The sequence below is a fragment of the Dermacentor albipictus genome, chromosome 4, assembly GCF_038994185.2.
Source record: "Dermacentor albipictus isolate Rhodes 1998 colony chromosome 4, USDA_Dalb.pri_finalv2, whole genome shotgun sequence".
Taxonomy (NCBI): domain Eukaryota; kingdom Metazoa; phylum Arthropoda; class Arachnida; order Ixodida; family Ixodidae; genus Dermacentor; species Dermacentor albipictus.
The window spans coordinates 18704805-18776893 of NC_091824.1; the positions used below are offsets into that span (position 1 = coordinate 18704805).

At 45.4% G+C, this 72089-nt stretch overlaps 1 protein-coding gene and 1 long non-coding RNA gene across 3 annotated transcripts in view; both read right to left on the reverse strand.

The window, feature by feature from the left end:
* Nucleotides 1-1111: 1111 nt before the first annotated feature.
* On the reverse strand, nt 1112-55354 carry LOC135916681 (uncharacterized). 2 transcript variants are annotated; one of them, XM_065450131.1, is made up of 4 exons: nt 55201-55354; nt 41498-41687; nt 7431-7486; nt 1112-1707 (listed from the first exon to the last, which is right to left on the reverse strand). In XM_065450131.1, the coding sequence occupies exons 1-4, from the start codon at nt 55258-55260 to the stop codon at nt 1447-1449; spliced, it is 567 nt and encodes a 188-aa protein (XP_065306203.1). In that variant the 5' UTR covers nt 55261-55354; the 3' UTR covers nt 1112-1446. The 2 variants fall into 2 exon arrangements, with proteins under 2 accessions (XP_065306203.1, XP_065306206.1); XM_065450134.2 differs by lacking the exon at nt 7431-7486 and having other exon boundaries at nt 1214-1707.
* Nucleotides 55355-68368: 13014 nt separating this feature from the next.
* The window catches only part of LOC135916698 (uncharacterized), a 10751-nt gene continuing 7030 nt past the window's right edge, over nt 68369-72089 (reverse strand). Inside the window, exons 2-3 of the long non-coding RNA XR_010569036.2 lie at nt 69971-70174; nt 68369-69877 (exon numbers count right to left, since the gene is read on the reverse strand). This is a non-coding gene — a long non-coding RNA (uncharacterized lncRNA). The remainder of the gene's footprint in view (nt 69878-69970; nt 70175-72089) is intronic.

A 72089-nucleotide genomic window follows, 5' to 3' on the forward strand; every position in this document is an offset into this window, starting at 1 on the left:
ACGTCAGGAAAGCTGCCTTTTATGCGAAGCATACTAGCCGCACAACCACGCTCTTCCTTGCTGCGCCGCGCGCGGCCGCGTAGCTACCATATGACGTCATAACAGCTGCAAAGCGGACGATTAAGCTTCGCCTTGAAGAGTGGAACGCGACAGCGTTCTCGTTCTCCGAGCTGACCCCTGCAGCGCGCCCGCCGGTTGCCCATTGTATTGCGTCTTGAACGGCGCGTGGGAAGGGGCCTCGAACTACATTCCCTCGGGAACTCCCTTGTTCACAGCTGACCAGGTCGGCGGTGGCGGGTTCAGGCGCAAAGCCTACTTCGTCGAACTCATCTTGGCTACAGCGACGGAGAGTCGAGGGCGCGCGTATTGTCCACACACAGTCGACTTAGTGACGCCGTGGCTAGAGGTTTGCGGTGGCGTTCAGGGAAAAGTTGACGCTGCTGTCGCAACTGGCTGGCAAAACTTGCACCTCAGCGGGCCGTTCTTAACAACGCCTTTGCATGTTGTGCACGGTGAACAGAAAAAAAAATGCGCAACGGCGCTTCGCTTAGCTGGTGTGTTCTAACACATGAAAGGATATAAAAACACGTCGTTCACATTGAGAGACTAAAGTTTTTCGCGCCTCCAGGCATTCAATCTGGGAGAATTTAGTCGCTCAATATGCGCTCTTACAGGGTGTTCACCCCTGCTTCCACAAAACTATAGTTTGGAAAGAGGCGAAGTAGGTAACTATGGTACAGGTTCTTCCCGCCGTGTTCGAATATATCCAGAGAACTACAAGTAATATGGCGTCAAGTAAAACTCCGGAAATGCGAGCATGCTCATTAGGCGCGGTGATGCAGGTCTATCAGTCATCAGAGCGTCGTCTCCAAGATGTGTGTTCATAACTACATATTGTTGATTGCTTAACGTCAGCCGTCATCGTAAAATGGGTCCTGTCAGAATTTTGCATTCCGACCCTCATCGGAATGCGGCCGTAATCGAACCTGCAACCTCGTGCTCAGGAAGTCAACGCCATAGCCACTAAGCTAGAGCGGCGGGTGAAACTGACGTCTTTAACAAAGAAAGTTGTACATGTTATTTGCCAAGCTTTCTCTAAATTCATTGCGAGTGCTTAGATTCCTCTAGTGACATTATTATTTTCCTATTCCACTAATGGGCATACTTTCTATATAGTTAATTTTTGCACATGAAGAGAAACGGGAGCCGTTAGAACTTACAAGAAGGCCAGACAGAGAACCGTTCATTTCCCCGGGTACCCAGCCTGGCATGTACGGAGATCTCCTTGGCCTTCGCGTTGCCAGTAACCGTCGCTCATTCACAAATAACGAAGCTATTTTTTGCCCATTGTTCAGTGTTCCACGGATTTTGTTCTCTCAACGCTTTCCATTTCGCATGTCGCAGACCGAGTAAGAGCTGCAGCATATGTAAGATTACGTGTGTGTTTTAAGTCCGTGCTTTAAAATCTCTGCGGGTGCGCCTATTTGCGCGCAGTGTGTCGTGAACCCTCCTGCGATGTGTTCGTGTGAAGGTTGACGACACGTGACGAACCGTCACCCCTGTCTTCTTCCGGGCTGTGTGTCCAAGACGACGACGGTTGCGTTGCCGCTCCTCCGTCCACCTCGCCCCGTTTCCACCGCAGGTACGACTCGTAGTCAGGAACTTTAACGTCTGTGTCACGTGCAAGGCTGCACAGGACACGGTAACCTGCGCCATGGGCAGAGAAGAACATCTCATACATACTGTGGGCCTGCCCTGCAATCATCACCACAGACAAAAAGCAAGAAAAATGAAAACTACAACGCAGCAGTGGGAGACGGAACTGCTCAGCTCGAACGCCGAGACTCGGTACCGGGCTGTCCGGATGGTCGAGGCCACCGCCAAGGAGCAGGAGCTCCTCGCCGATTTCTGAGGGGGGAGGGAAGGGACTCCCAAACTTCCCCACCCCTGACCCCATCCTGGACAATCAATAAAGTTATTCTCTCTCTCTCTCTCTCTCTGTCACTATTACTTCTTCCTTAACATTTAAGTAATATGTTCTGACTCAAACAATAACAGCAGCTTAGGGAGCGATACGCATCCCCCAAGCTCCTAAATACAAGTGCATTTACTTATGAAGAACGCTCGCGGGGAACAACGGTGAACCTTCATTAAAACGAAAAAAACCTCAGCAATGGAACGTAGTTCTCAAAAATGTGTTGATTTTGTATATGTGGAGATTAAGTATCAGTGTGCACTTTGATTTATTTTATTTTATGTGAATAAGTCTTCACATCGCAAGCTGAGAATCTTATCCCCATAGAGGCAGGCATTAACTTCACTACAAATTCCAAAAGAAAAGTTCTAATAAAAGCGGCACGTTAGAGATATCGTTCTCAAAATCTGCTAAAAAATGCATTGGCGTTTAAGTTAAGAGCCGCGCGACCTGTTACGGGTCGCTTTTGTAAAACTTCAAAGTGGTATGAACGCATTTCATAGCACATGCTTAGAATGTTGAAAGCATTTAGGACTGGTCTTAAGCTTCAATTTCGCAATTGTAACGTGCGCCTTAAAGTAATGATATCTTGTCCTTACGCTATGTGTAGGTCACTCACGCGACGTATAACGTACTTGGTGTCTGCAGCAAATTTTTATTGCACTTTAAGATTCGAGAATAATAAAAAATGGCTATTTTGTATCTGGCACGCTGCTGCATTATGGTACGTGAAATATTTTGTGCGCGCTGCAGAGGGTGTATCGGCACTAAGATACAGAATTGAACTATTAAATTAAACACGTTACATTTTGTCATGCATTAGAATGCTTACATGCCTAACCTGTGTTGCAGCTAGTGGAGGTCTTAAATGTATACTTGTGGAATCAGGTTCCCTCCCTATTCGCAGTGTGCCCGTTTGGTTCGTAGAGGGTGTTTGGGCGCTGTAAGGTAAAGGACGGAACTGCCCCCCTCGCCCCCTACGCGCCCTGCTGGTGGCGCCCGAGGCTGCCCTGCGCCGCTAGAGCCCGCCGCACTCCTAAATGGTTGAGGCTCCTGCGCTTGCGCTCCCTACGGAGACGGACATGTTCCACCTGTGGTCAGAGGGGTCGCATGTCCCTCTGACTCGCTGCCCGAGTCTATTCACGCCACTTCTGGAAAACGCGTGCCGAACGCAGGCGCGCCGTAACCGAACAAGCGCTAAACTTCTCCAAGAAAGTGCGTGCATGTTGCAAAATTGGAACAAATTGTAGGTCTTACGACGAGCAGCAGATTGAGTTTGACAAGTTATGCCTACTGTGGCATAGTGAGCTCTCTCAAACGGCACCATTCGTGCTCGGACGTGCGAACGCACTGCCGAGCTATGCCTCTGTGAACGCCACGTGCGAGGCTAAATTTAGTTCCGATTGCGCCAGGCACGTATCCAGGATTTTTTTTCGGGGGGGGGGCCCACCGCCTCCATCATCATCATCATCATCATCATCATCATCACGTTCTATGTCCACTGCAGGACGCAGGCCTCTCCCTGCGATCTCCAATTACCCCTGTCCTGGACCAACCGATTCCAACTAGCGCCCGCGAATTTCCTAATTTCATCCTTCCACCTAGTGTTTTGTCGTCCTCGATTGCGTTTTCCTTCTCCTGGTACCCATTCTGTAACCCTACTGATCCGACGGTTATCTAACCGGCGCATTACTTGACCTGCCCAGCTACATTTTTTCCTCTTTATGTCAATTAGAATATCGTCTGTACCCGTTCGCTCTCTGATCCAAACCGCTCTCTTTCTCTCTCTTAACGTTATGCCTAGCAATCTTCGTTCGATCGCTCTTTGCGCGGTCCTTAACTTGCTCTCAAGTCTCTTTCCCATATGTCAGCGCTGGCAAAATGCACTGATTGCACACCTTACTTTTCAATAATAATGCTAAGCTTCCAGTCAGGAGCTGGTAATGTGTGCCGTATGCGATCCAACCTATTTTTATTCTTCTTTGCATTTTCTTATCATAATCAGGGTTCCCTGTGATTAATTGACCTAGGTAAACGTACTCCTTCACAGTCTTGTTACGTTTCGCCTACGACGCGCGGTAAAGCCAGCGCGGATGCAACGTACGCCGGAGCTTCGTTCCAAGCGGCGGACATTTTGGCCCGTTCGGAGCGGCCGCGAGCGCGCCCCGGCATGTTCAGTGCCACGTGTCTTTGTGTGTGCGTGTGTGTGTGTGTGCCCACGCTTGTCAAAGCGCGGCAGCCGGGGAGAGGAGCTCCCCCAGTGTGAAGCGAGGAGGTCTGTCCGGCGCCGGCCCGGCTGATGCGTCACCTCCTTGTCCCAACGTGTCTATCAGTCCGTCCGTCGCCGCTGTCACGTGGTGTCGTCCCATGACCTTCCCTCTTGCTCTCAATTCCGAGAGTATAAGAGCAGCTGCCCCCGGACGCCAGGAGAGAGGCTCCGATTTCTTCTGTTGAGTAACGTGCTCTCCCGTCTCTCTACTTCGGTCGACCTGACCGCCCGCTCTTTGCGATGCTAGAATAAACAAGTTGTTCTGTTAGCAGTCGCCTCATGCTTTGCTGGGACCTTCGGATGCTTCCAGTGTGCCCCAGGCCGCCAGGCCAACGCTACCCTTGGGGCTTGCGACCCAGTTGCAATAACGGGCGTCAGCACTGAGGTTCCAACAGCTGGTGGCCGCGCTGAGATTCCAACAGCCGGTGCCATCGGTGCGGTTCAAACAGTCTCTAGTGGCCGACTGGCGATCCTGATCTCTTGTTCCTTTGCCCGGCTATTTATCATTATCTTCATCTTCTGTATATTAATATTCAACCCCACTCTTACACTCTCTCTGTTAAGGTCTCCAATCATTTGTTGTAACTCGTCTGCATTGTTGTTGAATAGAACAATGTCATCGGCAAACCGAAGGTTGCTGAGATATTTGCCGTCGATCTTTACTCCTAAGCCTTCCCAGTTTAATAGCTTGAATTCTTCTAAGCACGCAGAAAATCGCTTTGGAGAAATTGTGTCTCCCTGTCTGACCCCTTTCTCTATAGTTATCTCCCTGCTTTTCTTGTGTAGAATTAAGGTAGCTGTAGAACCTCTGTAGATATTCTTACGCGAAGGACGAGTCAGTAAGACGAGAAACTATTTACAGATTATATTTAAACAACGGTTGCAGCGCTGACCAGTTAGATTCACAGCGCGAGCCCAGTTCGTTCTTCCTCCTCCTTCCGGGAGTGATGGCGCCCACGCGGATCGTTCAAACAAACAAATACCACACGCATGTAGCAATATTTTCCAAGCTTTTTACGTAAGCGTTCTGTACTCCTTGATTACGTAGTGCCTCTATGACTGCTGGTATCTCTACTGATTCAAATGCACTTTCGTAATCTATATAAGCCACATAGAGAGGCTTATTGTACTCTGCAGATTTCGCGATAACCTGATTGATGACATGGATGTGATCCACTGTAAAATATCTCTTCCTGAAGCCAGCCTATTCCTTTGGTTGACAAAATCCAGTGTTGCCCTTATCCTGTTGGAGATTATTTTGGTAAATATTTTATATAATACTGGGAGCAAGCTAATGGTCCTATAATTTTTCAATTCTTTAACGTCTCCTTTTTTGTGGATTAGTATAATGTCTGCATTCTTCCAGTTTTCTGGGACCCTTGCAGTCGATAGACACTTCGTATAAAGGGCCACCAGTTTTCCAAGCATTATGTCTCTTCCATCTTCGATTAAATCGACTGTTATTCCACCTTCTTCTCCCGCTCTTCATTGTTTCATGTCTTGCAGGGCCCTTCTGACCTCATCGCTAGTTATCGGAGAGTTTCTGTATCCTGTTCATTACTGTTTCTAAGTGAGGTATCGTGACTCCTCCGGTTACTGTATACAGGTCAGCTTAGAATTTTTCCACTGCTTTTACTAAATCTTCGAGATTGCTGATGATATTATCCTTCTTATCTTTTAGTGCATACATCATGGTTTGTCCTATGCCAGGTTTCGTTTTTACTGATTTCAGGCTGCGTTCATTTTTTACGGCTTCTTCAGTGTTTCTCGTGTTATAGTTTCGAATATCAGTTACTTTCGCCTTGTTGATCAGTTTTGACAGTTGCGCGAACTGCGTAACGCTGTGCGACCGCCAGCCCATACAACCGCGTAGAGCGTAGGACTCAGCGATTCTGGACGTACTGCGCTCACCACGAAAGGTTAGAAAGACACCCAGATGAGCACAGCAGAGAAGTGGCTACGTGAGGCGGTTCGACTGATAACTGTAGAAGCGTCATTCAAAACAAGTAATTGTTCTCCACTTCCGGCGGCGTTTTCTCTACTTCCTTTTTAAATGAAAAGATGTTGATCCATAAATAGTCTCATGAACAACGGTTAACTATTTTATTATTCACTTTTGCTTGCAGTTTGGTTGTTGCCTTGGCTCTCTCCCTTAGAATTTCGTTTAATTTCTCAACCCCTTGCGATTTTTGTTTCCAGTTGCCAATTTTGCACGAAAAGTGCTATACAATTAGGGAAAAACAGACGAGGTAACGGGCGACAGTTACCTCGTTTATGGGTTATTGCAGGGTTTCGTGATGGACGCTCTTTCACATTGTTTTATTTCCCACCTTATCTAACCCATATCACGTGTATATGGTTCCGGGCATCTGCCAGCGGCGCGGCGAGCCGTAACTCAAGGAAATAATGAAGCAAAGGGAAAAGTCAAACGCAATTGGCGTTTTCTCCGGCCGCAACTCGTTCCATGAGAGTACAGACCAGCTGAGTAAGAGCCGCATCCCTCTCCTGGTCCCAGGATCAGCCTAAACAAAAAAGGTTGAACTAACAAAAGCAACAGCTATGCGCGTGACGGTTGAATAGATGGTGACAACTGAACGCATCACGATTTAATCGCGTGGGTGCGGAATCTGAAAAAACTGTCCTTCACATTACAATAGATGCCGATAACTACCGCCATCTAAAAGGAGTGATAAAGGCAGCATAATGCTGACCGACGAACAGCTGCCAAGTCTCAACATTGATCTGACGGCGCTTTAGGAATGTGTGAGGAGTGGTGGCGTGGGTTTGGAGGGGGGGGGGGGGTATGCCACTTGATATCGGGGGGGGGGGGGGGCCGGGCCCCCCCGGGCCCCCCCCTGGGTACGTGCCTGGATTGCGCCCTGCGCGCCGCAAATATCGCGCCATTTCTGCACGCGGCACATGCATAATAACAATAATAATACCTTTATTGCCAATGATCAAAACAGTACATTCATACAGGCCTGCCAAAGCCTTTGAAGGCTTGAGCGGCAGCGCCTGGCAGGCAGCAAATCCATACACGGTACATTGATATACCACTTTAAGCAGCGAACTCAAGTATAGAACACAAAAGAAAGGTTATTAGAATTTATACATTGTCTATGAAAGGAAATTACATTGAGCATAATGGAACACAGAAGTACAGCAATGCGTGTAAACAAAAATTACCATGAGATCGAGTAAATGGCTTCTTTCCTCTAAAATACGGTGCCTGGAGAATACGGCTGCAAAGACATAGACGATAATATTAGAACGCCTTCATTGTGTCACTAACATGAAAGCTCTCCTTCACCTCCCGCTGTTATCAACCCGTAGAAAACTATCTCGCATATGTCTTTTCCATAAAATCTACTACCACAACACATATTTACGTTCTATCTTTGTCCAACCCCCACCATACATTTCATCTCGCTTAGACCACCGCCAAAAGGTAAACATTCCGCACTGCAACACCGTCGGCTTTTCATATTCATTTCTTCCCCAAACGAGCAAAGATTGGAATAACTTACCCGCATTACTTACAAGCATTATTGACACCAATAACTTTAAAAGCACACTTCAAAGCTTCATGTTATAAATTATTGTTGCGTTTGCTTGTTCTGTATAATAACTGCTTTTATGTCATTGTTTTTACATTTTGGCTTGTATTTTTATATCGTATGTTCTTTCCTTTCTTTATTTTGTTATGCCATGCATTTTTGCCACGCTCACAAGTTTCTTTTTACCATTATTATTTTGTATACGATGTTTTTTTGCCATGTTGTTTGCCTTCCTTTCTTATTTTGTGATTTGCCTCTGTATTTACTTACTTTGCCCCTCCCCTCTGCAATGTACAACCGTACCTTGAGGGTATGATAAATAAAAAAATAAAAATAAAATAATAAATATGCGGTTTCACCAAGTGACACCTTGTGGCCGATTTGAAAGACGTTGCACGGCTAAACGATGACTTATTTCGTTGATATCTTGTAACACTGCTGAGTTTTGAGCACTAACATAAGCTATATTGCAATTTTGACTGCAAAGAGAAATAATTCAACTTGTTCACCAAAAGAATTGACGAGAAAATGCGTCATCTGAGCGTTACCGATAATTACTTATCGCAAGATGTTTCGTCATATCGCTAGCCGAGAGTTCAAAACTGTCGATAACGAAATACGGTAATACTATCAGTGCCTTTCTTTTTTTTAACTGGAGACAGCTTCGTCATGCGATCAATATCAACGATGGTTATCTTACAGATAGCTTTACATCACTAGGTCGCACTTTCAATGCAGTACATTTGAATTAAGATCACGTTGCACGGCGTGCGTGGTGGTGAAGCTGACAAATTATATTAAATGTCCCGACTTCCCGTGCTTTATAGAGGAATACTCCGGCACACAGTGCTCCTGTTCCTTGCAAAAAAAAATATAAAGTGAATACAATAAAACTGTAATCGACGGGCTCGCAGTATACACTGTGTCGTTTTACTGACCTTTTTCTAATGGTGGATGAAGCCTGCCGGGCCTGCCGCTGTGCGCTTATATTGCGCACGCGCGTTCAAATAAATCGTCTGTAGGTGCCGCCAGCACTGCGGTACTGCCATCTATATTGATATCTTGTGACTATGAGCAGCGCAACGACACAGTAACCGCAGCATGGCGTTAGGAGCACTCTTAAAGTAAATGTGAGTAGTGCACCTGTTGGGCATAGGTACACCGTTGTTTCCCAGCTCTGCAGTGAAACAACTCCTCGAGCGCGCAGGAGGCAAATGCCGCGCGGTGTTCCAATTGCTTTTTTGTCTGCTCGTCGCGAGCTACACACGGTAATTATTCGCAAGCGCTGAGCAAGATGACACTTTTTAATGCAGGCTACGCTCGAACGATTGGCGTAGCCGGAGGAGTGCGAACCCCCCGAAATGTTTCGTTTGTATGTACATATATATATATGGACGCACTTATACAAACACACGCACGAACGTACACATAAGGAGTAAGACCCCTCTCGATCCCTCGAAATGAAAGCCTGACTACGCCCGTGGCTCGAACAGCTCATGACATGAACGCGCATGACAGTGCAACCAAAAGTGGTGCGATGTTTTTCAGCGTGCGTATGAAGTTTTCTCGCGCAGGCCGGAAAGCAAGAAATGTTTTAAAGGGTGTTTAGAGAAAACTTCGCACACGTGTGGTGGACAATTATGTGATCACATTTTGGCTGCCGAAACCAGACGAATAATGATCGTGGCCAAGAGAACTATTTTTTTTATGTGGGGTTTTACGTGCCAAAACCACTTTCTGATTATGAGGCACGCCGTAGTGGAGGTCTCCGGAAATTTCGACCACCTGGGGTTCTTTAACGTGCACCTAAATCTAAGTACACAGGTGTTTCCGCATTTCGCCCCCATCGAAATGCGGCCGCCGTGGCCGGGATTCGATCCCGCGACCTCGTGCTCAGCAGCCTAACACCATAGCCACTGAGCAACCACAGCGGGTCCAAGAGAACTATGGCGCCTGCAGTTACGTCAGTGACCGTTAACCGTGACCGTCATTCATCACTAACCATTATTCACTGCTGCTGAACGTTTTCGATATATGCGGTACAGACACGTAGATTTAAACGCATTTCAATTGTTCACATGCGCAAAGGTTATTTTTACTATTATACCGCAAACTTAACAGCTGCTTCGTAGCAGCAAATCTGCGAGGGGAGAAATATTCAAGATACACGAGCTTCTAGATCAAATTTGTTTCATACAAGGGAACGGATGAGCAATGGCTGTGGCAGCAGGGGATGAGTGCTGGTTCTTGGAGCCTTTGGGGTAGAATTCAGAGCCACTGGAAAGGCAACAAGTTATTAAGAGAAACAAGAGGTTATTTTTATTGCACTAATCATATAGGATGGCAAACTTGCAGAGTAATTATTCACACATTGCAGACTGTCATACTGCCATATGACAACACATTTTTCTTTGTCTCTTCATACTACTCAGGTTAATTTACTATAACACAGCGCTTATTAAACGTATAAAAATAATTCCACATTCCTCACGTCGACTAAGGCTGATCGAACAAGCAACATATTGCGGATGGTAAATGCCGAAGCCGTCACAGCTGTTTCATCAGGGGGAGCGCACGATGTTTTTGCATACTATAAAACAATGTGCACGAGTACATTAATCGACCTTACATGAAAAATCAGAACACCGACAACAAAATAATAAAAAAAACCGGAGCAGAGAGAAGTCAGGGTGCAGCGGGCAAATCGTGCGTGCTAGTATTTACTCTGCTCTGAACACACTTTTCTGGAGCCGCATAGTCAGAACAACCGTACAAGCAACAAAACGAATTGAGCGAGTTGGCAAGTTAACATTCTTGGCGTATATGTGCAGCGCGACACGGACGTGTCCATTCTTTGTCCCGCATCTGTGTCGCGCTGCACGTATACTCCAAAAATTGCACAAGTGTACAACCTCTCATGCCAGACGTACGCATTTCAGCGTGTACAGGAGTGTTACTCGACATAAATTCTGCTTTAGTGTACACAAGCCGAACTCACCTCTGTAAACAAGGCGAACGCGGCTCGCATATCCTGGTCCCTTTCGGAACTGGCCGGTCTCGTCCGTCCGCACGGTAACGCGTAAAAAGCTTTGCCACCTTCCGTGCGGTTTGTGCGATTTGGTGCGCTGCACTCCGTCATACTGGAATACAAGTTTCAAAATGATGTCTTTCGTATCACTTCACCAAAGCCATTAACTTAATATCGTCTAATACCGTACCTGCAACCCGGAGCCGATCGGTGCAACGCACGCTCGACGGTCCGCTGATTGCAATTTCGATGGCACTGACAGAAACTGACAGAAACGAGTCGGCGCCGAGCCCGTAAAGTTGGCTTTTCAGCGGCGCAGTTGAACATTTGACATCATTTTTGTACCACGTGATAGCGCTCGGTGAATTGCGGTGCGAGCGGTGCCGACAAAGTTACGCGCAACTCTGCTCCCTGCGGGACCATATACAGGAACACTATCTGAGAATAAAGTATAATCCCCATGCAAGCAATCTTGCGTGCGACAGCGACAAGCGACGCGATCGAAATGGCTGTCATGTTCGCTCGTCGCCTGCAAGGTGCACCCCATGTGACGTCCCCTTCTCCACTTCTAGTGTCCACTTCTAGCGACGTCCCCCCGGTGTTGCCACTATAAGGGCAGCAATATAGGCGCCGAAACTAGCCTGACACGTGCTTTATTCAATTAAGTTGATGTATTTTACTGTAAAAAGCAGCGTAGAATATTTCTGAGGGTCTTCCAGCATGTCCTTATCCTTGCACGTATAGAAATTCAATTGTTTGCTCCTTCCGTGCGACAATAGGTACACTCTTAGGCAAAATTACACCCTTTGGCTTGCCCCTTCTGCCACACAACCATAATCGTTGCCTGCCTTGATACGTTTCCTTTCTTTAACGCTGCGAGCCCGGTACTTTCCAGCAACGAACGGCACGCGCGTTATCAGCATAAAACAGTTTACACCCTTTGGAGTGCCCCTTCCGATAACGCGTTCGTTACTGGAAAGTTCCGGGCTCGCAGCGTTAAAGAAAGGAAACGCATCAAGGCAAATAACGATTGTTGTTGTGTGGCACAAGGGGCAAGCCAAAGGGTGTAACTTTGCCTAAGAGTGTAGTATTTGAGCAACGTACATCCAGTTCCGGCTTCGCGCTATTGTCTAGTCGCTCATAGCACTTCCGGGCGACGAGTGACGAATTCTAGATTTGCAAAACCGAACGATCGAGCGACGAGACCGAACGATCTCTTCAAGCGACGGCCCGATCCGTCGCTCGAAGCTGTGGCGCACAAAATCGATCTGATGGGTTTAGCCTCAAAACCCCTCACTCGTATAGACCGTTGACCATTACATCGGTAATATACATGTTATCAATGCAGACACTTAAGTTAAAGCACAAGCATGGGCAGAGAATAAAGGCATTTTGGGAGAATTTCAGAATGTCTTCAGAATATGTAGGCGTTTGGATGATAACTTATTTGATTTTACTCAGTGTATTGGAATATCAAGAGTAGAAAGTAGACCGTTATATGTGTCCTTTTTAGACATTACAGGAGCGTATGACAATGTAGACGGCAACATTTTGTGGGATATTCTGGAAGGGGAAGGCTTGGCGACGATTGTCTACAGCTTTTGAGAGAGATTTACCTGGAAGATACCGTTGGCGTTGAATGGGAAGGGATGAGGAGCGAGGAGAAAGTTGATACCAACAAGGGACTGAGGCAGGGGTGCCCTTTATCCCCACTGCTGTTTATGATGTACATGGTGAGGATGGGAAGGAGGCTAGAGGAAAATAATATCGGGCATAATATCTCATACAAACAAGCGGGTATAGTAGTAGAGCAGCAGCTTCCTGGTTTATTTTATGCAGACAATATTGTGTTGCTAACTAACAAGTAAAGTGACTTGCAACGTCTGGCTAATATCTGTGGACAGGAAGACGAGAATTTACGTTTGAAATTTGGCGTTAGAAAATCAGGTATTATGGTATACAATGAAAAGAGTGAACAGACAGTGGCAATACAGGGCCAAAAAATACCTCGGGTAAAAGAATATAAATATCTTGGTATATGGATAAACTAAGGTAATAGATATATGGAAACACAGTAAAAAGAGTAACAGTAAAGGGTGTTGGATACGGACCCTTTTCTTGGCCTCACTTGAGTTCCCCTGCCACATCCAATCGCCGTCGCCTTCCAATTATGGTGCGCAGGGGCGCGTCTACCACGTTCCCGGACCTGTCAGACAAGTTGGCGACCATAGGTTGTCGCACTCACTCATGAGTGCACTCATTCACACTCACTCGCACTCATTTCAAAGGTGTGAGTGCGAATGCGAGTGAGTGTCAATGAGTGTGGAGGTGAGTGTGAGTGAGTGCCAGTGGGTGTGAGTGGAGGTGAGTGATAGTGTTAGTTAGTGCCAGTCAGCGTGAGTGGAGGTAAATGCGAGTGCGAGTGAGTGTCAGTGCGTGGAGGTGAATGTGAGTGCGAGTGAGTGCCAGTGCGTGTGAATGGAGGTGAGTGCGAGTGTGAGTGCCAGTGAGCGTCAGTAGAGGTAAATGTGAGTGCGAGTGAGTGCCAGTGCGTGTGAGTGGAGGTGAGTGCGAGTGTGAGTGCCAGTGAGCGTCAGTAGAGTCAAATGTGAGTGCGAGTGAGCGCCAGTGCATGGGAGTGGAGGTGAGTGCGAGTGTGAGTGAGTGCCCGTGAGCGTCAGTGGAGGCAAATGTGACTGCGAGTGAGTGCCAGTGCGTGTGAGTGGAGGTGAGTGTGAGTGCCCGTGAGCGTCAGTGGGGGTAAATGTGAGTGCGAGTGAGTGCCAGTGCGTGTGAGTGGAGGTGAGTGTGAGTGCCAGTGAGCGTCAGTGGAGGTAAATGTGAGTGCGAGGGAGTGCCAGTGCGTTTGAGTGGAGGTGAGTTCGAGTGTGAGTGAGTGCCCGTGAGCGTCAGTGGAAGTAAATGTGAGTGCGAGTAAGTGCCAGTGCGTGTGAGTGGAGGTGAGTGCCAGTGTGAGTGCCAGTGCGTGTGAGTGGAGGTAAGTGCGAGTGTGAGTGAGTGCCAGTGAGCGTCAGTGGAGATAAATGTGAGTGCGAGTGAGCGCTAGTGAGTGTTAGTGGAGGTGAGTGCGAGAGTGAGTGGGTGCTTGTGAGTGTGAGTGGAGGTGAGCGTGAACGTGAAGGAGTGCGTGGCCTGGAGAAATTAAGGTGAGTGAGTGTAAGTATTCTCCCACACTGCCAACCTATGGCTGGCATGCACTACGGTACTTGGTTGCTCGATCTTCGCTTGCCAGTCTACGTGCTGTTCCCTCCTCGATGATCAACGAGGGGCAGGCTGCGAGCGAACGCTGTTGAAGTCATGAAGTTGTTGGAGTCCCGAGCACTGTTGAAATCATGAAGCAACTCGAAGTCATGAAGTTATTTAAATATCAAGCGTTATTAATAGCACCACTAATTTCATTCTGTTCCCTAATTCTTTCAAGGAAATCTGAATATTTAAAGGAATTTGAGTTACAGGTGTATTCATTAGGTGTTCTAGAGTGCTTGTGGCCTGTTAACCTAGAACAACTCAAAGAATTTCGTACGGATGTGTGAATTGTTTTCTCACCATGAATAAATTCAAACAAAAGCTTTAGCCGTGCTAGCTTTGCCCTACTTTTTCAGTGTTAATAAACCGGCTATTTTTAATAGTTCAGTCAATGAATCCGTTAGCTTGTATTTATTATGTTCCCCTCGGACAGCGGAGCCCTTGGAGCGACCCCATGGGCCGAATGTGACGGCACTTGCACGGGCGCCTACCATTGGAGGAAAAGGATTACACCTGAGTGGGCTCGACGATTGGCCGAAAATGGCATGACCCCGAGAGACCGAAGGGGCTAAAAGCGAGAGACAGGGAGAAGAGACATTCATTTCTTTCATTCATTAATTTCTTTCGTTCTTCTTGCCACGGGCCGCAGCGTCCGATTTGCGGCCGGCCATCGATGACTTTATGACTGTTCATTACTTTGTGTTATTGCTGTAAATAATGTAAATAAACCATCAGTTTGATCTCAAAATCCTCCTCAAACTCGGCCAACTCCGGCACTCAACGCCAAGATCCAATAAGGGGAAGCGAAATGCAACTATAATGGAGCACAAAGCGCTATGGGGTTATAATAGGTACGAGGTGCTCCGGGGTATGTGGAAAGGTTTAATGGTTCCAGGACTTACTTTTGAAAAGGCGGTTGTTTGCTTGATATCAGGGGTGCAATCAGGACTCGATGGCGACCAAAGGTCAGTGGGACGCCTCGCATTGGGCGCTCAAAGTAAGACTACAAATGAAGCTGTGCACGGTGATATGGGCTGGGCAAGTTTTGAAGTGAGTGAAGGTCACAGTAAAATTGATTATGAAAAACGACTGAGGAATATGAAAGAAAGTAAATGGGTTGGAAGAGTGTTGAGCTATTTGTACAGAAAAAAATGGCTGTGGCTTAGCTAAGGTTAAGCCCAGGATGCGAAGCATACTAGCCTTTATTTTAACGCGACAGCGTTAAGGAGCTCGTGTCGCAGAAAAGCCGGTGTCGTCGGCGTCGGCTCAGGCGTGCGGCGCTTGCTCAGGCGCACATTTCGTTGTCGCGCCGAACGCTGCGTTGCTCGACGCTCACCGCGTCCGATGCGGGGCGCGTAGTCGCTGCGCCGTAGCAAAGCCACCTAGAAACAGTCTCCGGAGCACGCCGCAACCTTCGCTTCTCATTCCAACGAGCAGCTCTGTCTCCAGGAGGCATCTCACCTCGTGAGTGTCTAGCAGAGGCAAGCGCAGCTGCTTATAGACCAGAACACGCTTGTCTCGCACCCAGACTAACCGAACGCATACTCTCGCACCCGGGTTGCCCGGTCGACCGGCGCCGTTTTGTACTGGGCTGCCAAAGTGTGTTCGCCGGCGACCAGTAGACATGGCAAGCGCCAGCTCTAGGGCTCCAAAGTGCGGAAATGTGCCCGTTCACACGGATCCAAAGTAGAAGAAGTCATCTGGGCATCATTGCGTCGTGTCTGGATGCCAAAACAACCAGCGGAAAAGGAGCAGGTCGCTTAGCGCTGTTTGCGAAGAGCACAACACACGTAGGGAATCGTGCCGGTGCGGTGTTTTCAGCCTGCGCCGATTTCCATCCGCAACGAAGAATGCCAAGCTGCGCCACCGGTGGATAGCTGCAGTGAATAGGAAGAACTACCAACCCAGTGAAAATGTACGAGTGAGTATTCGATCTGTGTATATTTTGGTGCCACGTTCAACTTTGCGCCCTACGAACGTAATACGTGTAACACGCAGGTTTGCTCCGAGCACTTTCTGGGCAACAAGCCTACAGAGCAGAATCCCGCGCCGGTGCTTCGCCTTGGCTATAACAAAAAGGCAAGCCTTTTCGTGTTTTCATTCAGGCAGAGCTCCCGACGGTTAAGCGGAACAGTTGAGTTTGCGGTTAGCGATACTTGCAGCTGGTGCACGGAATGACCATTAAGTGTGAACGACAAGTTGTAGGCCTTGCTGGTGAGCGTTATTGCTAGTGAAAGTTAACCGAAGTCTGCTCGTCACGTAGCATGCGTCCACAAAAACGTAAACGACGACTACTCGTCACCGAAGGTGTTCTTGCAGCGCACCTACCTTTACGAGCTGGTGTTGCAGGTGTCATTCGTAACGAATTCATTTGAGCCTCCTGAGCTCTAAACTGCGTGCGGGCTGTTATGCGGGGCAAAGCGCAAAATATTTCCGTTCATATGGCGAGGAAAATAAGGTGCTTAATTATTCTTCTATTTTGTAACAAAATTTTGATCGTTCTCACTAGTTTTTTTTTTACTGTTTTCTTTTCTAAGGGAGCGCCAACAATCCGATGGCCTCGCACAAGCGAAACAGGTCTGGTACCAGGTAGCTGCAGTTGGTGGGGCTAATTTCTTGGAATGCAGGTGCGGTTGTTGTCTTGTACCAAAGGGGTCCTGATGATGCAGCTTTAAGTAGGGATGGTAATTTTACGTGCCCTTTCATGGTTTGTGCAACTGTACAACACCTGCATCTGTCATGCTCGGCCTGTTATACGGGCTCTGAATGCACATGTAGTTGAACATTATAACTACTGTAGTACCTCATTTTCCAATGAGTGCAGGTTTAGCATCATATGCTGCTTGTTCGAGTGCTGTAGGCTTTTGTTCTGAATGTTGTACTCTTAAGTGGTTGCAGGATACAATTGGCCTGGTGTATTTTCTATTTCATTTTGAGAGGACTTTATATCTTCGCAACAGTGATGGCATGGGAAAGAACTACAGCCCTTCTTACTATAACATCTTTTTGTTTTCAATGTGCAGGTGGTGAAGGGCAGGCGTCTGCTAACCAGGCAGTCAAACGACCTCGCCAGTTGGTTGCCAAACGCGGCCAACCCAGTAGAGACCATGACAAACAAGACCAAACTGAAAGTGCAGATGACAGTGTTATGCGTTATTTAATAATATATGGCACCAACACAGTGCTGTAAATTCCTTCACAGGTTACGTGCCAAAAAGCTCACACGTGTTCTAGTATATAGCGCGCGGTTTGTATAAACGTAATAGCGTACCAACCCGATGTATTCGCTTCTGCAGTCTGCACAGCACTCAGTGTGGCCATTGCGGACTTGCATGAGGTCTTGAAGTTTGATAGAATCCAGACAGCGAAAATGACAGGTTAGAAAAAACGCGAAACTGCCCAGCTAAAAAGCCCAAGTTTCGCTTTCGCGCCGGGTCGCATCTCCCGCCGTGGCAGCCCAGGCCTGCTACTTCGCGGCGCTTGGGATAGATGGCGCGACCGGCGCTCATCAATATGGCGGCGCCCTTTGAATTCACGGTGTTCTGGTGTATATACCGCCGCGACGCCGCGAGCGACGGCGCGAGTTGGAGCCCCGTTTCTCCTCTGTCATGACGTCACGGTGTCACGTGGTATTGAAGGCGACACCGCCGCACCTGAGGAGCTGGGTCGAGCTCTAGTAATATGCTTCGCATAAGAAACATTGATTTACAGTGGAGAAAAATAACTAGGAAGCTTACCAGCAAACATGCGGCCTGTAGGGGGAGAAACACATCAACAAAGAACGTCAAGCGGAAGGTCAGAGAGGCTGAAATAATCTCATGGATGGCGACTATGTAAAATAAACCTGCCATGAGCAACTGCGTAAGAGGAAAAAACAAAATCAGAAAGAAACAATTTATGATAACTCAAAGAGAAGCGCATTACTTTTTGAAGCGAGATCAGGATGCCTTAGAACACGCACTAAGAACGATGAAGCGTGTGCTTGCTGCGGTAAAGCTATGGAAACGATGGAGCATGTTTTGTAGAATGTGAAGATATCTGTCCGTGGCGGTGGACTTTAGAATCACTGGGCTTCTTGAAGCCCTTAAGCTCAGTGAGAGCAGGAGGAAGGTAAACATGTCCGCAATAGAGATTAGTAAGAGGCGATTGGAAAATTGGTGGAAGTAGGGTAACTACAAACAATGGAGGCGTACAAAAACAAAGTTTCCAATAGGTGTTGAGAAAGTTTGGTTATGGGAATTCATCGCGGGTTCTTTTTTTCCGTTTCTTTCTTTTTTCTTCTTTAAAGGGATCCTGAAACGATTTTGACTTTCTTCTACAAACGTACCAAGTCGTTATAGTAGGTCCTTCTGATCATTAATTGATGCATTAAAGTGCTCCGCGTATAGCATATAATTTATTATAAGGTTTTAAAAATGTACTTCGCTGCCGATCACAGCACATCACTCGGCTGAATTTTAAGCCGCCCCTATCCATGTGACGCCATTTGCCCCAATGACGTTAGTAGGGCGAGCTACCCGATGGGCTGCCCAGGATGCGCCATCAATAATTTTTTCAACTTTATGGTGAACAAATGTTCGTAATAGTTGGAGTGTTAGTTAACTTGTTTTTGTATAAAGAAAGTAACCGAAAGAGAATGCACAAGAACAATTTCTCAATACACTTAAGCACAATTCCGGTACACAGCAAACGTCGTCTGATTGTGTTACAACGTGCTTCATTTTGACCGGAGCTCCGCGGTTAGAGTCGGTCTCAGTCTTTTCGCGAGCGCCATAATTCGACTTTGTTGCGTTGTAGGCTGCATACGTAGCGACTAGCAATATGTCAAGCTGCGATATCGTGTCCCTCTGCAAGGCAGCAGACGAGGGGTCTGGCTGCAGGGCATCGGACCGTCGCTATCCGATCGGCGCCAGGATTTGCGCGTATGCAGCCGTCACTTTACACCGGAGGAGTACTACCACAATAGCGTTTCGCAGTCCGGTATTCGGGTAAACGCAAGCGCAAAGGGACAGGTCATGGCCGTTTGACCATGCCGTTTCACGGGATGAGCAGAAGCGCAAACGTGAATGGTCAATCGTCTGCACGGTGCAGCCACCTGGTGGCACAGACCTCAACCACACACAATGGCAGTAACGAAATGTATTCTTCTTTGCTGCTGGTGTAAATTTTTTCGCAGAAGTGTAATCGTTAACACGTTCTTTCTGTAAATGTTTAAAATGTTTTACGATATTAGTGTTTAATAATAGTAATATTAGTATTAGTATTAGCAATATTAGTCTTTTGTTTGGCTGATTAAGCTCTGCACCAACAGGTGGCTTGACCGTGCAGACCGATCAGGCCGCTCACGTACGTCTACGCTAAAGTTCCTTCATCAGTTTAAGTTTATGCCTGCACACATCCGTCGAAACGCCCAGCTCGCCTGTGGTTACCGTAATACCAGACACGTTCGGCGCTCTGACAGAATGCTCGCAGCGCACGATGCTTCGATAGCCCTGGCTTGGGGTCGACTGCCAAGCACAGAGTTCGGAGAGGCTTCGCGTGCGTGCTCGCTTCTAGAGAAGCGGAAGTCTACGACATGATGTCCCATCATGACGCAAAGCCAGTGAAGGCGGAGCTTAGCCCCGATCACTCGGTGAACGAGTTGAGGAGAAAATGCATGACTATTGAGGAGGGTAACTTGTAATCATCCGCAGCTCTCTTAATATGATACGCTTCACACAAATTGTGGTGCGAATTATTATCGTTAGGTGTACCCTACGCGTCTACAAAATTTGTCCGAACTGTTTCAGGGCCCCTTTACCATTGGCAGGGCATTAGGCAATAAAATAACAAGAGCGTGGTGGCGCAACCCTGTCACAAGGGGACGCTCATAACATCCATCCATCTAGCTATCCATCAATGTCTAAAAGTAGCGCCAACCACTTCCCGTCCCACGGCCCCGCTGGGCGCGGCCTAAAACCCCTTAAACTTCGTAAAGTAGCGACACTCTCCTCCTCCGCCTTCACTCCTCCTCGTTTCTCCTCTCTTTCACGCTCCCTCCTAAAGTCCCTCAATCATTCAAAAGTACCGCCAGGCTTTGATCCAGCTGACAACGCCTGCGATAGGCTGATCGATGACATGTGACCTTGCTCCCCCCCTTTGCCGCCATGAAAGTTCCTGCGCGCCGGGCGAAGAGCGCGCGTTTAGCCTGTTGTGCTTTGCACATCGCTGCGATAATTTCGTTCCGGGAGGTCTGAATTGCCTTGTTGGTGTGCGGTTGGGTGCCGAAACCGGACGAAGGATGACAAGAAGTTATTTTGCATCGCGTGCGGCAACCAGAGCCTAACCAGACCGAAAGTATGGTTGCACAGAATTGCACGGACGGACTTTGAACCGTCGGTAACAGCACGACTATGCGAGGCAAGTAACATACAACGATACAAAGGTGCGATAGAAAGTATACACGTGCGTGTGTTGAGCGGTGATAGTATTTCACTCGCGTGCATGAATGTTGAGGGCCGAAGTTTGTGGAGATTATTTATTTTAGTTCGCTGTGAGCCCGCTGAATAGATCGGTATGACCTAGGATGCGAACGACCGAAATGCCTTGTTGCTGTGCGGATGCGTGCCGAGATCAGACGGAGGACGACAAGAAGTTATTTTGCATCCCGCGCAGCAAACAAAACCTAACCAGAAGGTAATTCTGGTTGCATAGAAATGGACGGAAAGACTGAACCATCGGTAACTGCACGACTATGCGAGAAAAGTAACGGAGAGCGATACGAATGTGGGAGAGAAAGTATACACCTGTGTGTGCAGAGCTGCAGTATTATTTCATTCGCGCGCATGAATGTTGACGGCCGAAGTTTGTGGATATTACTGATTTTAGTGCATTACGAGCCCGTTGACTTAGCAAGTGCAGTATGACCTAGCATGCAAGTAAATAGTGGGGCAGAAACGCATTAACTCGCTGACAAATATCCACATTGCGTTACGTGCAATAAAAAATAAAATTCAGCAGCGAATTCTACTTTTACACTTTCCTCTGTTTGTGCGCGCGTTGTTTACTGCGCTTTACAGCATGTCCAAAATGTAATTTTCAATATGCTATTTGTATTTTGTGCATTGCATATGTGAATAAATATATTGCTAAGTGCCTGCATTACTCTGTTTTTAAAAACGAATACTGCATAGCCACAGCTACTGGCCGTCAAATAATAAAGCGTAATACAGTATATCAAAGTACATTACATACAGCTGCGAGCTCGTTCCTTCCAAGTTTCCCTTACACTCGAAGATGTTTCAGTAATCGGCAATGCCATTTTACTGATGAAAAACACACAACTGCAAATGAAGATAAGAAAAACGCCACAAGTGATACACGCGTATTGCCAGCAAAACACAGTGCAGTAATAACTGGGTCAATCCGCGTGCGTTTCGTATAAGGGCCGTCTAATTCTTACGGGGCTTTAGGGGTGCACGGAGGCGAAAAGGGATAAACACAACAATGCGCGTCATGATTCGAGTTTACGCGGCGACGTCGCACGGTTCACGAGAACAGTCAACCACATTCACACACGCGCACACACTACACTCGATGTTGGTGTGCCGCGAGATCAGATCGCGCTGGCAGCCCGAACACGATCGAGGAGACACGCAGACACGATCCATACCGCCTCTTCATCATGTCACGACAGTTGCGCTGGCTCGTAGCATTGAACCACAAGACACAACAGTCGTCGTCTAATCGCTACACGACAGACGCACTCAGCGACAAGAAGACTGTTGGCGCACTCGTTTCCACAAACACACAGTATGTTGTTTAGTTGCCATGAGGGTCGCGCGCTTTGAGAATCGCACGTTTGAGCGACGTTATGTTGAAAGTTTTCCGGTCCAAGCGACTGTCAGCCTTCATTTTTACACTTCTTCGTTCAATGCAACCGCTATGTGTACGCAGCACACTTACATGCAAAAGATTTCACAGAGCATACGGGATTAAGCGTAAGCAATCACCAAGGCTCGCGCGGTGATTGAGTGCAAACGAACGAAATGTAAACACGCGGAATCGAGGCGATCAAGCCCTCATTACGCTCTCTTGAGCTATTTTCTTGGAGCACTCATTTGAAATTAAAGGACTAAATTTAGCAGTTCGGGTCCTTCTTTCGTTTTTCGCCACAATCGGGCACGAGTAGGTTTTATTTCCGCGCGTATGCAGATATTGTTTCACCTCACGAATGCCGCGGCGCCGCGGTTTAGCGTGGGCGCCGTCTGCTACAGGAACTTCCTAGGTGGCGCGCGCGGCAGATGTCGCTACCTTGGAAATTATAGAGGAACCTTACTCCCTCCTAGACCGTAGCGCCCCCTACACTGCTAGAGCGCAGCAGCGGCGCCAACATGAGCTCCTCGGCACTCCGTAGACGCTTCTCGAGCAAAAATGGCGCTGATGTACGGCGCGAGGGCCCACATGATGCTATTAGGCCAATAGCGACGCGGCGTCGGCCTATGCCAGAGCGCGCGAGGAGGAGGTGGCATGCTTCAAAGCGTGGCACTAGTTTACGAAGTTTAAGGCGCTTCAGCGCGGCCTCGAGAGTGGCGCCGCCTATGCCGACCCTGCCGCAGCAGGCGACGGCTAACACGCTACCGGAGGAAATCCACGGAAAACTTCGTTCGAGCCCTGCGGAGGAGCTTTTGAGGAGAGATTTTGCCTCATCAGTCAGTAAACGGCCTCAATAATTCCATGCTGTAGTTGCGGAATAGAATAGAGAAAAGGATCATTATTTGAGGTGTAAAGCGCCCGAAGGTTGAGAGCTCGTGTTGCTGAAGCGCGACGCAGGCATGCGGTGTGCTCAAACACGCGCGTAATTACCAGAGTTTAAAGTTTTTACTGCTGAATATATGTGAACGTGGTTTCGTAGGTCCATTTAGGTATTTGCAGGATACTTTTGTTCGGCCGGCGCGTGAAATATTCCAACTGCCTGGGGGCGAGCAACACCTAGCAACTGGGCTGCTTCTGCTCTGCGTCTTTTACAGATGTTGTGCAGCTGATGCGTGGGTTCTGGCAGTCATGAGCAACGTTTTCACACGTAGACGGCATTGATAATGGGAACAACGAACGTACCGGTTGTTTTCTCAGCATATGAAATTGATTTTTTATTTATTGTATTTATTACAGAGCAAGAGGCTGGAATTTCATAGCAAGAACGAACGTGATGCGAAAAATGAACAGAGGTTCCAAAAATAATTACCCCCCCTCCATTAGCACAAATAACACTTTTGTTGAAGTGCTCATTTTATGTTTGTATAGTGCATGCGTCAGTATTCTTTTGCGTTGTAAGTTTTCGCAGGGAAGCAGTGTTCCTCTAACTCGAACACTACAGAGAAAAAAAATTATTCTAGGGTGTTATGAACCAAACCTAAGATTTCATTATGAGGAATAATTTTGACGACCTGGGGAACTTTAACGTGCCCCAAATGCACGGGACACGGGCGTTGTATTTCGCCCCATCGAAATGCGACCGCTGCGGCCGCGATTTGATCCCGCAACCTCGTGCTTAGCAACGCCACGACATAGCCGCTAAGCCACCGCAGCGGGTATAGAGACAGAGTGAACAATACCGCTGTAGGACCAAACAGTCCTGAAATTGGTTTAATAAAGGTGCTTATCGCAGTCTTGGAGATAAGGAAAGTATACGGCACAAATACAGACAGTCCACTGAACTGTCAGGCTCGCACAAGCAATGAAACCCAAAGGACAAAGAAGGATTAATTATTAAAGCGAACTGCAACAGATGCATTAATTATTGTCAAACTTACATAATTGCTCTGCGCGCTGCTTCCACGGCAACTCCATCAGCACTTTATAATCAAAAACCGCGAAATTATTTCTCGCAAGAGATGGAAGGCAACGTATACAGTGCATATAACGCACGCAATAGCCATTCACTTGATCGGACGCATAAAAACGTTAATGTTAAGCAGTAACAATGTTCATCCTTTATATCAGGGGCCTGTTTTCCTTTGCAGCCTACACAAAACGTGCGAGTAGACGCTGCTCATCCCTCCAATACCGAGGACGCGTCCGGTAGCAGCCGAGATAGAGTCGAAATGCAAGGGGCCCGTATTCGCAGATTCCTCGTTGGCGTTCCGTCATTCTTCTCGCACGGCAGGGCGCTTTTATCGTTGCAAGGTGCTTTTTTGGTCGCGACGATTGATGATTCTGTTACTGCTCCCGAACGGCACATGTAACCGCTAACAGAGGTCTTAGGAGAGCACCTGAGATTATGTAATAAAGCAGGCAGCGCACGCAGTGTTCGCACACAATATTGGCTGTGCGCGACACGACAACGCACAGCCGATCTTAAACACCCCTGGCGCGCACAGGTCTCGGGGAGCCCCAACCCAAGGACCAGCCCTGGTTCTAGCTTTGGGGTTTCATTTACCGCTTTGGTGACCTGGAAGCGCAGTCAATCATACGAAATGATGACACATTGTTACAACTAGTACATAAAATATATTAAATGAGTACAATCACTCAGGACCCAAAATCTGACGTAGTGCTACCGCGCCCGTGCGAGGTGAATTACGTGAATGCCAACGAGGAATTTACCGGCCCATCTACTGTACGATCGAAGTGCACGTTAAACATCCCCACGTAACCTAAATAACGTAATCCGCAGCCATACATTACGACCTCACTCATAGCCTCATTCGCTTCAGGACGTTAAATATGCTAAACACCACAAACCAAATTAACACGTGCAGGCGTACATTGAAGCTGAAACACTGCCTTCGTAAGCATTAGTGAGCCTTGCAAAAGGGTCGAGTGGAGTTCGGCGCTATTTGTGCGGGCGGCTGCGTGTAAGAGTAATGCGGGGTGGTCAGAAGAGACGCGTGGTTCGACACCAAGATGGCGGTGGGGGAGCCCCGGTTTACGAAGAGCGCGTAAGTGGGTAGACTGTGAGTCGGAGCTTCCCCAGTCGGTTCGCAGAAGCAGTGCCGTGGCTTTAAAGCCAACCCCTCGCCGCTGAACCACACCATTCCGAGACATTCCGTTAATGCACCGGATGCCCCAAGGGCGCATGGAAGTTTTTTCTTTGTGGGAGTGTGTCACGCGAGCTTCTGAGACAAGAGAATCGTTGCACTGCAAATGATTTGTGGCAACGGCCTTGACGCATTGAAACTCCGGATAGTGTCACCCTGGAGCCCCGTTGTGTGCACACTGCGCGCACTGCAGTGTGATTGGACGAACGATGGGGCAAGGAGGATGTTGGGGATGCTTTTAGATGCGTGCAGGGCCGTTGGAGATTCGGGTAAGAGAAAGAAGACCAAAATTCTAACTTTTGTCTCGTAGTTTGATGTCCTTGTAGATAGTTTCCATTCTATCGCTTGCCTATTCTACCTTAACAAAAATTTAACCCCTTTGCAACCAGTGTCACTGCCTTGCCTACTGTAATGTGACCTCGCGACATCCACAACATCTTCAAGTTTCCGTCACTGACATCGAGGCGAACATCAACTGGTCGACAATGTGCCAACTTCTGGTGCAGCTGAAAAAATGTCCTGAATAAAGTTGCTTCTATGTCACACGACCGCTGCGGTTGCGAGCATTTTCGTGCAAAACTCCTATGAAACAAAGAGAGCACCTTGTAAAAAAGTAAACTTAAACGGGCTAAAAACCACGCACAGCATGGACACATACTCAAGCACTTTTTTTAAAGAGGCAGGAGTAAACAAGGTTTAAAATAAGAGGTAGTGAAGAGCCGTGGCACTTCACAAAACCGTGCGCTTTTTGCAACCTCCTAGAAGTCAGCCCGCCAGACGCTATGCATCCACGATTTTCTTTGTGTGTTGCGTTCGCCGGATGGTCTGCAAAACAGTATTTTGCACGCGCCTTGTCGGATGCGACAACCGAAGGCGCTGCAGCACGGCATCAGAATGGAGTTCTCGTCCCTAACACACTTGGTTTGGTCCGCTCACGCACTCGATCAATCGGTATGCGCATACTTTCGTCGCACTGGGTCGACAATGGCGGTCGGAGCGCGCTGGAAAGCAAAAAATATACAACAGCCCAACGCGTGCTTTCATGTGACACGGATAGGCAAATGGTGGAGCGGAGAAGGCTGCGGCGACAGGAGACGGCGAGGAGGAAACGCCGGGGAAAGCGGGGTTGGCCGAACGATCTAAGAATGACGCTACTTTTGAAAGATTAAGAGGATTCATCTGAGAATAGTGTCCCTTTATATGTATTTGAGAGAGAATCACTGGAATAATAAGCTATCAAGAACTTTTACACGTTTCAAACTTGTGTACCTCGGCCTAACATGATGATCATAATCAATATTGCGTGCCCTTCCTTTAGTTCACGCTGCGCACCCGATACTTTCCTCTCCGGAACGCTACGTCACCCTGCGAAGCGCATACCATTCGTAACGTGAAAGCTTAGACAGAGGAAGTTGCACGCTAGATAGATGACGATTACTGTCTTAAAGTGTGCATGATAGTACTTGAGAGAGTAAAGTGCTTACTTAAGCACATTTTATTTATTTTAGGGAATGACGCACTACGCGATCAGCAATGCAAAAAGCACGAAACACGAATATGCAAGCAAAAGCACAAGCACTATTTTTGTATAACTTAATGCGTAATGCGTTTTCTAAAGGTGCATAATAAAGGTCCAGTACTTTCTCGGGAGTTGCAAAATACCTGAAGATATTAAAGCACAGAAAGCAATAGTGTTTGAGAAGCTGTCCGCGCGATTGTACAGATAGCACAGAATATTGTGAAGAGATCTTTAGTAACTCTACTTGTATCCCAGGATGGCGCGACTATTAGTGCTACCACCGTTTAAAAGCACTGAAAAGCGTTCAGAAGTTGATAGTGGAGACGGTGTGAAAACGATACGACATTCGCAATGGGAAGTGATGCAAACCACTCTAAATAGCTCAGCAGCAATGCGATAAAATGAGAATGACCCGGGTGTAGATAAATTTGATGCGAGCTATCGGAAACGCTGCAAGTGGCACAAACGACTTAAGCGCAACAATAAGTTATGTGAAAGTTTACACAGAACGATTTAAACTCATTAACTGCTAAACTAACACCACTTTGTTGTTGCGCACGTAAAGCTTCACGTACATTTACCTGTGTTAGGCAAGTGTAACTGGGAGTCGATGTGGGATAGGAAAGCCTTCAGTTATTATTACAAATGTTATATGTCAACGCACAAAACCACATATTAATGTTAGACGGATATGTAGTTGGGTATGCAAAGTGTACAATTTCATCTGTCCCAAAATACACTATTTGTAGTATAAATGGCTAACCTGGATCGTATTAGAATGTCTCAGTTTGGTACCGGCACCGTCTCTGTAATGTTCAAGAGGCTGAGTAGGTACAGAACAATTCATCAGGGATTACGATGCTCCCTAGAGCAAAACTTTAGCGCAGCTCTATACTTGTATTCATTTCGCGATATATTGGCTAGCGCTGGTAATCTGTCTCGTGCGGCATGCTCCAAATGGAGCGAGGTGTGGCGCGACTGCCTCGCCAGGCAGCGCGTGGGTGAAGGCTGTTTCACATGCTGCGACTGGAACGATGAAAATCGGTCCAGTCGCACGCGTCCCGATGCGATTTTTATAGGGAGTGTTTCACATGATTTCGATGTATCAACTAATTTCAACAATGCGACTGGTGGGACGTCCAGGGTTGTTTGCTGCCAGGCTTATGAAGAAGACGTGTATATTATAATATTGTTGACCTGTCTTTATTGGGAGCAAATAATGTGCGTGTTTTGTAATTTAAAAAATATCGAAGTTTAAATTTGCTTTAGAGTGCGCAACGGCGATTTCTGTAGTTCAATGCGAAGAGGCATGCCGTACGTGAACAACAGTTGTTCGCAGCTAGTTGTTCAGCTCTGTGTGTTGCCTCGTGGGCCTTCTGCATATGTCCGTATTGTTCTGCCTGCCCTACAACGAATTACAATATCACTATAAACAAGCCCATATGGCTATTCTCACCGCATGTGCAGTATTCGGAAGTCGGCTGCAGCGAAGTCGTCGTGTCAGCGCAACGAGGTCCTCGCGCTACCCGTGCTCAGGGTCAACTTCTGGAGAAATGAATTGCGTATATTGCTCGTGACTGCGCATTGTGTTTCGAGTTCAGGTGCTCCTGTGGTTGTGTTTCTGAAGGTTTCTGAAGGGAGGGGTAGTCGTCCTTGCAGCTCATATGCTAGCTGGCGTAGTATCTTGCGACCAGGTTTTAAGCTCTTGAGGCAAAGAATTTGTGCTGCAGGCTGCACTTCTACTTTGTCTAGGTGCTTGTTCGTTTGCTCTTTCTCGTAGAATTCTTCGAGCTTGGTAAAAAAAAAAAAGTTGAGAAGACCCGTGAGTACACGTATGCTTGTGTTGCATGAGTTGTCTTTTTTGCTCGCTTCTTGTAGTTCATACCGTACAACACCTTCGAAACAAGTACAGCATCTGCGCTTATCCTAGCGTAGATAGTTATATAGATATCTATAAAGAAAAAGGTCAGACAAGGAGACACAATCTCTCCAATCCTATTAACTGCGTGCTTGGAAGAAGTATTCAAGCTATTAAACTGGGAAGGCTTAGGAGTAAGGATCGACGGCGAATATCTCAGCAACCTTCCGTTTGCAGATGGCATTGCTCTGTTCAGCAACATTGGAGACTAGTTAAAACAAATGATTGAGGACCTTAACAAAGAGAGCGTAATAGTGGGGTTGAACATTAATATGCAGAAGACAAAGATAATGATGAATGGCCTGGCAAGGGAACAAGAGTTCAAGATCGCCAGTGAGCCAATAGAGTGTGTGAAGGAGTACGTTTAGCTAAGTCAATTAATCACAGGGAACCCTAATCATGAGAAGGAAATTTACAGAACAATAAAAATGGGTTGGAGCGCATACGGCAGACATTATCAGCTCCTCACTGGAAGCTTACCGTTATCACTGAAAAGGAAGGTGCACAATCAGTGCATTCTACCGGTGCTGACATATGTGGCAGAAACTTAGAGACTGACAAAGAAGCTTGAGAATAAGTTAAGGACAACGCAGAGAGCCTAGGAACGAAGAATGTTAGGCATAACGTTAGGAGACAGAAAGAGAGCGGTTTGGATCAGAGTGCAAACGGGTATAGCCCATATTCTAATTGAAATTAAGATTTTAAAAAATGGAGCTGACAGGCCATGTAATGCGTAGGTTCGATAACCGGTGGACCATTGTGGACCATTGTGGTGAAGTTTTATCTTCCAGCACACGGAAAGAAGTTAAATCTTATATTTTTGATTTGTATGTGTAATTTGGTTTCTTTTCTTCCTTTCTTTCTTTCTTTCTTTAGTTTTATTTTTGAGTTTTGTACATAACTGATTTACTGTGCCGCTCCCTGGCTTGCTCCATTCTGCCGAGCGCTGCCCCACAAGCCCATTGTTGGCTTGGGCAGGCTCGTATTTATATGTAATTTTCGAAATAAATAAATCATTTATATATATATATATATATATATATATATATATATATATATATATATATATATATATATATATATATATATATATATATATATATATATATATTAAGGTTACAGAAAGGGTGCCAAGAGAAGGGAAGCGCAGTCGAAGCCGGCAAAAGACTAGGTGGGGCGATGAAATTCGGAAATTCGCAGGCGCTCGTTGGAATTGGTCGGTGCAGGACGGGGGTTATTCGAGATCGCAGGTAGAGACCTTGGTCCTGCAGTGGACATACAATAGGCTGATTATTATTATTATTATTATTATTATTATTATTATTATTATTATTATTATTATTATTATTATTATTATTATTATTATTATTATTATTATTATTATTATTATTATTATTATTATTATTATTATTATTATTAAGATAGCATCTGCTATTTTCTATAGTATCCGCTCATCCATCCCCCATGATTTTGAGATTGTTCATTTCACCAGGTGTACAACTTGAGTCCAGGCGTAGCATAATTCGTCGTTGATCCCAACCACATCGACCGTGCGCATCGCCTTGGACGCCATACAGAAGGCCGCGCTCAGCCACTTATCCTAAAATTTAATGAATTCAAAGCTAAAGAATCTCTCCTTTCTAATGGCCCTAAATTTAAGGAAATTGATTTCAGTGTCGGGGAAGATTTCCCTCAGGCCAACAGATTTGCTCGCCAACACTTTATCGCTTCCGACAAATCGAAATCCACGTTTTCTTCTCTGCGTTTGAAAAGATTCCACATTGGTACCAAACGATACGTCTTTGACCACTCCACAGAATCTGCCATGACATGACAGAAGGCCGTGCCATGACACAGCCTTCTCATCCACTGACTTTCGCAATGCAGGTACTCGTGACTACCTTTGCCTACACCATGACAGCACTCTTCAACGTTTCCTCGGTCGTCCTACCACAGCTGCAAATGCCGTTCTGCAACGGGAACTACGGAGCCCTTGTTTTGAGCGCCTCGGAAGCGTCGACGAAAGCCGCGCTCCCCCACTGGATCCTCGACATCGGATGGAAAGCGCAATCGGCAGCGACAACATCGTTCCTGCCAGCGTATAAAGAGCACCGCTTCCCGCCTGCGCTTTGTGGACTCGGTGGCTGTGCCATGACACAGCCTTCTCATCCACTGACTTTCGCAATGCAGGTCAGTAAACCATGCTGACTTTTCGCTAAAAAAACTAATAACTACTGTTTGGTACAGCTGCCGAGCCTGCAGTGTTGCATTTGTGTCGCTGGTGAAGGTTTTTGTGTTATGAAATCCCTCCTGTTATTGTCGGGCGATATAGAGACGAACCCTGGACCTGACAGATTGGACCGTGTTCTTGCTAAGCTGGAGACGTTGTCAACCGGTCAGAACCAAATAATAATCGATGTACAGGACCTTAAACATCAGATGCGTTCTATTGACACAACTATTTCTGATTTGAGCAAGCGCGTAGCAGATCTATAAAGTGTTTTCCAGGGTGTCTCAACTCTCAACATCGATCTGCAGTCTGCCCAATCTGTATCCGCTAAGTCTGCTGCTCTTGTTACTAACCTTGAAGCTCGGTTAGATGACGCCGGAAATAGGTCACGCCGCAACAATTTGATATTTTATGGCCTTTCGGATTCTAATTCGCGCGAAATGTTTGTTGAATCGGAAGAATTGCTAATCCGCCATTGTCGTGACAAATTACGCATAACCTTGGACCCATCTCAAATTGAGCGTGCACATCGTCTGGGCCGCTACGAAGACGGCCGTCAGCGGCCGATTATAGTTAAATTTTTTTCCTCTAAAACAAAAGAAACTGTCCTCTCAAACGGGCCCAAGTTAAAGGGCACCAATTTTAGCATTGGAGAAGACTTTTCCCTGCCTGTTCGTAAAGCACGCAAACACCTTGTCGCGTTTGCAAAAGCAAAAACCGGACCGTTTTCCCTGCGATACAAGACTTTGTTTCTCGGAAAGAAATGCTACACCTTCGATGCCGCCACAGAAACGGTTACGGAAATAGCATAGCGCTTACCTCGCCATCGTCACAAACCTAATCTTTGCGATACCGCCCCTTGAGAGAATATTTGCCTCTCGGTTATCTACACCAACATACGCAGCCTGCTTCCAAAGAGCGATCTTGTGTCCAGCCTCGTGTCTTCAACGGGCAGCAACCTGCTCATCTTGACAGAGACCTGGCTGACTGATAATATAAGTGACGCTGAAGTTCTTTGTAACCTACCTAACTTTAATCTTCTCCGCACTGATCGCGCAAACTCTCCAGGGGGTGGCGTCCTTATTGCTACAAGCAATAAGCTACAGTGTTCCCACATAAACATCTCATCAGACCTTGAAATATTATGGCTCCTTCGTCGCGCCACACCAGTATCTATATTAATTGGCGTTTGTTATAGACCCCCTCACAATAGCCCCGAATTCCCCCGTAAACTGCACAACATTTTAAACGAACTTAAAACTAGACACCCTAAGGCACACATTCTTCTTTTTGGAGATTTTAACTATCCTGGGATAGATTGGTGTGCCCCTAATTACCCTATTTTTAGACAGGATGAATCACGTGAATTTATGGATGTCTGCTTAACTTTTAACCTAGCCCAACTAGTAACCCAGCCTACACACATAGCCGGAGATACTGCTAACATTCTTGACCTCATACTATCTAGCCACCCCGACAGCCTGGACACTATTACTTAACTTCGTGAAATCAGCGATCATAAAGTCATTCATGCATGCTTTAACTTCACCCCAATAACAAAAGCAACTTGCCAAAAAACACTTTCTCTCTACAACAAAAGAAACTATGAGGCCTTCAACGCGGAATTGGAGGCCTTTTTTCCATCATATCAGGGGTCATTTGACGAACAAAACATCCACACAAATTGGTCAGTGTTTAAACATAAAATGAATGAATTGACTAATAAATATATTCCCAAATGCAGCTTCCGCGCTAACCACCACAGGCCATGGTTCACCTAGACTCTGGGAAGATTAGGAAATAAAAAGAAACGCCTTTTCCGTAGTGCTAAACTGAGCAGAACAGACTGCGCAGGGGAAAAATATTACGCTGCTGAAGAGGCGTATTTGGTCGCAGTAAAAAACGCTAAACGTTCCTTTTACCACATCGATTTGCCAAACATACTTACAGATAACGCGACTAAATTCTGGCAGCTTTTAAACCCCCAATATTCGCACGTTGTTACCCTGACTGACGATTCTGGACGTGTTATTTCAGACGTTGAGTGAGCTAGCATATTTAATTCTGCCTTCGCATCTGTATTCACTAAAGAACAAAAACCACCACCCCTCATGACAGCCAGTGACCTCACAATTGCAATGCCAGCCGTTACGTTCTCAGAAACCGGCATATCCCTTCTTATACCTGTGTAACACGGGCACATTTGGAAGGCCTTCCAGTCAACGGCCTTCGAAACGCCACAACTCTATCGACTCAAAGGAGTTGTCGCGCTGCTACACGGCACTTTTGAAAGGCCGTTGCGTGGTTCAGGCATGTTCAGGCGTTTCTCGCAAAATTGTGTGGCGCTGCGGATCTTTATTCTCGTTTTCATGTCACGAAAAGTTTAACAACATTAAAACCTCCTAAAATGCCTATAATTTCTTTTATGTTTGTTTATACAATAAAAGAATTTGTTTATACATCGCCATACATATATGTTTAGTTTTTAAGTTGCTGACTAGCGAAACTGCGGCAACGTTTGCGCCGCTCGATGCGGCTGCCGTTTTGGTGTGTGTTCGCACATGTCAAGTGGCAAAAATAATTTATTGAATAATTAATAACACTCATATATAGTATTTTTAGAGCGTTTCGGTTGGATTTGTATTTTTCTAACCATGAGTATGAGCATGCTGTGAACGAGAGGGCATGTACGCGCTGTTTCCGCTTCCGTTGCTCAAAGGCCATCGAGATTTCGATAGAGTTGTAAGGTGCTCCGTTGACTCGATAGACTATTGACTCGGCGGCCTTCGAAACGGCCCGTGTGGCAGCTCAAACTTGACCTTTGAGTCAACTGACTATCGGTTGGAAGGCCTTCCAAACGCCCGTGTGACACGGGTATTATACATAAGTTAAAACTTTCTTCATCTACCGGCATTAATGAAATCAACGCAAAGGTCTTGAAAAACACTCGCCACACGTCTACCAAGTTTTTATGCTTGCTATTTTCGCAGTCCATTTCTACAGGTATCATACCCCACGACTGGAAAGTGGGGAAGGTCGTCCCAGTCCACAAGTCGAGTAAAAAAGATTCACCACTTAACTACCGCCCCATATCACTTACCAGCATACCCTGCAAGCTCATGGAACACGTCATTTACTCTTTAACAATGCAGTTTCTGGACTCAAATAATTTCTTTCACTCATCACAGCATGGATTTCGTAAAAGGTTACTCCTGTGAGACTCAACTAGCCATTTTCGTTCACGACCTGCATGCCAACCTTGACGCAAATCTCCAAATCGACGCAATCTTCCTCGACTTTGCTAAGGCATTTGACAAGGTACCCCATAACCGCCTATTTCTGAAACTTTCCAGCCTAAACTTGCATTGTGACATACTAGCATGGATAAAAGAATTCTTGACTAACCGCTCCCAATCAGTCGTCATTAATAAACAAATGTCTAACTTACTACCAGTTTCCTCAGGGGTACCCCAAGGATCCGTCCTAGGGCCCCCTTTGTTTTTAATTTATATTAACGACCTACCTCAGAAATGAGATTGCCATATTCGGATGTTTGCCGACGATTGCGTTATTTACAAAACAGTTACTGACACCTTTAACCAACAATCCCTACAAAATAACCTAAATCTGGTAGAGAACTGGTGCAATGACTGGCTAATGACACTTAATATAAACAAATGCAAATATATATCTTTCCACCGTCACAGTAATCCTCTCCTGTTTCCTTACACTATCTCTAACGCTCCTATCAACCCTGTCCAATCATATAAATATCTCGGTGTTCATCTTAGCCATGATCTTACGTGGAATAGCCATATCGCGAATATTATTTCATCTGCTAACAAAACGCTTGGCTTCTTAAAGCGTCATCTCCACTCTGCCCCCCTGCATGTTAAGCTACTCGCATACAAATCACTAGTTCGACCAAAATTAGAATAGGCATCGCGCATCTGGTCCCCGAAACAAGTATACCTTGCTAATTCATTTGAATCAGTTAAAAACAGGGCAACTAGATTCATTCATTCGTCGTACTCTTTTGATATCAGCATATCATCTCTGAAATCGCAGTCCAACCTACCTACTCTTGCACTTCGTCGCCACATTTCTAGTTTGGGCTTATTTCATAAATTCTTTTATTCCGAGCTATCACAGGAACCCTACATCTGCCCTCCCCCACCACGTTTCTCTCTTTGCAGCGGACATCAGCAGCAGGTGTCTCGACCACGAGCACACACAAAAACTTTTGCTTCGTCATTCTTCCCCCGGACTGCTTGCGACTGGAACGACCTTCCCCAAGAACTTGCTGCCATCACATGCCCATCTATGTTCCTTAACCAAATTATGCGTGCGCTTGCATCACAATAATCATTTTTGTTTGTATAACTCGTTCAATATTTTTCTGTTTACTGTTGTTAACCTATATGTGTCCCACCCCTTATGTAATACCCTCACATGAGGGTCCTTAAGGAAATAAAGTGAAGTGAAGTGAAATTATGTGGCAAATGCCCCGCGATCAATCTTGCTGCTTTCCGCTATCTTTACTAACATACGCTTCATCCCGAAACGTGACATTATTTCTAATCTGGTTTCGTCATCTTGCAGTAACCTTCTAATATTAGCGGAAAGGCGGCTTACAGGAGACGGAATGGACAGCGTAGTGCTCGCTGACCTACCAAATTTTCAACTGTTCCGAAACGATCGCAGAGGCACGAAGGGGGGAGGGGTACTTGTCGCCATAAACCAAAATATATCATGTAAATGTGCTAACATTGTGTCCGATCTGGAAATCCCATGGCTTAAATGCCATATCGCACCTCCTTCAGTTTTACTAGGTGTCTGCTCTAGGCCCCCTCATAGTTCTCCAGACTTCACTTTCAAGCTGCATAATATCCTGTGAAATAACGACCAAACACCCCAACATGCATGCACTTCTATTTGGGGACTTTAATTTTCCTAACATCGATTGGTCAAGCCGGCCTGCACCAGCGGCTACATGAAGGGAATCGAACGAGTTCCTAGAGGTATGCCTCAACTTTAACATATCTCAAGTGCTCACAGAACAACCTGTGTCACCGATAACTGCCAAAATATTCTAGACCTTGTCTTAACAAGTAATCCCGAGGGCGTGTCATCCATCGCGTATTTTCCCGAAATCAGCGACCATAAAGTCACTCACGTCGACTTCGTAATTAAACCCGTTTTGACCCCGACTGTTAAAAAAACTGTTCGTTTGTATGGTAAGGGCAATTTTGAAGCAATTCATCACGAACCAACTTAATTTTATCCCGCTTTTGCATGTGCCCTTCCTTGTCATAAGGTGGACGAAAATTGACTTATTTTCAAAGAGAAACTAAACTATCTGGTTGGCAAATACATTCTCCAAATTAACATTAATTCCAATTCGGCCCAGCTCTGGTCCAATAAAGCATTGAAACGATTAGAAAACAAGAAAAAACGTCCCTTCCACGCAACTAAGTACCGTAACACCCCTGATGTATGGAATAAGTACAAAGCCGCTGAAACTGCCTATCTGGAAGCCATACATCACACCAAACGCTCATTCTTTCATTCTGATGTGCCAAACTTGCTTCACAACCCGAAAAAATTCTGGCAAGTCTTAAACCCACAGGACACGCGCACTATTACCTTTTCAAATGAGTCAAGCCGACGCTGAATGTGCCCACGTGTTTACAGTCGCCTTTGCATCAGTTCTTACTCAAGAAACTTAACTGTCATTTTCTATTCCCCATGCGAACTTTGAATGTACCAAGTCACCATTAAAATTTTGTCACCTGGCATTTCATCCCTAATAGGCAATATCAATCTTTTATCGTAAGCAAGTGTGGACGAAATTGCGTCAAAACATCTAAAAAACACTAAACATAATTGTGTAGCATATCTCTGTCTACTATTTTCACAGTCAGTTTCAACAGGTATGCTGCCTCCAGATTGAGAACTCGGAAAGGTGGTTCCAGTCCACAAATCGGCCAACAAACACTCCCCATTAAATTATCGACCCATCTCAATAACCAGTGTACCCTGCAAAATCCTTGGACATATCATGCACTTCCTTGATGCTAACCTTTTTTTTTCATCCTGCGCAGCATGGCTTCAGGAAAGGTTTCTCCTGCAAAACGCAGCTAGCTATGTTTGTTCACGACCTGCATGTAGCCCTTGCTTCCAGACTGACGCCATCTTCCTAGATTTCGCCAAAGCTTTTGACAAAGTTCCTCATAAGCTTTTACTACTAAAAGTTCCCGCGTTACATCTTAATACCGATATCTTAGCATGGATTCAAGAGTTTTGAAGTAACCATTCACAATCAGTTTTTGTCAACAATCAAACATGTAACTCTACCCCTGTATCCTCGGGCGTCCCTCAAGGGTCCGTCCTTGGTCCACTTCTATTTCTAATTAACATTATTGACCTACCAATGCATGTATCTTCTAACATCCGTATGTGTGCAGACGACTGCGTAATTTATCGCAAAATTAACAGCGTTTCCGATAACACGTTTCTTCATAACGACCTGGGAAGTGTACAAAAATGGTGTAACCTTTGGCTAATAGAACTAAACCCCAACAAATGTAAGGCCGTCTCCTTCCACCGCCGTACAAATCCACTTGTTTTCTCGCACCAAATCGCTGGCGCTAACCTTGAACTAGTTCCTTCCTATAGATATCTCGGAGACTGACCGGAGACATGACTTAACCTGGGCAATGCACATTACGAACATCATCTCATCTGCTAACAAAACAGTGGGGTTTTTAAAACGTCATTTGCGCCACGCCCCTCAAAGTGTTAAATTATTAGCCTATCAGTCTCTCGTCAACACGAAATAGACATACGCATCATCCATTCGGAACCCGCATCAAGTATTTCTCATGAATTTACTCAAATAGCTTCAACATCGAGCTACAAGATTTATTAATTCTAAGTACTCTTACCACGTCAGCATATCGGCACTGAAAACAGAATCCGGCTTATCACTGCTTGCATCTCGTCGCCGCATTGCTAGTCTTTGCCTTTTTCACCATTACAGCTCACTAGGCAAGCCACCATACATCTTCCCCCAGCACGCATCTTCAGTCGCATCGGTCACACGCAACAAGTCGCGCGCCCGCGTACGCCGCACCGTCACTTTTTCGTCTTCATTCTTTTTTTCGTGCAGGAACAAGATGGAACGGCCTTTCTATCGAAATCACACTCATAACCTCTCCTTCCACATTTTGGAACACCATAACAAATTAACTTGCACTGTAATAAAAATGTGGACTCGGAGATGATGACTTCCCGGTGTATTTGTCCGGCTATGTGAAGCACAACGTGCAATCTGGGGTAGTTCCTGATTGTGGTCTTATTTCCGACGTAGATGTAAGCTCACTTATCAGAAAGCTGGAAGCCAAACAGGCCAAGAAAGTCTGCAATGTTGTCGAGAGCTTGCTGAATCATTCTTGATTTCTGTATAAGGTAGCTTCCCCATAGACTGTCGTACTCTATAGGCTGCAGTACTTCTCGTAGTATACCTGTACTATTGGTTTGGGTGGGCCAAATGTACCTCCAACTCTCACCTGGAATTTTCTTTCAAAAAGTTACGGTTAAACTTGAGCTCTACCACAAACTTTCGTGCTCATCCTTCCTCCTCCTATTAGAGTAGCATGCGGTACTGCATTAAAGACCTCTAACTGTCTTCATTCTTTCATAAGCAGTATTACACAATGACCTCTAATAAAGTTTCTGCTAGTTAACCCCCCCCCCTCATATCTGCCAGCAGGGACAACTCTTGAAAAGGGTTTTCTTTCTGCTGTGTGCATGACGTAGTATAAGCATTCGTGTTTTTTTTCATTTATACATCTGTAGAACTAGAAACCTGAGATTACTTACTATGCCTGATCATGCTTATTTGTGAAGTGCTTCAGGACGATACATATTGACGCAATGAATGTTTTCCACATTCGAAGTATCGGAATAATGCTTGTTTTACAACTCTGCCCCTTGCTTTCGGTTGGTATTAGTATTGTTTATTAGATTTTCCATATGCATGCCCCCCTTATGCAATGATCTTTGGGTTCAATGAAGGATGACGAACTAAATCTAAATGCAAGAGTCTTTCTTTTTTCACCTATGACTCCCATCGAAAGGCGACTGCCACAGCTGGCAATTCAACCTCTCACCTTGTATTAGTAGCAGAATGGCATCCACAATAGCAGGTGAATGAATTCAAGAACAATTTTGTTGTCGATTGATTTGTGTTTTTTCTTGCCTGTATGTTGGTAAAAATTGAAATAAATATGTCATCGAAAAACAGCTGTTTGTGGCTCTTTATTGAATAAACTGCATATTCTGTAAAGTTGAAACGCAGAAATTTGTTTTAAAATCCCAGGGTGAAATGTTTTTGCAAGTAGCATGGTACTTCATTACTTATAAAGGTAGTAACCACAGAAGCATATCGTTATATGCGTTTACACGATGATAAATGTGATCACAAAATTATTACAAACTGTTATTAGAATCATGTTAGGCATGGATATTTATGCACACTTAACTGTGTGCAAGAGCCGTTTATACCTAAAGGATGCATTTATTCACAGGAAGGAATGCAACTGGCTGACTTCAGTGCACAGTTTTGATTAGCTTTTGTTTCAGCTACATAAGAGCAGGCTTCTTGCCTGCTTTTCGCATTGTTGCGCGAGTTTTACCTGACGTTGCGGGAAGGTGCGTTGTTACAGTGCCACTGTAGCAAGTAAGTAATGTTATGAAACTGTTTAATTGCTGTTCGAAGCAAGAGTTAATACAGGTGCCATAAGTACACAAAGTCCGGCACATATTACAGATTTATTGGTTTCTGTGCAGGAAGAAAAAAATCTCCATCAGAGAAGAGATACAACTTAACGTGCATGAAATATTCGAAAACAAATGAACGACGCTGTTTATTCAAGCCACGGAGTTAAATATGCTATCATAGAAAATTCATTACGATAGCCTGCACGTTTGGCACGTCAAATATAATAAGTGAGGTAAGGGAACCTTTCAAGATGTGTCCGGAAATTCACGCGTGAAATAACCGACGGGAAATGAGTGCCATTAAACGGTCCCGCTTTCACCACAACTTTCAAACTTCGGATACTTTGCCGCCTTGTCACTTGCCCTTGCCAACATCGTAATTATTGAAACTGCTCCGTACGCGCGATATTTGTTATGCCACTGAACAAAGGAAATTTGTGACGACCCCAAAAGGCCATGTCGTCTCGTGAGCACCGTACTACACCTCGTCGTATTGGCAACCCGCAAAGGCGCGCCTATAGCATACGAAGCAAACGTGAGAATGCACTTCATTCGGTACGTAGTGCGTCAACGAGCGCATAGAAATGGGAGAATGGAATCGGCGGGACAAGTTCGATATTCTCCCTTCGCGCACGTATCAGATCCGGCAATCCGCACATTGCATTTGTTCAGCGAGATGCCATTTCCCAAAACAAACCGCGAAATAGCTCTCGGCGCAACTTCGATGGAAAATCGCGGTGATCGCTGCGACGCTGCCATCAACCGGTTGGTCGCAGCCGAAAATGGGAGCGGAGGGGGGGGGTCGGAGGAGTCGGCACTGCGACTGCGATTTCAGTGCGACGGCAATCGCACTTCCGGTGCAACGAAAATCGCATCACGCGAAACAGGTTTGACGCGTGGGCACGATTCGCAGCAGCTGCCGCAGACAGACCTCCGCTCATCCAGCGCTCTGGTGAACAGACAAAGCGTGCTACACTGTGGCCATCTCGTAGCCATCGTCGCCGCCAAGTCCGCCTTGCGCAGAACTATGCTTTTCTTCTTACGACTTCCTCCATACCCTCCTCCGCTTTCAGCATCGCGCTCTCTTAGCTGTCGCCGTCTTTCATCTCCCGCTGCGCTCCGCGTTCGCTTTCATCCTTCGCCGCACTCGTTCGCTCGGTTGCGAGGGACGACGCCGACGCTCGCCGCATGAACGGGCACCGCTGCATTCTAAAAAGGATGTGCGCTTCATATGACGCCAGCAAGACAAATCCTTCTCCCCGTCCTCTGCTCTTCCATCGTTAAATTTATCACGGCGCTCTGTCCATCGTAAAATTAATTAACTGACATTTATGTGCAATATCAGTATCGCTTTATGTCGGCTTACCAAATAGCGAATACTCATCTGTTACTAAACAATGTTCGAACCGCTGTTATCATGAACTTAACCTGAAGACGCTATTCGCTCGCACTAACATATTTAAATGCAATTTTCCCCATGCAATTGTGACGTACAGAATTATTTACCTTGCAATATAGCCTGCAAAGTAGCCTGCATAGTTTTCAAAGGCAACAGGTTTCTTCGGCACCGTTTTGGTGGTTGGCGGCGGTCGGTCGTCGGACTTAGGATACAAAGGCGCCGAGGGCATGTGGTCTCGCTGAGGTGTGTGCGTGTGTAGGGGGGGGGTCACTCACTCGCTCGCCCGTCTGTTCGTTTGTTCGCATGTTCGCGCTATTCGCTAACATTGGCAATCACTGTCGATGGTTTTTGCATACTTTTGATTCAATGCTGTCTTCGGGAAGCTGTCTTTTGCCGGTTTCATCAGTATTGGCACGACACCTAAAATGGCCGCAGCCCACTTAGCTGTCTATTTAGGCGTCTACGGCGAGCGTTGCGACAGAGGCATCATGCCTTGAACGAACGAAACACTAAGTGTGGCGACGAGCTCTCACAGGGGTCCCGGAAATGCATCGTGTCCCACAGGATGAGCACGCTCTGCCTGATGTCCCGGAAGATCTCGAGGCACACACAAGCCCAGCTGACCAGGAAAGCAGAGCCCAGGACCAAGCCCACGAGCACCGTCAGCGTCGCACCAATCAGCCATTGCATCTCTTCGTCAGCCCTGCGCAAGACGTCGGCGAACTGCGCCGCCGGCGCCACGACCACAAAAACACTCGTGGCTTGAGTCGTGAAAACAATGGACGCATGTGTTCATCTACCTTGCTGATGCATTGGCTGCATATCGCTAATCCTCCGGGCTGGCATCCACAAAGGCGGTCCGCAAAAAAAAAAAAGATTATGCGGATGCAACGCACTGCGGGGATCGATGTCAACGAAGCTTTCTGTGCTGTTTGCTTTGATTGAGGATAATTGGCGGTGATATTGAGAGCGAATTTGTAATTTCTTCAGCGTTTGGTCGAATACGAAAATGGTGAGTTGATATTGACGCGTGTACTTATCTTTATTGGGCGACCACGTTTCGCCGCCTTACAAGTGTTATCGCACAGCGCGGGACATGCCTGCATGTATCCGAAGTTTCTGGAAAGTTATCGATGCTTCTATTCGCTGTCTGTTGTCACCGAACCTTATGTTATCTGATTTCATCGCCTGCCGCGAATGGTGTAAAACTTTGTGGAAGGCACGCGGGTCCCAACGATTAGTCTGGAACATTCGACGACTGTTGTATAAAAGCCGACGCGCTTGACCCGTGATCAAATTTTCGACGATCGCCGACTGTGTTCGCCGCTATCGTTGTGCTATAAGTGTAACCTGTTTTGTGGGCACAGGTTCGCCCTATGAAATTTAGTTTTGTCGTTCACAGTATGGCTACTGTGTTCTTCAACGTCACCACCACGTGACAATATTAAATGTTACCTTGCGTCCCCCCTGCTGTTTGTCTACATAGTACGCAGGACACACAAGGAGATGGGTTTGCTTGAGGCGGCGTAATGCGTCATTGTTCAAGATCTCTGAGATGGTTGATCATTATCATTGCCTCACGTGGCACATCGCATTGTTGCAAAAGTGTTAAACTCTAATTTAATTATGCGACTGTGCGTGCCAAAACCGCAATCTGATTAAGAGGTAAGCCATGGTGGCAGACTCCGGATCATTTTGACACCCTGGTGTTCATTAATGTGCACCTAAATCTAAGTGCACTAGCCTTCTTGTATTTTGCTCGCGTCAAAATGCCGCTTCCAAGATAGGGATTGAAGCCGCGATCTGAGGCCGCGAAACCGCGATCTGTACCTCCGCGATAGCCGCAAGGCTATCGCGGAGGCACAGGAGTGTTGATTTGACTTGCGACCACTTCGGTAGAGTCGAATATAGACCCTACGGTGTTTTAATGCGGCTCTGCATCTGCACGCCCTGCGTCAGTTGTCCGCTTGACAAATTTTCATGGTGTCTATTTTTCAGAAATAGCAGGAGCGCACCGCACCGTTTGATTGTTGTGTTCATATAGGAGGCTGTGGCCAAGTACTGCACCAGGGTGGCCAATCCTGCTCTGGTGAGGGAGTGCGTTACCGGTTCTGGTCACCGGGATCAGGCCACACTCCAGGCCTGTTTGTGCAACTTTATCAACACGCGGATTTTTTTTTTTTAATCCGGTGGAAATTCCTAGTTTCAGTCAAGAAGACACTAGGAATTGGCAAGAATCAGATGTATGCGTTAAGAGACAAAGCCGGCAATATCATTACTAATATGGATGAGATAGTTCAAGTGGCTGAGGATTTCTGTAGAGATTTATACAGTACCAGTGGCACCCACGACGATAATGGAAGAGAAAATACTCTAGAGGAATTCGAAATCCCAGAGGTAACGCCGGAAGAAGTAAAGAAAGCCTTGGGAGATATGCAAAGGGGGAAGGCAGCTGGGGAGGATCAGGTAACAGCAGATTTGTTGAAGGATGGTGGGCAGATTGTCCTAGAGAAACTAGCCACCCTGTATACGCAATGCCTCATGACCTCAAGCGTACCGCAATCTTGGAAGAACGCTAACATAATCCTAATCCATAAGAAAGGGGACGCCAAAGACTTGAAAAATTATAGACCGATCAGCTTACTGTCCGTTGCCTACAAACTATTTACTAAGGTAATCGCAAATAGAATCAGAAACACCTTAGACTTCTGTCAAGCAAAGGACTAGGCAGGATTCCGTAAAGGCTACTCAACGATAGATCATATTCACACTATCAATCAGGTCATAGAGAAAAGTGCCGAATATAACCGACCCTTATATATAGCTTTCCTTGATTACGAGAAAGCGTTTGATTCTGTCGAAACCTCAGCAGTCATGGAGGCATTACGGAATCAGGGTGTAGACGAGCCGTATGTAAAAATACTGAAAGATATCTATAGCGGCTCCACAGCCACCGTAGTCCTCCATAAAGAAAGCAACAAAATCCCAATAAAGAAAGGCGTCAGGCAGGGAGATACAATCTCTCCGATGCTATTCACAGCGTGTTTACAGGAGGTATTCAGAGAACTGGATTGGGAAGAATTGGGGATAAAAGTTAATGGAGAATACCTTAGTAACTTGCGATTCGCTGATGATATTGCCTTGCTTAGTAACTCAGGGGACCAATTGCAATGCATGCTCACTGACCTGGAGAGGCAAAGCAGAAGAGTGGGTCTAAAAATGAATCTGCAGAAAACTAAAGTAATGTTTAACAGTCTCGGAAGAGAACAGCAATTTACAATAGGCAGCGAGGCACTGGAATTCGTAAGGGAATACATCTACTTAGGCCAGGGAGTGACGGCGCATCCGGATCATGAGACGGAAATAATCAGAAGAATAAGAATGGGCTGGGGTGCGTTTGGCAGGCATTCTCAGATCATGAACAGCAGGTTGCCATTATCCCTCAAGAGAAAAGTGTACAATAGCTGTGTCTTACCAGTACTAACCTACGGGGCAGAAACCCTGGAGGCTTACGAAAAGGGTTCTGCTCAAATTGAGGACGACGCAACGAGCTATGGAAAGAAGAATGATAGGCGTAACGTTAAGGGATAAGAAAAGAGCAGATTGGGTGAGGGAACAGACGCGAGTTAATGACATCTTACTTGAAATCAAGAAAAAGAAATGGGCATGGGCAGGACATGTAATGAGGAGGGAAGATAACCGATGGTCATTAAGGGTTACGGACTGGATCCCAAGGGAAGGGAAGCGTAGCAGGGGGCGGCAGAAAGTTAGGTGGGCGGATGAGATTAAGGAGTTTACAGGGACGGCATGGCCACAATTAGTACATGACCGGGGTTGTTGGAGAAGTATGGGAGAGGCCTTTGCCCTGCAGTGAGCGTAACCAGGCTGATGATGATGATGATGACCGTACCGTACCGTTCCAATGGAAACTGACCCCGTCACCCTTTCATTGCCGAACTCTGTTGAGTGAGGACCTTAGCAGGACTCTTTGAGGAACTATCAGACATTGTTTGGGATATCGTCGGCCTCAGTGAGATTAGAACTGGTGAGGCTTATACATTGCTGATTAACGGCCCTATCCTCTAGTATAGAGTTGTGCCAGATAAGAAGCAATACGAGGTAGGATTCCTAATTCATAAGGATATAGCGGGCAACATTGACGAATTCTACAGCATTCATGAGAGGGTAGCTGCAGTCGTAATCAAACTTAATAAGAGGTACATAATAAAGGCAGTACAAGTCTACGCACCAACATCCAGTCACGATGATGAGGAAGTAGATCAGTTTTATGAAGATGCTGAATTATCGAGGAGAAAAGTGCAAACTCAGTATACTGTAGTAACGGGCTACTTCAATGCAAAAGTGGCGAAAAAGCAGGCTGGTGAACACGCAATTGGCAACTACGGCGTCGATTCTAGAAACACTCGAGGAGAGATGTTGATAGAATTCGCAGAAAGGAATACGCTTCGTATAATGAACACCTTTTTCAGGAAGCGTAGCAACAGAAAGTGGACCTGGAAAAGTCCTAATGGCGAAACAAGAAATGAAATTGACTTCATACTTTCTGCTGATTCCAGCATAGTGCAGGATATAGAAGTGATAGGTAAAGTGCAGTGACCATAGGTTAGTGAGGGCTAGGATTCACCTCAATTTGAAGAGAGAAAGCGTAAAATTGGTCAAGAATAAACAGGTCAACCTAAAAACAGTAACGTTAAAAGCAGACAAATTCAGGCTGGTACTTGCAAACAAATCATTAGAACAGAGAGATGCAGATGACCTACAGATAATGAATGAAAAAGTAACTAGGCTGGCTTCAGAGGCAGCAATTGAAGTGGGAGGCAAGGCACCAAGGCAACGAGTAGGCAAGCTCGCCCAAGTAACAAATGACTTAATAAATAAACGACAAAGAATGAGTGTCCAACTCACCAGATAAGATATAATTCCCGGAACTGTGAAAACTGATCAACAAGGCGAACATAAGTGATATTCGCAACAATAACGTGAGAAAGACTGAAGACGCCGCAAAAATTGGACACAGCCTGAAATCGGTGAGAAAGAAACTTGGCATAGGACAAACCAAGAGGTATGCACCTAAAGATAAGCAGGATAATATTATCAGCAATCTTGAAGATATAGTAAAAGAAGTGGAAGAATTCTATACTGACCTGTACAGTACCCAGAGGAGTCAGGATACATCCATTAGAAACAGTAATGAACAAGATACAGAAAGTCCTCCTATAACTAGCGATGAGGTCAAAAGGGTCTTGCAAGACATGAAACAAGGAAGAGCAGCAGTAGAAGATGGAATAACAGTCGATTTAATCAAAGATGGAGGAAACATAATGCTTGGAAAACTGGCAGCTCTTCATGTGAAGTGTTCAAGTTATTAAACTGGGAAAGCTAAGGACTAAGGATCGACGGCGAATATCTCAGCAACCTTCTGCTTGCAGATGACATTGCTCTGTTCAGCAACATTGGAGACGAGTTAAACTAAATTATCATCATAATCATCATCATAATAATCATCATCATCAGCCTGGTTAAGCCCACTGCAGGGCAAAGGCCTCTCCAATACTTCTCCAACTACCCCGGTCATGTACAAATTGTGGCCACGTCGTCCCTGCAAATTTCTTAATCTCATCTGCCCGCTTAACTTTCTACCGCCCCCTGCTACGCTTCCCTTCCCTTGGAATTCACTCCGTAACCCTTAATTACCATCGATAATCTTCCCTCCTCATTACATGCCCTGCCCATGCCCATTTCTTTTTCTTGATTTCAACTAAGATGTCATTAAGTCGCGTTTGTTCCCTCACCCATTCTGCCCTTTTCTTATTCCTTAATGTTACACCTATCATTCTTCTTTCCATAGCTCGTTGCGTCGTCCTCAATTTAAGTAGAACCCTTTTCGTAAGCCTCAAGGTTTCTGCCCCGTACGTGAGTACTGGTAAGACACAGCTGTTGCAAACTTTTCTCTTGAGGGATAATGGCAATCTGCTGTTCATGATCTGAGAATGCCTGCCAAACGCACCACAGCCCATTCTTATTATTTTGATTATTTCAGTCTCATGATCCGGATCCGCAGTCACTACCTGTCCTAAGTAGATGTATTCCCTTACCACTTCCAGTGCTTCACTACCTATCGTAAACTGCTGTTCTCTTCCGAGACTGTTAAACATTAGTTTAATTTCCTGCAGAATAATTTTTAGACCCACCCTTCGGCTTTGCCTCTCCAGGTCAGTGAGCATGCATTGCAGTTGGTCTCCTGAGTTACTAAGCAAGGCAATATCATCAGCGAATCGCAAGTTACTGAGGAATTCTCCATTAACTCTTATCCCCAATTCTTCCCAACCCAGGTCTTTGAATACCTCCTGTAAACACGCTGTGAATAGCATTGGAGAGATCTAATCTCCCTGCCTGACGCCTTTCTTTATTGGGATTTTGTTGCTTTCTTTATGGAGGACTACGGTGGCTGTGGAGCCGCTATAGATATCTTTCAGTGTTTTTACATACGGCTCGTCTGCACCCTCATTCCGCAATGCCTCCATGACTAAGTTTCGACTGAATCAACGCTTTCTCGTAATCAATGAAAGCTATATATAAAGGTTGGTTATATTCCGCCCATTTTTCTATGACCTGATTGATAGTGTGAATATGGTCTATTATTGAATAGCCTTTACGGAATCCTGCCTGGTCCTTTGTTTGACGGAAGTCTAAGGTGTTCCTGATTCTATTTGCAATTACCTTAGTAAATACTTTGTAGGCAACGGACAGTAAGCTGATCGGTCTATAATTTTTCAAGTCTTTGGCCTCCCCTTTCTTATGGATCAGGATTATGTTAGCGTTCTTCCAAGATTCCGGTACGCTCGAGGTCATGAGGCATTGCGTATACAGGGTGGCCAGTTTTTCTAGAACAATCTGCCCACCATCCTTCAACAAATCTGCTGTTACCTGATCCTCCCCAGCTGCCTTCCCCCTTTGCATAGCTTCCAAGGCTTTCTTTACTTCTTCCGGCATTACCAGTGAGATTTCGAATTCCTCTAGACTATTATCTCTTCCATTATCGTCGTCGGTGCCACTGGTGCTGTATAAATCTCTATAGAACTCCTCAGCCACTTGAACTATCTCATCCATATCAGTAATGATATTACCGGCTTTGTCTCTTAACGCATACATCTGATTCTTGCCAATTCCTAGTTTCTTCTTCACTGCTTTTAGGCTTCCTCCATTCCTGAGAACATGTTCAATTCTATCCATATTATACTTCCTTATCTCAGCTGTCTTACGCTTGTTGATTAACTTCGAAAGTTCTGCCAGTTCTATTCTAGCTGTAGTGTTAGAGGCTTTCATACATTGACGTTTCTTGATCAGATCTTTCGTCTCCTGCGATAGCTTACTGGTATCCTGTCTAACGGAGTTACCACCAACTTCTATTGCACACTCCTTAATGATGCCCACAAGATTGCCATTCATTGCTAATTTCTAAATAACTAATTTCTCCCTGATAAATCTTTATGCCCGCATTCCTCTGGACAAAATTCAAGACTTTCATCACTTCGTTGCATGTTATCATCCTTCTGTGATATGTGTGGCTGAAACATGGCTTGGGGAACACATAATAGATTTTGAAATTTCAAGGCTAGGTTACAGCGTCGCCAGGAAAGATAGGAGCGGTTGGCGCGGTTGCGGAGTGCCACTCTTTGTGAACCAAGATATTTGGTTTGCAGTATTTCCTGACGTTCCTAACTGCGAGTCTGTATGGCTTTAAATCAGGTTTTGTGGTCTTGCTTTGGCTGTAGGGGCTGTTTATGAACCCCCTGACGCGGATTTCAGTGGCTTTTCGGATCTTATTGATTATAGAAGCAAGCCCAAACTATACTGTTGTAAAATGTTAACTGCTGGTGATTTCAACACCCCCGGCCTTGATAGCCCAACGCTGTCTGTTAGTGGCCGTCACAAAGTCAGTGTTGATTATTTGATTAACATGACTATTTCTTTTGATTTGACGCAAATTCTCAATTCCTTAACCCGCAAAAGCTCAATCTTAGATCTTGTTTTTTTGTTAATGAGCAACTTAGACAAAATGATTATGATTGTAATATCGTTGATGGCCTGTCAGACCGTACGGGCTTCATTATTTATTTGAGTTTAACAACCGTGCATAAGCTTCCTTCACATCAGACTGTATTGAATTTTGGGCGTGCTGATGATAATTCCATAAATGAGTTGCTCTTCTGATGCATTTTCTAGCTCCGCTAACCACTCCTCCGTAGAGGCGTGAGTGAATCGCTTATATATATTTGGGTATCAATGTATCACTGATTAAATTCCATCTATGTGTGTAAATCGCAATTCCAAATACCCGTGGTACACACGTGAGATTTTACAGTTAATTCGTCGCATCAGGCATCTCCCGAAGCAACCTTATGCTAGCAATCCAATGAAAGCTTCATTATTGTCCGCACTTTAAAAACGACTTAAAATCTGTTATGTGAAATGCGAAAAGTTTCTATTTTAATAACACTTTGTCATCCTTCATCAAAAGCAACCCATCAATATTCTGTAGAGCCATCAGACCTCTCAGTCTTCATTTATTCACTGCTTCATTTCTTATTGCCGATGAACCATGCTCCGATAATCGTAGCATCACTGAAACCTTTAATGACTACTTTAAATCGGTGTTCACCTGTGATGATGGATGCAACCCACATCTTGCACTGATCCTTCATCATCACCTTTTCCTAGCATGGTAATCACTACAGCTCGTGTACGTAACCTTATGCTCAACATCGATACTATGAGAAGTACTGGGCCAGATAATATACTAGATATGTTTTTACGGTGATATTCCCACTTGAGCTCTCTGTATTTACCCCTTCTTTTTTTCAAGGTCTGTTGAATCATCGACTATTCCAATACTCTGCAAATTTGCTAAGGTTCTTGCTATTCACAAGAACGGCAATAAACAGGTAATGTCTAACAATTGACCTATTATTTTAATATCTACATCTTGCTAACTATTGGAACACATTATTCATAAATATATGATTGAACACTTACCTCAGCACAATATTCTCTCACACGCTCAATATGGCTTGCGTTCTGGGTTCTCAACGTCAACACAACTTGAATTCCTCCACGATACTGCATCCACGATTAACCTTAGAGGACACCTTGATGCCATTTTCATTGATTACAGTAAAGCTTTTGATGCTGTGTGTTATAACAAACTTCTCATTAAACTCAAGACAATAATTTATGATTCTAAACTACTAGGCTTGAACAGGACTACCTATGTTCAAGAATCCACTTAGTTGTACTCAACCATGTTCACTCATCTCATGTCAATGCTACATCCGGTGTACCACAGGAGTCTGCCTTGGGTCCATTGCCATTTTTTGTTTATATAAATGATGTTGAAGTCATTGCGGTCATTTCTGTTAAAATAAGACCATATTTTGATGACTGCGTCCTTTTTTCTACAATGACTGGTACTCTTGATAAGCTACAGTAGAATGAAGTCTTTCCCCGTTTATGCGAATGGACCAGAACGTGGCAAATGTCACTTAATTTTAAGAAAACAGTTTCAATTACTTTTTCAAATAAAAAACAACCACTACAATTTACATATTTTAATGAAGCGCACAAGCTTGCATGCGTCCACACGTTTAAATATCTTGGTGTTACTTTCTCCCATGATCTAAAATGGCATGCTCACATTAAATGCATAAACAATAATGCTCAGAGAAGATTAGGTAATCATAAAAGAAACTTACGAGATGCAACTAAAGAGCGACTAAATATTACTAATAAGGCTTCTATTTGAGTACACGTCGGTTGTGTGGTCACCACATCATTTCAAAGGTATAGACATGCTCGAGTCTATTAAGAAAAAAGCCATTAGATTTACATATATTCGTTACAAGCACCATTCTTCATGAACATCACGTGCCGATAAAAAAATTATGTGGTTTTACGTGCCAAAACCACTCTCATTATGAGGCACGCCGTAGTGTGGGACTCCGGAAATTTCGAAAATCTGCGGTTCTTTAACGTGCAACTAAATCTAAGTAAACGGGTGTTTTTGCATTTCGCCCGCATCGACGTTTATAGAGACGTTTATAGTATTGGTGCAAAAAAGCACAAAAGCGGTTGATACGACCGGATCCGTTACAGGCATGGGTATAGTGGTACAAGGTAGATAGAGAAGGTTTCAGGAAGAGAAAAAAAAAGATTAAGGAGATGAATACAAAAAACTGGCTGTGGCTTAGCTAAGGTTAAGCCCAGGATGCGAAGCATACTAGCCTTAATTTTAACGCGACAGCGTTAAGGAGCTCGTGTCGCAGAAAAGCCGGTGTCGTCGGCGTCGGCTCAGGCGTGCGGCGCTTGCTCAGGCGCACATTTCGTTGTCGCGCCGAACGCTGCGTTGCTCGACACTCACCACGTCCGATGCGGGGCGCGTAGTCGCTGCGCCGTAGCAAAGCCACCTAGAAACAGTCTCTGTAGCACGCCGCAACCTTCGCTTCTCATTCCAGCGAGCAGCTCTGTCTCCAGGAGGCATCTCACCTCGTGAGTGTCTAGCAGAGGCAAGCGCAGCTGCTTATATACCGCCGCGACGCCGCGAGCGACGGCGCGAGTTGGAGCCCCGTTTCTCCTCTGTCGTGACGTCAAGGTGTCACGTGGTCAGCCTTGAAGGCGACGCCGCGAACGACGGCGCGAGTTGGAGCCCCGTTTCTCCTCTGTCGTGACGTCACGGTGTCACGTGGTATTGAAGGCGACACCGCCGCGCCTGAGGAGCTGGGTTGAGCTCTAGTAATATGCTTCGCATAAAATGCTAGAATAAAAGAACTTGTAAGCATTTCTGAGTGACTCGAGCAGGCTAGTTGAGTATTTGTCACCGCCCCGTTTCAAAGAAGATGCCACTAAGTCACCATCACCATCACCCTGATTCCTGGTCATGTTTCGTGGAAAAAACTTCTGTCAACACGTGACAGTGTTAAAACGAGGTAAGTTGGTCTTATGCTGGTGGTCTTGACAGGCTGAAAGAAATGACGCTGGGTGAATAAACAAAGAGCGAAGAGCTGTGTTTTTATAGTGTATCTCGTGGAGAAGCAGGATTGCTTTCGACGAAGAGAAAGTAATGGAACACCAGCAAGTCTTTCATTTGTGTGACACTCGTAGTTCAACGGTAATTTGACAATATGAAGCGAATGGACGGATTATGCGCCGCTTCAAGTGTGTTCAGTGTGGCTTCATGTGGGTCCCATACAGATGAAACGTTTTTCAGTTGTGGAAAGACGTATGTCTTGTATAGAAATCGTTTTAGTGAAACTGTAACAATGTAAAAGTTTCTTTTTGAGTAACCTAAGGCACGGTTTGATTTACTTACAGTGTGTTGTGTATGTTGTTTTCAGGACACGTTGTTAGCTATGTGGATGTCAAGGTAACGGTTCGCTTTTACAGACTGCAGTGGAAAATCATTCAGTACGTATGTTGGGCAGGGTGTGCTAGTACGGAAGATCCACGTAGCTTTCAGTTTGTTAACGTTAGGTTCCATCTGCCAAGTGTGACACCACTCATGGCAAAAAGGACGTTCCACGTCCGCCGCCAAGATCTGTGAGTGGTGGCGCTGACTAACACTCCCAGGGTTCTACTAGGATACATAAATACCCAAGAAAGTGGTTGGGGAAATGGTGCCGCGGTAGCTCAATGGGTCGAGCATCGCATGCGAAATGCGAAGGTTGTGGGTTCGGTTCCCACCTGCGGCAAGTTGTTTTTCATCCACTTTTTTTTCCAATAATTTATCGTTTCTTTATTTCATTTATTAAGCAAAAGTAATTTCCCCTATGTTGTCCTTGGTGTCAGTCTTTATTGGCTTCTTATGATATGAGTAGTAAAAATCGGGCCCCTCGGTTAACCCCCTTCCTTCTCGTTAACCACTCATGGATGTTATTTAAGTCAACCTAAAGGCATACATCAGAATTGTTATTTATTTTGCAGTAAGTAAGGCAGCCATCTAAGGATAAATGAACTTGTGTGGTGGACATGTTGTTGGGTAAGTCATTTATGTATATTGTTAGTGATGATGACTAATACAGTAGCAAAAAGTTCACCGATGATTACGACACTCTATAATGCGAAATTTGAGTGCCACTGTATATGTGTTTTCATTTCGCGATATCTTGGCTGGCGCGGACAATCTGTATCGTGCGGCACGTCGCAAACGGAGCGACGTGTGGCGCGACTGCCTCGCTAATCGGGAGATCGCGAGAGGTGGCGCGTGAGTGACGCATGGGCGCGATTCACAGCAGCCGCAACAGACAGACTTCCGCTGATGCAGAGCTTTGTTTTCATGCAGACGACGGCGCGCTACTCTGGCGCCATCTCGTAGTCATCGTCGCCGCAAAGCCCGTCGTGCGCGGCACTATGTTTTTCGTCTCACGCTTTCGCCATACCCTCCTCATCAGAAAGGACTTCTTGTTGGGCAAGTTGGTGCTTAGATTTCCTAGGTATACTTTGTGGCGCAAAATACATTTCTTGAAAAGGGACAGAACAAAGGAAGACAGTCATAGATTTCCTAGGTATACTTTGTGGCGCAAAATACATTTCTTGAAAAGGGACAGAACAAAGGAAGACAGTGAAGACTGTCTTCCTTTGTTCTGTCCCTTTTCAAGAAATGTATTTTGTGAGGGTTGCAATGTGGGCTTGTTGGTAATGCATCTTCAAGGGGAGTATGGTAGCGCGATTCAAAGACGGGACAAGAGAAGACACAAAGGGACACACACAGCGCTGTGTGTGTCCCTTTGTGTCTTCTCTTGTCCCGTCTTTGAATCGCGCTACCATACTCCCCTTGAAGATGTATTTTGCGCCACAAAGTATACCTAGGAAACCTCCTCACCCACTTTCGGTCTCACGGTTCCGCTGCACCCTCCTCCTCCGCTCTCCTCCTCGCGCTGTCTTCGCTATCGCGGTGTTTCATACGCGCTCCTCGTTCGCTCTTTCATCCTTTTGCTGCGCGCGTTCGCTCGGTTGCGAGTACGCCGAGGGTCGACGTCGACGCTCGCCGCAGGAACGGGCGCCTAAGAACTGCGCTCTCAATATAAAATGTCAGTTCATGTACTTGAATGTACAGTTTCTCGAATATTATGGATGGTTCTAACTGTTGTCTGTTGTCACTGAACCTTGTGTAATGCGATTGTAGGCGCGACGCGAATTGTGTGCTACTTTCTGGAAGACATGCGAGCATCAGCGATTACACTGTAACATTCGACGACTCTTGTATAAAAGCCGTTACGTTTGCCCGCTGATCCCGTTTAGACGATGGTCGACTGTGTTCGCCGCTATCGTTGCGCTTGGAGCGTAGCCTCTTTTGGTGGGCACAGGTTAGCCCAATAAGTTTGGTTTCCTCATTCATAATTCTGCTGTTGTATTCTTCACTGTGACTACTACGTGGCATTATAATAAATTATTTGTGGCGCTCTGAGGCTTTTCACAACTTCTAGAGTTTTGAGGTGTAGAACCTGCATTTAACACAAAAGTAATGAATAGTCCAAGTTATGTCAGTATTCCTTTAAATTTGATTTCATTTCTTCTTTTATATTTTGCAAGACTGACGTATTGTGCATTCTTTTATCGGTTATAATCATTTTATTTTGTAGATTAACAAGCATGGTGTCATGAGCGTACAGGCAACCTTTCTGTTCTCGTAATACAACCGAATGCTTGGCCTAGCCCCAAAAGTGGCCTACTGCCAGTTTTGTAGAAAATCATCATCGTCAACATCATTATCATCAGCAGCAGCAGCGTCGTTACTGTTAGTGAAGAAGAATATATCAATTACATCTGGCGTCACAGCTCGCTGTCATAGCAAGACTTGCTTACTCCATGCGGTAATTCACACAATATATTTAAAAAAACAAGAGGATGGTGCAAAAATAGAAGAAAGAGGGTGTGCCTGTCGGCACAATAACTGCCTTGCTGCTTTTCAGAGATCTAATAAAAGAACGCAGGAGTAGCAGCTACGTATTTCTCTCTGAATACTCATGCTTCTCTACCCGTGACTGTGTTGTTTAACCTAACTCTGAATCTAAATCTTTGAGATACTATTTTCAGCCACAGACTCGTTTCCATATGGTACCACAGCAGCAGCACCTACACAAGCAAGCATATTTCTGTGCTGTCGCAACATTTGATCATCCAGCGAAGTTTTGTAATGAAGAATCAACAGCGACAGACTTACGCCCTCTTTGGTAGCAGTCGGCTCATTTCCAGGCACACCCACACTGACTGTAGTGCACATGTAGAAACAGGGTGGTTTAGAAAGCAGTGTGCTATAGCCGGAGTTGATGCTAGTGTCAGTTTTCTAGAAAACCATCATCGTCAACATCGTTATCACCAGCCACTCTGCAGCATTTGTCAAATTAAAAAGAGAACTGCGGTGTCCACTCGTCCCCCGAGTGACCAACCCTGCCGCAGATTTTGTAGGCGATATTTTCTAAGTATTACCACAAGATCAGACAGGTGCCTCACAATAAATTCAGTACAAGGGCGGCAAGCGGGAATTATTTTATTGCTGTTGAGACAGTCATCACTTGATGTTTTGATGATGATGATGAGGACTATGATGATGATGATGATGATGATGATGCTCCTTCTTCATTATCATCATGCTCATCAGCCTATTTTACGTCCACTGCATAACGAAGGTATCTTCTAGCGATCTCAGAATTATCCCTTCATTGGCGGCGGCGGCTTGGCTGCCTGCTTGCTTGCTTTTCTTTGCTGTACTTCAATTTGCTTCGCTTTGCTTCGCTGCGGCAGCTCTTGCGTCTTGTGCATGTCCTGTTTTTTTCCCCTTTCTTTTCTTTTCCGGACTCTAGTTACCGTCGAGCAGGTCACTTTTGCTTACGCATCTGTTTGCGCTGTTGTCGCTTCCGCCGCCATTTTAGCCACCGCCGCGTCTTCCACTGGCATAACGCCTTCTCTCGTGGATCGATTTGCTGCGGTCCAAATTTTTTGCATTGTCACCAGCCGTAACTTAAGCTGGAAGGTGAAAACGTGGCTGACAGTGAAGACATTACAGTTTCACCCGTAACGCGAAGCAACTACGCGATATAGCTATAGTGAAATTGAATGCGCAGTAAGCTTTGTGCGGTGTTTGCTCGGGTGAACATTCGCAGGTAAAGAAAGAAAGAAAGAAAGAAAGAAAGAAAGAAAGAAAGAAAGAAAGGAAGAAAGAAAGAAAGAAAGAAAGAAAGAAAGAAAGGAAGAAAGAAAGAAAGAAAGAAAAAAAAGAAAGAAAGTGACAAGAAAGAAAGAAAGAAAGGTGGTTATTTTTTTCCAGGTTATTATACACGAGTAACAATCACTTGTCGGACCTGTAGCCGAAGGCTATTTGAAGGTCCGATAAAAAAACATATAAAGGAAATCCTAGCATAGCAGGAATGAAAAAAGAGCAACAGTAACTGTTTATACAAAGATGTTGGTTGTTGATTCACAAGTCAACTAAAAGGAAGTGAATACAGCAGAGTACCAAATAACAGTGTAAGGGCCACAGTTCAAATACAGGAGAATACATATCGCAATGTAAAGATGTGTACTATGATGTCAATTTCTTTTATGTATCCCACAAAATTTGCAGGCAATATCGATTAGTACTGAACTGCTTGATAAAGCAAACAATTGATGAAGTTCAATACGTACATAATAAGAAAAACGAGAGCAATAAGACATTTCAATGCATAACAAAACAACACAATCGCGTCCTACTAATTACATGGAATTGTCAGAAAATAGTCTAAAAAATATAATTATTCTTGCTTTGTACAGACCTATTAAGAAATAGATCATTTACTCTGTATTTAACAAATAAGGAAAATATTGTTTCAGGGCACTAGAGAAGTTCGAGGAATTAATGACTCCCGCTGGGCGTCCGTTCCAAGTTTTAATGCCTTTACATGCGAGCAATCTTGTTTCAAGAAATAAAGTAAGTGTGAGTCGTAATCATGATGGTGACGATCCTTTATTGGCATCCTGTTTGAAACGGGCGGTCACAAATAGTCAGCCTGCTTGATGTAATCGGATATGCTGTACATGTTTTTCATTCTAGCATTTTGTATACATCTCCTTCACGTTTGCCTTCACATCTCCTTCACATCTACATCTTCATCTCCATCTCCATCTTCATCTTCATCTCCATCATCTTCATCTCCATCTCCATCTTCATCTTCATCTCCTTCACATCTCCTTCCCAGAACAGGATAGCCAACCGGAGATAATCTCTGGTTAACCTCCCTGTCTTTCCTTTGCCTTTCTCTCTCTCTCTCTCTCTCTCTCTCTCTCTCTCCACGTTTTTTTTTTCTTCCTCGAAACTCCTCCATCTACCTCGTACTACTAGCTAGGCCTGTAAGGGATCCGGTCGTATAAATCTCTTCCCTGCTTTTTTTTTCACGAATACTCAACACGTATCTTGCTTATCTCGACTGCTGACCGGTTGATACTTCCGTCCACTGTAAATCCAAGCGCTTCTGGAAGGTGTACATTACTTACGGGTCTCACTGCGTGAATCCATTCGCATTCCATTAGGATCTGCTGAGTGGTCTTCGGATTTCTGCTGCCACATACACATGCCTCATCTTGTGAATATTTGATCTGATGTGTTTTCGTCCTTAGGCAACCAGCTAGAGCCTCAAATAGCAAGGCACTCCCCTTTGTGTTATCGTACAAATTTTCCCTTCTAATTTCTGTCTTCCCATTCTTCTAAATTAGCATGGTCTTTTTTGTTTCAATTCTTTGCATCCAGTTCGCTTTCTCTGTTTCTCTATCGTATTTATTTTCGAAAGTTGCGCCTCCCATTGGTGCTTCCGTCCGGACGACGAACCCCGAGGTGGCCGAGCATTTGGCCATTGCACTCGCCATGCAAGAAAGTTGTTAAGAAAGGGTGTATAGCGATTCAAAAGTGGCCGTAAGGGCATTCCTGAAAGGCCGGGTAGCCCGGCAGGTAATTCAAATTTGAAAGACGCCGAACACGGCGACACCTCCATACACTCCATCCTTTGGTTCCCTGCCCACGTCGGGGCGATTGAGGGGGTTCCTCAGAACCTCAACGAGTCTTCCCACGAGGCTGCGCGTGGCTTTTCCAACCGCGCTGCCCTCGGATCGGGCGACTCTCTCCCCGGACACAGAGACGCTCCTATAACGCACAATGACCTTACTAAATTCTTTTACTTAGAGAAAAGAGTTTTCCCGCCCCCTCAGTATAAGCAGGCGGTCACGCTCAGACTCCTACAAACGAACTCCTACCCTAATCCGGCGTCCCTTAACAGCATATATCCAGAGATTTATTTGAATTGTTCTTGCGTGGCTTGTGGGGAGGTTGCTACTTTGCCTCATGCTCTGGGAGTGCGGGTCGCTGGGCCCGAAGTTCACCAAGGAAGAGTGGGACGTGCTCCTGCGAAGTCCCGTCTTTGAGGACCAAATCCTGGCCGTCCGGCACGCCCGTGATCGGGCCGGCAGGCTAGATCTGTCAGTCCCGTCGTGGGATTAGCCGGGTGCGCGTTTTATTGCGTTTTGCTGGACCCGATAAAAGTTTATTCGCCCACTCACCTCCCATTGGTGAAGTAGGAAAACTCGGCCTTTCTTCATTTTCTTTCTTTTCCGGGCCCAGCCACTGGTCTCAATTAAAACAACCCTTTCTCTTCTTACAGCTGGATTGCTTTTCTCAAATGTATATTTCGGCTAAAGCCTGTTTCACATGATGCGATTTTCGTCGCACCGGAAGTGCGATATCCGTCGTTTGCGATGAAAATCGCAGTCGCAGTGCCGACCCCCCGATTTTCGGCTGCGACCAACCGGTTGGTCGAACAGTCGCACCGTCGCAGCGATCGCTGCGATTTTCTGTCGAAATTGCGCGGAGAGCTGTCATGGAGCTACTTCGCCGGTTTGTTTTGGAAAATGGCGTCTGTCACGACAAGTGCAATGCACGGAGACGTGGACTGTCGAATTCGGTACGTACGCGAAGGGAGAATAAAAAAACTTGTACCGCAGATTACATTCTCCCATTTCTACGAGTTCGGTGACGCGCTACGCAGCAAATGAAGTGCATTTTCACGTTTTCTTCGTACACCTTTGCGAGTTGGCACGAGACGGCATGGCCTTTCGGGGTCATCAGAATTTTCTTTTGTTGAATAGCATACAAAAATCGCGTGCATGGAGCAGCTTAAATAATTTCATCCTCGACAAGGGCAAATGACAAGACAGCAAAGTACCCGAAGTTTCAATGTTGTGCTGAACGCGGTACCGTTCAGTTGCATTTTCTTGTCGCTTTTCAGGCGTGAATTTCCCTACGCATCTTGAAAGGTTATCTTACTTGACTTGTTAACTTTGACAGAGCAAAAATGTAGGCTATCGTGATGAATTTTCTACGATAGCATTAAATCCGTAGCTTGAATAAACAGCGTCGTTAATTTGGTTTCGAATATTATACGCACGTTAATTGCACCTCTTCGCTGGAGAATTTTTTCCCTCTTGCACACAAACCAACAAACATTGAATATGTTGCGCGCTTTGTATCCTTACTGCACCTGTATTAACATTTGCTTTGAAAGGTAATTAACTCTACAGCTAGTAAATGAAGTAAATTATTTGCTTGCTATAGTGGCACAGTGACAACGTACCCTCCTGCACCGTCTTGTAAAACTCATGCAACTATGCAAAAAGCAGGCAAACGGCCTGTTCTTGTGGGGATAGAACAGCATAAAACGACACGCTGAAGAAAAGTAAATCAAAACTGTGCAGTGAAGTCAGCCAGTTGCATCCCCCTTCCTGTGAAACTTTGAATATATTAAGTACAAGCAGTTCTTGCACGTTCACAGCTGATCAAGTGTGCAGAAACATTCATGCCTTACATGTTTCTAATAACAGTTTCAAATAAGTTTATGATCACATATATTAGTGTGTAAACCCTATAATGATATGCGCTCTGGTCACTATCTTTATAAGTAATGAAATACCATGCTACCTGCAAGAACATATACCCCGGTATTTTAGAACAAATTTCTGCATTTCAACTATACACAATATGTGGTTTATTCAATAAAGGAGCACAAACTGATTTCTTGCAATGAAAAGCTTATTCCAAGTTTTTACCTAGATAACAGGCAAGAAAAAAATCTATAGACAGGAATATTGTTCTTCAACTTGCCCCTGTGGCTATAGCATTCTGCTGGTAACACAAGGTGAGGGGTTGAATTGCCAGCCATGGAAGTCGCATTTCGGTGGGAGTCAGAGGTAAAAAAAAACGCCCTTAAACTTCCAGCTACTATTGCATAGGGGGCATGCTTATGCAAAATCTAACACCAATCGAAAGCAATGGGCACACTTATAAAACAACCATCTTTCGTGATAATTCGAGTGTGTACACATTCACTGCATCAATATGTATTCTTCCAGAGCACTGCACAAATAATCATAATCAGGTATAGCAAGTACTCCGTCAGGAAGCTGGTTCTACAGATGAATAAATGTCAAGACATGAATGCTGTTAAGAATGGCGAGCCGCTAAGCAAGATTGCCACCTTGCCACCCGATTACGAAAAGGGGTGCAAGACGCGCACCTCTCCCTCTCCGTCGCTGCAGCTGGGAGGCGTTCAAAGAAGCGGCCTTTGCGTTGGAATCCGCCGCCTTCCTCCAGCCCCTTCGACATTGTGACGGAACTAGTTCGGTGCGTGAACAATGATTCCGGAGTTCCCCAACGCGGAGCTGATTTGACACGCATGGACAAGCTGCCGTGGGAACGACGTATTTTTGTGCTTCTCACGGTTCGGAGTGGCACGGAACAACGAGCGACCCTCGAGCGGCAACGATAGTTCCCGGAACGGCACCCGCCAACGCCGTCGTCGGGCATCAGAGCGCGGTTGCCTTTGTGTACGTAAACTGTTCTGCAGAGCAGCGGCGCGTTGGTGATGAGTAAACGAACAGTCGCCGCGTCGTAGGACCGGCGGATCGAGTGTATAAAAACTGTGGTTGTGCGAATGCTGAGGATACTTCTCTTGAGCAGTCATGTTAGACTGAGTCACTTCTCTCATGCAGTCATGTTGGACTGTTACTCTTTTTCTCAAGCAGTCATGTTAGACTGATTTAATTTCTGTAAATAAACCCTTTTTCCTCGTTCTCGATGAGAAGCAGTTCTTCACTTCATCAACGATCTCAGCGTAAATAAGTTGGACGACGGCATGGGCCAGCTACCTTCGAATTCATGCCGTACTCCAATCTTGGCAAAGGACCACGGACGATGGGATTGAGCCCCCAATCCTGACAATGCTCATACTATGTCGCACAGACAGCACAAGGAAAACCTTTTCAAGAGTTGTCCCTTCTGGCAGATATGAGTGGGCTATAACCAGCAGAAACTTTATTGCAGGGCATTGTGTAATACCGCTTATGAAAGAATGAAGAGGCTTTTAAAAGCAGTACCTCATGCTACTCTAACAAGAGGAACAATGAGCAAAATAATTTCTGGTAGAGCACCTAAATTATACATTAACTCTTTGAAACACAGAAAATTCTAGGTGAGAGTTGGAGGTACATTTGGCCCACCTACACCAACAACACAGACATTCTACAAGAAGTACTACAGCCTATGGTGTTCTACAGTCTCTGGGAAAGCTATGTTATACAGAAATCAAGAATGATGCAACAAGCTCTAGACAACACTGAAGACTTTCTTGGCCAGTCTGGCCTCTCGCTTTCTGATAAGTCGGCTTACATCGACGTAGGAAAAAAGCTAGAATCAAAAACTACCCCAGATTGCACATTGTGCTCCACATAGCTGGACAAATATACCAGCAAGTCAACATCCACAAATCCTCAGCTAGTGTAAGACCATGATGGCAAAGCCAGCACGTGGGTGAAACAATTATGCCATGCGTGGACACAAATTCTACACCTGGCGAAAAGAATAATCTTGCAATCACGGGGGGTGGACGAGTGGATACTAGGAAAGTCGCAGATGCTGTGCTTGTGTCCAAGGTATTTTATGGTATGGATTACCAGTAGCGCACAAAAAAGACATTTCATCGAATACAGGCATTGGGTAATGACAGGTCTTTCCGACTTTGCCATGCTCGAAGACCTCTATGAGAAAGAGCAAACGAACAAGCACCTAGACAGAGTAGAGTGGCAGCCTGCAGCAAAATTTCTTCGCCTCAAGAGCTCAGTCCTGGTCCCAATTGATATTATGCCAGCTAGCATATGAGATGCAAAGACGACTACCCTTCCCTTCAGAAACAACCTCAGGAGCACCTGAACTTCAGACAACGGAGGCAAACAATTAGGCCAGTAGACTATATGCAACTGCCAAACACATAACGGAGGTTGCTAATCATGATGATACAAGCAAACATCAGGCACGTATAGTACACTGATGTGGCAATAGCAGTGTAACAGTAGTATGACACTACATAAAATTAAACCCCATATAAGCGAGTACCATTCCAAGTCATCCTACACCTAGAAAAGCTGAACTGAAAGCAATCAAAGCAGCATTTGTAGTGCAAATTACACCCTGCACAATACCCTGCACACCTGCATGAATTCACCAGTAAATGTCTGGGCCTGCACATCACACGAGATTGTCAGGAAAATCAGGAGATTGAGACGCGACTTGCAAACACATGGCCAAGAATTAATTGCAGGATACATAGCCATGCAGATATTCCAGGACACAATCGGGTTTATAAGCCTGACATATAACAACTGAAAGCTGGATGAGTTGGTGTGTATCATTATTAACTAAAGCGCAACAGACAGACAACGGACAAGAGCGAAGCACTCTGTGTGTTCACTTCATTCTTGTCCATTGTACTTCTGTTGCACTATAGTTAACGAATTCATGAGGCTGCACAGGAGAAGAACGATACCTCCGCCCAAGGGCCCGATTTCACATCCAAAACCATGCGCACGCACGCACGCGCGCATGCATACGCACACGCGCATGCATACGCACACGCACACAAATGTTGCAGGGGTACATAGCATGAAGCAGTATCAACAGGATGACACTAGAGATCGATGAGACAAAGGACTAAGGTTCATTGTAAAAATGTGGCGAGTTATACAAATTACCAGAAAAAAAGACATATTTGAAGGCTAGGTAAAAATGGTGTTTGATGCAGCCAGACATAAATAAAAATGTTACAGAAAGAAAATACAGAAAAAGTCCAAGTGCAGGAAAAAAAATCATTACAATTGCCAATCCTCCGTGCCAGTACCTTTCAAGAAACACTGTTCTTATTCCAATAGACAGGCTGACAGCTTGCTTATGCAAGCACGCACACTGTTCCAGTTCCGTGCTATGGGAAAAAAAAAAACGAGTTTCTTGGAAGGTAGCCACATGCGCACTTGGTAATCAAAATGTTATTTTTTTTCCTGGACTTGTATATTGATATGTATTTTCTCCCTTTCCCGTTTTTATGGTTGGTTTCATCAAGCACTAGTTTTTATCAGGTTTTATTGCTATACTACTGTCTGGTAACCTCTATGAACCACTGCATTTTCACAATAAACCTTTTAATTAGAAGTTAGCATACCCTGTTCTAACTGCTTCACACTATATATTCTTGCTACATTGGCCAAATAAAAGATTTTATAAGGCACACAGAAGCATCATAAGGGCCACTAAAGTTACTTGTCGAAATCTAAAAAAAAAAATAATAAAGAATAGCCTGGCTGCAAACTGCACCAGAGAACACATAGAAGGAACAAGAAAACCGAGATGATCTAACAACCGAAAGTTTAATGCACACGCCGAGTAAATGCTGGCTCACCAGCAATAAACCGAACATACACAAAAAGGAGAAACAAAAAATTAATGTGTGTTTCCTGACAGGAAATGCGTCCATTTCTAACGGAGGCCACGCTGACAAGATTCTCCCAGTGTTTTTAGATGTACAGCGTCCATAACATCTCTAGGCAGCCGATCTGCACAGAATGCTAGCTTCTTCCTCTACAATGCATGCTCAGATGTCGAGAGTGCATTATAGAGGAAGAAGCTAGCATTCTGTGGAGGTCAGCTGCCTAGAGAAATTATGGAAGCTGTAGATGCAAAGACACTGGGAGAACCTTGTGTCAGCATGGCCTCTGTTACACTTTCAGAGATGGATGCGTTTCCTGTTGGGATCTGTATGGACACATCAATTTTTGCTTCGGCTTTTTGTGTAACTTCGATTTATTGCTTGTCAACCAGCATTTACTCGGCATGTTCAATAAACTTTCATTTGTTAGTACGCCTCATAATCGTCTTGGCCTCTAGCAGAAAGGTGTTCATTTTTTTACGGTTGTATATGTCTTGGCGAAGCACTCGTGGTCCGATCACAAAAACTCTAGTGTAGGAGTATGAGCCATAGTTTAGGGGGGTGTGAGCCACTGCATTCGTCTTACATGACGGACGGAGAAATTTAGAAATTTCTTGTTGGGCAGACATAGAAATACTTATGCATTTAAAACATATACATTCATCTATGTATTATTGCAGGGAAGGGACACATAGGAGGACTGGGTTAGGACAAAATCATGATGTCATAATTATCTCGCAGAAAAGGTGTGGTGGGCCATTGGCTACACTGATAGTGAGGTCGTTTCTCTCTCGCAGTAGAGCGCGCGTGCAACAGTCTCTCTCCTACTTCCCAATAGGTTCAAAAATATGTCTCTGTGTTTAATTAAATGAAATGTGTAGCCTCGGTGAGTCACTTGGTAACTACAGTGCATAACCGAGTCATAAATACTATGATTAACGCATTACATAACACAAATGCGTAACATCATTGAGAAAGACTGATGAATCCGCTGGATTGATAAAACGAACCGTTCATTGCACCTTTCATGATGGTGGTTATGCGAAGCGCGATGCGGGGTATGGCAAATAAACAATGTGATAAACCAAAGCCAAGCGTGTGCACAACCTCATTAAGAAACACAGACATAACCAATATAGAAAGACTTGAATAAACCGTCGGGATTAACCCAGTGATAAACACCGGGGCCGCATATTTCAGCTTCGCTGGTTTACCATCTGTACAGGGTGCATGGGCAGTAACTTTTTTGTTATTGTTAGTTAAGTATTGTATAATGTTGTGCCAGTAAATACGTTGGGCTAGTTGGTGCATTGTATTGGTGCTGCTTTTTTCTTAATGTTGTGCCCTTCTTGCTTTTGGAACTACAGCACTTCTGTATTCCCACTCACCTAATACTCCAACCTTGCAGCCGGCGAGGTATATAAATAAATAAGTACATAAGCACGTCATTCATTCATCTGCATACACCTCGCACCATTCCTTGCTCGACAAACGTCACTGCGTTGATGTCTCGCAGTGTGCATCTACATTAACTGCTGTTTGCATTGCGGTATAGTTTGTGAACGGTTTAGTGCATAAAGATTACATGGCATTAAGGTGGTGATCTATGCAGTGCATAAGCAAACCTTGCAAAAGATGACATGTTGAATTGTTGAACAATAATACAAATTGTATATATCTCAGTTACTTTAACAGCATTTAATTCACCCCTTGACAAAAACTTCACTTCGCATAGACTCCAACACGTACACTGAATCTGCAGTTTCTTTTTGCTTAATAATGTTATCGTTACTGCATGCCCACATTGTAGATTTGAAAACAAAGTTCAATAAATTTGTTTGTTGCAATATGAAAATATGCGTAGATCACTGCGATTACAACACCAGAAGTTGATACAAACTTGCACACTATAGGATGCAGACAAATGCTCAGAACAAACTCCAGAATGTTTGCATCCTGATACTTATGAAAGTGAACAGTTTCATTCCAGGGCTGTCAATGAGAGGGAGAAAGAAAACTTAATTGTGTTTGTGGAACAAAAACGCATTGATAAGCTTAGAGATATAGTCATTGCTTGGCGCCTTCGAAATGAATATATAGCATGCTATCAAAATTAAAGCAGCCTTTTGACAACAAGAAAAGGAATAAGTTTTTCCAGCTCTGAACATTGAATTGCAGAGAATGCAAGCAGGCATAACATTCTGCCAATATAATCTGTTTAGGAATACCAAATTTGAATAAACATTGAGACTTTCATATGTGCTTTCTCTCGCTGAGCAATCTAGTTTGAAATACATAACTCCCATAAGCATGTGATAACATACATACATACATACTCCCATAAGCATGTGATAACAATGTTGATCTAATACATGTTAAATGCATGACTAGCTTAAGAAATCTGGATGATTGCTATAAATTACAGCGAAGAAACTATATATCTAATAATAGTAATAATATAATAATATTTATTTCCACAAAACAGGCTAACCGTGAGCGGCGTACAAGGCTGAGCAGAAAGCTGGAAAACCCTATGGCAAGTGCGCCTGCCGTGGGCCTACGATCCTGCATTATGGATAGCGTGTATTGATATTGTCTTCTTGTTAGAAGTACAGAGTATACTACCATCGCGAGACACAGGACAACAAAGTGGACAAGAAGCGCGTCTTTTAGAATGCTAGGTTACAACGTACAAGTGTCTACAAAAGTGACGGTAACTGCTCAAAACATTTGATGCGTCTGCTTTTGCGCCTTTAGAAATATTTAGAGAGGACTTCCATATATATATATATATATATATATATATATATATATATATATATATATATATATATATATATATATATATATATATATATATATATATATATATTAACAGCACACGCACGGCGATGGACGAACCAGGCCAGCGCTATAGGTTGAATTTCACAACGCAATTTTCATTCCACGTGCAATAATCACACTGATCATTTGCGGCTTCGTTCAGGAGCACACATGGGCTTCTGGTTGGTGCTTGTTGTTGCGTTTGGCGCAATAAGGCTAGTAGCAGGCACCACATTTGCGCAATCACGAGCAATATACACACATCATTTCTCCAGAAGCTGACGCCGAGCACGGGTAGCGCGAGGATCTTGTTGGGCTGACACGACGACTTCATGGCAGCCTAATTCTGAATACTGCATATGCGGCGAGGGTAGCTATACGGACTTGTCGATAGGTCATCTTGTAGATAGTTGTAGCGCAGGCAGAACGAAACGGTCATAGAAGGCAGATGAGACAACACAGCGCTAAACCACCTGCGAACAGCTGTTTACGTGCGCCATGTCTCACTGAACTTCAGAAACCGCCGTTGCACACTCCAAACAAATCTTAACTAACACGTTTTTAAATTACTAAACGGGCATATTATTTGCTCCTCATCAAGAAAGTCAATAATATTATAAAGTAAACGTTTTATTCAGTACAATAAAAGAATTCTGCAGCGTGTGCCACGAAACCTGGCAGTAAGTAGCCCTGGGCGTCCCACCAGTCGCTTTGTTGAAGTCGCAATCATGTGAAATGGACCGTCTAAAAATCGCATTGCGACGGATACGACTGCACCGAGCTTCGTCGTTCCAGTCGCAGCATGTGAAACAGGCTTAACAGATTAAAAACCAAACTCCATGATCGCGATTTTGTGCGCGACTGCGACAAGCGACGGCTTTGAGCGACGAAACGGGCTGTTGCACGAACAGATCGCTCGTTCTTGTCGCTCGATCGCCCGGTTGAGAAAATCTAGAATTCGTGGCTCGTCACCCAGACGCTCTATGAGCGACTAGCCAATAGCGCGAAGCCGGAACTGGATGTATGTACATCAGTCAAGTGCTACCGATTGTCGCACGGAACGAGCAAACGATTAAATTTTCATATGTGCAAGCATAAGAACTTACTGCAAGACCTTCAGAAATATTTTACACGGCTCCTTGCAGTAAAACACATCAACTTAAATTAATAAAGCACGTGTCACGCCAGTATCGACACGTATTTGCTGCCCTCATACTGGCAACTTCGGCGGGACATGGCTCAAAGAGGTCGCTGGCATAGGGTACGACTTGTGGGCGACGAGCGAACGCGAGAGCGGGATCATCGCGACGCAGGTCGCTGTCGCGGGCAAGATCGCTTGCATGCCGTTTATACTTAATGGACATCACGTCATTCCTGAAGAAAACGGTGATGTCAGCGCCGTCTAATAACCACGAGTGAAGCCGAGCGCTAGGAAAAGACAAAGGAAAGCGAAGCACACGCGCTCAACACAAAGGGAGAAGAACTGCGCTTGTCCTTTCGCCGCTCGCGCCGCTTAGGTGTCTCGCTCTCCTCTTCGCCCGCCGCTCCGTACAGAGGGGAGACATTCTCTGACGGAACTGTGGTTGCTAGGAGGGGACAGTGCGACGGGCTGGAGCCGGTTGGCTGCACAGAGAAGTGATGAAAGTTGCAGATGGCACTACTTGCAGCTGATGAACCGCTTTTGAAGGGGACGGCACATAGCAAATAGCACACGCGTGTTCACTTTGGGTCGCATTTGAATTTCTAATGTGAAGCACGGTGCAAACATCACCACATGTTTGCAGATCATAGATGCATTAATAAGAAGGGTGGCACTTCTTCGGAGAGCGGGCAATGGCAATATACGTTATCTGCAACACCGGAACGCGCAGCAGATGCTTAGTCATGCGATTTAAAAAAAGGAGGGCGATCACATTTGGAGGCCACTCTGGACGAGTTTGTTTTTATTTTCTGAAAGGGTTAGACATGGTGTTAGCGCAAACGAATGTGGACCGGGAGCATAAATAACCCGAAACGCCGGCTTTCAACTTCGGTCATCTCACGCAAATGTAGCCAGTGGGCGCAGAGCATATCGTACACGCCAACCGACAAAATCGACGATGGGGCTGTGCTCAATAAACCGCGGAATAACATCACCACGTTGTTCAGTTAACTATTCGTTTCAGCTTTGCAAAAAAATTAGGTACATATGTGGACGCTTTGGCGAACCTCAACATGTACTAAATAATTTCCATCACTGCTTTTGTTGTACAGGTCCACAAGACGAAAGGAAACACTTTATTATGTAGTACAGTAATCCACATGCACACATCAGACCAAGCTTAGCAGCAGGCTCTACTTCACTTTCCTTAACTTCAAATGTTTCTGGCGCCCCCTTTGAAGACCCTTGTCCTTGTTCAATGTGAAAAAGTGCAGCCTAGTTAACACCACAAATTGGCTCATTTTTGCCGTGGGCTGTTTGCCATGGAGCTCGCATCCTGAAGGCATAAAGCTTATCTGTCGAAAAAGAATAATGTGAATGCATCCAACACTTTAAAGATCCTGGCTAACTCATTTCCAGGGCAAAATAGGCCTCTCCTGTCAAATTTTTCCATGAACACGCTGTCCGCATTGCATTCAGCTGCTTCTTTGGTGATTACGTCCCCAATTATATCATGCCAAAAGGTCCTTTCAATGTTCTTGAATTCGAAGCGCCGCTCGCAAAGAACACACCCTGTTGTCAACTCCTTGTCAGCACGTTTGATGTTTTGCGACTCGCGACCACAATTCACGAGTTGCGTCTTTAGGCGATTTCAAAAGGGACGCCTTGGCTTTGCACCTTCTGTACTCGATTATACACCCGTGTACAAAACATTTTCGCGCTTTCGACGCCATGAGGCCACACCTGTTATCTAATACATAACACAGGAACAGCACAACATCACGCACTACACATCTCAAAATAATCACAGTGGCACATTTGCGACGCTTCCCAGTGATCACGATCGACGTGAAACAAGCGTGGTCTACATGGTGTTGTGCCATACTACGAGCACCATGTGGTGTTATGAACGGCCTGCAGAGGTGCCGACATGCCAAGTTTTCCCAGCCAGCTGCAGCAGCGGGTTTGGCATTTTCTAGGAACCGACCACTGGTCTACGGCTGAACGGCGCCACTAGGCCTACTGTGGAGACTTGCTTTGAAAGCACGACAAGGCGTCGTTCCGCAGCCTCTTGGCGTCACGATGTCTGCTGCGGCGACTGACTGTGTGAGGAGGACAACACGCCGAGTCAGCAACTCTTCGTTGCCGGAATGCCGGGACGAGGTCGGCGAACCAGGCTTTGTTAGTGAACTCACCATCACCGAGCAGGTCTGTCGGGAGCGGGGGAGTTCCTGAGGGAATGCATCTGGCAACACCATCCCAAGCGCCTTTCAACACGCAAGACAATGGAGAACCACAGCGGCTGCTCTGCGGGGGTCAGCTCGGGGATTATGAGACGCCTCCTTAGTGCAAGACCCAGTTCTGCGAAGACCGTCTCGCCTCGGTGGGCGCAGTGAAACCTGCGCGGAAATGTGTGTGTAAGCCCTCCCCCTAAAAGGCGGCTCGGCTACGATGACTCTGGTCGAACGTTTTCCCTCACCTAGGGATCAAGGGAGGACAGAGTGTACTTAAGGAGCTGTTGCGCAGCTCCTCAGTGTGCTTTCTCTCGCACTAATGCTAAATTGACGAACTGCAACGTCCTTATGTAGATACTGTAAATAAACCCATATTCTTTGTTCTCGATGAGAACAAGTCTCTCACTTCAACAACGTCCTCAGCATGGATGAGTTGGACGACGGCATGGATCAGCTAATATCTCATTCTTGCCCGACTCCAAACATTACAACTTGTGGCAGTGGTGGGATAGACTTTGCGACGTGCTGCTGTGCCTGCGGTGAGTGCTTGGTTCTTGCTTTGACTCTCTAGGCTTCATTTTGTGGTTGTTCTGTTTAGAACAGTAGGGAAGCTAGATTGTTGATTGTTAGCTAAGTTGTCTTTTCATAGGCAGGTTTAGAGAGCAGGACCAAGACAGTAAAGCCGCAATCATGGAGTTAAGGAGACTGCTGGGAGACGAATTGTTGATTGTTGGTGAGGAACTGGGCCTAGATGTACGCAAGGAAATGCTAAAATCGCAATTATTGCAGCTAATTTCCGAAATGCCCAGTGAGGAAGATATGAAATGGGGTTAGAACTTCTTAAGAAAAGACAGAAACGGGACAGAGAGAGAGAAGAACGTGACAGAGAGAGAGAGAGAGAAAGAGGAACGCGAGAAAGATCGCGAGTTGAGAAAAATGCAACTTGAACTTGAAAGCAAACGTTTGGAGTTCTCTCAAGGAAGTAAAGGGGCTCTGGGACGAACAAGTTAGGCAGAATCATACCGCATGTACAGGATCTTAAAGCCATTTGAGGTCGGGAACGACATAGGCTTGTTCCATGGAAATTTTGAAAGGACTTCCGAGAAGATGAACTTTAGACCGAGTACATTGCCACAGCGGCTACTGTCTATGTTGCCGTGTGCGGCTGCGGAAGTAATAGCCAGACTCACTGCACAGGATGCATATGATTATGCGAAAGTAAAGGCTAGTCTCTTGAAAAATTACCGCCTTTCAGCCGAAGCTTTTCGACAGAGGTTTAGAAGCACAGGCAAATATGATAGTGAGGGATATCCGGAGTTTGCATATTGCTTAAAGGCAAACCTAGTTGAGTGGCTGAAAAGCGCAGAAGCGTACGACAGCAGAGACATGATCATTGAATGCATGTATCTAAAGCAGTTTTACAAAAGCATCCCACCATCTGTGAAGCTGTGGGTGCAAGACAGAGTGTAACAACACCGTGGAAAGGGCGGCTGAATTAGCCGAAGAGTATGCAACCCGTAGAAAGTTGAACGCCGAGGACGGAAACTTGGACGGTCGAAATGGACCACGGAAACCATTTCCGTTCAAAAGGGATGCGCAGACTAGACGATCGTAGCCTGTAGACACGGCGGAAAAGCCCGCAGAAAAGAGCGAGGAGAAGCTTAACAGAGAAACCGCACAAAAAGAACAGAAAAGAAAATTCGAATCTTTTAGACCAATTCGCTGTTACAAATGCCACAAACTGGGACATATAGCTGTAAACTGCGGGAAGGCTAGCGTAGTTTTCTCCTACGTGGAGGAAAAAGACGAGAATATGGAACTTTTAGGTCCATATCTTCACGACCTGCAAGTTAATGGCAAACCATGCCGAGTGCTAAGAGACAGTGCCGCCACGATGGACATTGTCCATCCGTCTTACGTGACGGTAGATGACGTCACCGGAGAAGTAGCATGGATAAAACAGGTTGTAGAAGAACACAGCGTGTGTCTGCCCATGGCCAAAGTCAAAATCAGTGGACCATTCGGAGAGCTAGAGACTGAGGCTGCAGTTTCCAAATTTTTGTCAATGCAGTATCCTTAC

Coding starts and splice junctions, on each gene's coding strand:
- LOC135916681 (XM_065450131.1), bottom strand. CDS start 55,260: ATGTGCACTACAGTCAGTGTGGGTGTGCCTGGAAATGAGCCGACTGCT. Junction 41,688..55,200: donor CGACTGCTACCAAAGAGGGC/GTAAGTCTGTCG, acceptor CCGGCGGCGCAG/TTCGCCGACGTCTTGCGCAG. Junction 1,708..7,430: donor GCCATTTACTCGATCTCATG/GTAATTTTTGTT, acceptor CCCATGGCGCAG/GTTACCGTGTCCTGTGCAGC.